The sequence below is a fragment of the Glycine soja genome, chromosome 14, assembly GCF_004193775.1.
Source record: "Glycine soja cultivar W05 chromosome 14, ASM419377v2, whole genome shotgun sequence".
NCBI classification, from domain to species: domain Eukaryota; kingdom Viridiplantae; phylum Streptophyta; class Magnoliopsida; order Fabales; family Fabaceae; genus Glycine; species Glycine soja.
Window position 1 is genome coordinate 22,976,553 of NC_041015.1, and position 72,089 is coordinate 23,048,641.

Consider the following 72,089-nt stretch of genomic DNA (forward strand, 5'->3'; position numbering starts at 1 on the left):
ATCATATAGGGTGCTATAGACATAGAACTAGATCCAAGAATCATATCTATGGTGAATTCTACTTCCCTTTTAGGTGATAACTTAGTTACATCATCGGGAAAAAAATTAGGGAATTCACACAAGACCTGTAACTTACTGATATAAAGGGATTCCTTGATTTTCATTGAAATCAAAACCATGTATGCTTGAAGGTTCTCCCTAATATCAAGGTTTCCTTCATTGAAAGTTATCAATCTATAAGACTTGAAAGAAAAAGAAGTTAGGTTTTCGAACACTAAGGTTTTATTCTTACAATTAAGAAGAACATGGTTGGACGATAACCAGTCCATTTCTAACACCACATCAAGATTAGAAAGAGGTAAACAAATAAGATTCACATAAAAGGTTTTACCTTGTATTTCAAAAGGATAATTCAAACATTCCTAAGAAGTAATCACAAGTACATTGATAAGGGTTGCAACTTTGAGCTCATATGACAAAGAAGTCATAGACAATCCTAGACTTTCTACACAAGCATATGATATGAAAGAGTGTTGCACCCGAATCATTAAGTACATCTAAGAGTTTATCCTTATGATGCACTTAGGCCGTCAGATGCAATAGCCTCAGTTCCACTCATCGCTAACACCAATCTGGCTACTTTCGGCCCTCCGCCATTGGTCTTTACAACACTTCTGACATTCCTAACATTCTATGGAGCACATCAACAGTTCCTCTCTATATGTCCCGTCTTGGTAGAATTGTGATAGATTATTGACTTTGCTTGAGATGGAGATTAAGCACAACCCTTCACCATATGCATTCCTTTGCATCTAAAGCACTTGATTGAAACATTGTTAGAACTACTAGCAAAATTCTTCTTTGGGGTATAATTTCCTCCAGACGACTGACTTGGTATGAATTAGGGCTTCGTGTTCCCTCTAAATTGCTTCTGATTGTGCCTTTATGGCCCACCGGACCTTTGTTAGGCTTGCTTAGCTTTGGCATTGTTCTTATATCAGAAAGTCAATGATTTGAAACAATCCTAAAATAGTACAAATATTGCTCCTTGGTCCATTGTTTAACTGCATGCAGATATCCTATTCATCCTCACCTTTCTTGTAATGGGCAGTATTTCAACAATGCATTGAACTTTGTAACATATTATCCTACAATTATGTTTCCTTGTTTCAACTCTAGAAATTCCTTAGCCTTCTCCTTGCGCAAATCCTTTGGGAAGTACTTCTCCAAGAATTTTGCCTTGAATGCGTCCCAAGAAATGACTCCTTCCTCTGGTACAATTTGGCATACCATCTTCCACCAATCTTTAACTTCTCAACTTAACATATAAGTCACATAAGTCACCTTATGCTCCTCGTAGGATCCCATCGCTTTGAAGATCTTCTCAACTTCAAAAAATTGGAGCTTAGCTCCTTCGGGATCAGAGGCTCCGCAAAACTTAGGCGAGTTATGCTTCTTGAAAGCAGACAAACCATGGTACTGCACGAGTTCATCCTCACAATTTGATGTAGTCCTCCCAAGGAAGGGACCCATCACCAGAGCCATGACTGAAAGACTCTAAGAAGATTAGGCTAGAGATGCAGGAAAAGACCATAGGGTTCTCATGAGCCTTAGGGTAAATTTTGGGCCCATGTGCTAAGTATGAGCCCACTTATCTTTGTACATATTAGATTAGGATTTCATTATTTTTGGGCCTTGTATTTAGGGCTCCATAGTGTAGGGAGGGTACCCTAGTTTAATGTAGGATTTTTCAGCCCTTGTATTTTAGGGCACCTAGACTAGTTTTTGTATTAGAGGTAGTTTTGTAATTTCACATGCATTGAGTGCACTATTTGATATGTGTTGGGAGAGAAATTTAATTGAATTGGGAGAAGCCCAATCCAATTAAATTCCAGACTAGCCTAAGGGGGAGGTGAGCATTTGCATGCTACACCCCATTGCCACATCATATAGTCACACTTTGTGCATGTCCTTCATGCTTTACATGCCTCATGACACATAAACACACTTAGTGGAAAATCATAATTAGTGAAATTTTGGCTCCAAATTTGGCTCCACAAATTCAAATTTCCAACAAATTTTGTGTGACACTTAGGCTTATAAATAGAGGCCTTGTGTGTGCATTTTTGAACTTTGATCATTTGAGAAATTAGACTTTAAAGTTCAGACCTCATTTGAGGCATAAATTTTGTTCCCCCTTCTCTCCCTCTCCCTCCACTCATCTTCTTCTACCTTCAAGCTCTTATCCATGGCTTCCTATGGTGATGAACTTGTTCTTGACTCATCTTCTCCTTGAAGTGGTGTCTCCAATCACCTTTCCTCCTTCTCCATTCCACTACCATTGATCTTCAAGAAGCAAAGGACTCCATTGATGAAGAAGATCCAAGGCCTACAAGCTCTACATGGAGCTACATTATAATCTTTCATGAGGTTATCTAGAAAGATAGTCAATCATTGTAGAATCTATTGCATTATGGCGTCAAGTCTTCCAACCACAATTTCTTGAAATGACGATATCAGTATTCAAGAAATCATCAAACATACAAATCTCATCCTAAACAAGATCTTCACACAACAAGCATCACAAATCACCTTTCATAGTGTTCACAGAGAAAAATAACACAAACAATTCTATCTACATTCTTGTTTCACACTTAATATAAGATTCAAACAATCAATCAATTCATATAGATCATCCAATTAATATTCACAATTGTCATCACACACAATAACAACATAGGTAACTCCATACTTCAGGTCTTAGTATGGTGAACTTCTCTGATACCACTAATTATGACACCCTAAACATGTACACACTTTAACTCAAAAACTCATAATCAACATACAATTTTGTTGCGAAAAACTTTAGATACGGAAAGACTTTCTATGTGTAAAACCACAATTATTGAAAACATTGAGAATTGAAAACCTTTCTTTATAATCTAATCAAACTTCTAAAGAAACTTTTACATAATAACATTGAATGCATCATAAATAATGTAAATGTACACATAAGATAAAACATACATATTGCAAAATAGATATATAGAAAAGGCAAGCTCTATGGCCGCCAAATATATATAAATAAGTCTGAATCATAATGTCCATAAGTGTAACGGATAACTAGAAAAAGAGTAACAAGATTACAACCTTTTGATTATTGGACAATGGACGATAATGATAGGTGGACGATGACATTGATCATCTAGTATAGTACTCTTATTTTCTACATTTTTCGTCCAATCTTCTGTAATCTGGTGGAGCATCTAGTCACGTAGAAGGGAGCGTCTAGTTTGGTTGTTCATTAACATAGGTTGTGTTGTACTATAATTGTTTCTGTTTTTCTATTGTAATCATTTTTAGTTAGACAATTAGTTGTTGTCTCCTTTATAAGGAGCTTTGTATTGTAGGTTTAGAGAGAGCTTGAGAGTGCTTTGAACTCCTTCATTGTAAATTCTATTATTCTCAATAAACTTAACAATTTTGCTTGATATCTCCCTTCTCCTTCTATTAATTGAGCTTCCTTATCTGAATAGAATTTCTCGAATCTTTCCCAACAAACTGACATCTCAAACTTTGGTAAAAGATCAGCTATGCATTTGTTTCAAGGTAGATCAAGTCATAAGTAGTCAACCATTCTGTTTGCTATCTGCTCGTGTTGCATCATCAAGATTATACCAAGAAGATGGTCAACATAATTAAGAATGAGAAATTCATAGTGAAGAATAATTCAACCTTTAGCGCATCAAGATGCGAGCCTTGTTGAAAGAATAGGGCATTTGGACTCTTCTTTCTGGTTAATCATTGAAGATTGATAAGTTTATGCTTGAGTTACAAGAGGAAAATGCACATTTGCTAATTCTCTGATTCCTATATGATGAGGTTCTTTATGAAGTTTTTGAGGAAGTGATTGTTGTTGGGCTTTGGCTCAAATTGGAGAAACTCTTCATATTGAAATCAATCTACAACAAGTTGCTTTCGAAATGACGATTGTTTGGCCTTTGAATGAGGGAAGGTATGCCACTGAAGGAACATCTTGATAAGCTATACTTTGTTCTGACAGAGTTACACAACATTGATGTCAAGATGGAAGACAAAGATCTTGCAATGATTTTTTTAGCCTCTCTTCCTCCCTCCTATGAGAATTTTGTGAGTTCTCTTAGTGTAGGCAAGGACTCAATTATACTTGAAGAAGTTAAATCTAGTTTCTATTCTAGAGAACTTTGACTAAAGGTGTCTAGGAATGGTGATGTAGCCTCTACATCTGGATTATCGCGACTGATTCTGCTAAAAGGTAGAAGAAGAAGAAAGGAAAAGGTGGTAAGAAGAGCAAAGTTGATCCTAAGGACATCTACAAGTACAACAAAGAACCAAATCATTAGAAGCGAGACTATCCAAAGAAAGCAAAGAAAGATTCCATTGCTTCTCTTGTTCATAATTACTCTTTATCGGAAAGTGGTTTGGTTCTGGCTATTGGTGAATAACTACAACAATATTCTAAACAATGTGTCCAAACCTACATTGGTTTGTTATGTGTGAGAAGAAGTCTAGTGGTAACCTCCTCATGGGTAGCGATGCTCTTTGTAAGTCTATCGGTATAGGTTCTCTACAAATTAGAAAGCATGATGGTGCTGGACTATGTTCCCAAAGGTTGTGCACAATAGAAAGGTGAAGTTGGACTATGTCCATTCTAACTGTTGGGGGCCTTCGAGGGTTCCATCATTAAGAGGGGAAAGGTATTTCCTTTCCATCATTGATTATTAATCCAGGATGACATGCGTATTCATGATGAAGTAGAAATGTGAAGCTTTCAAAATTTTTAAGCATTGGATGATTCTTATAAAGAATTAGACGGTAAAGTGTCTTAGGTTTAACTATAGCTTGGAATTCTGTTCTACTGAATTCAATGAATTCTATGGAGATGAAGGCATAGCGAGACAACATAATGTATGCTATACTCCACAACAAAATGGAGAATATGAAGGAATGAATAAGACCTTGTTGGAAAGGATGAGATGCATGCTATCTAATTCATGATTGAATATAAGTTTCTAAGTTGAGGCAATCAACACAACATGCTATCTCGTGAATTGGCAACCAACACTACCACAAACTTCAACACCCCTATTGAGGTATGGTTTAGAAAATTGGTTGAATACTCAATGTTGAGGGAACTGATTGGACGAGTCAAAACCATTCGAAGTAGCCTAAAACCACAACACCCAGAAAGTCACAAAGTCGAATCAAAGCTCCTAAAAGATATGGCTTTGATATGGTGTCTTATGCGCTACAAATAGCGAAAGAAATCAATTCATTTGAACCAACCACTTATCATGAAGCAATTTCCTTTTCTAAAGACAAAAAGTGGACAATTGCTATGAATGAAGGGATGGAATCCCTTTAGAAGAATGAAACTTAGGATTTGAGCTACATAAAGGCAGACGAGTAGTAAGGTGCAAGTGGATCTTTAAGAAGAAACCTTGATCATCCATTTAAGAAGTCATTCATTATAAAACATGTTTGGTAACTAAGGGCTACAATTAAAAGGAAGGAGTGGACTAGAACAAGATATTCTCTCCAGTAGTTCAAAACACCTCTATTCGTGTTTTGTTGGCCCTAGTGGCAACTATGGACATCGAGTTAGAGCAACTTGATGTCAAAATTGCCTTTCCCTATGGAAGGCTAGAGGAAGACATTTTGATGCAACAACCTGAAGGTTTTGAGGTGGAAGGAAAGAAAAAAATTGTTTGTAGATTGAAGATGTCTCTATAGGATAAAGTAAGGAATCATCAAGGTGGTGGTATAAGAGATTCAATGAGTTCATTGTCTTCTATGGGTATATCAGAAGTCCATATGACTCGTGTTTATCTTAGCAAGTTGGAGGAGGGTTCCCACATCTATCTACTACTCTATATGGACGACATGCTTATTGATGGAAGCTTTCTTGAGAAGTTTCTATGGAGGGTGGATCTTTGAGCTTCAATGAGGTCCTTCAATGGTGATTTTCAACCATGGAATTGCAGTGAAAGATAAAGGAGAAGAAGTGAGAGGAAGCGTCATCCACTAGAGAATAAACTATGGAAGGAGAAGCTTCACCACCAAGAGAGTGCCTTGGATAAGAAGCATAGAGAGGAAGCTTTCATGGATGAAGAGAATGAGAGAGAGAGAGATGGGCATGGAATTGAAGGAGAATTAAGGAGAGAAGTTGAACTTTGAAGTGTGTCTCACAAGTTTCTCATTCATCAAAGTTGTGACAAGTGTTACACATGTTTCTATTTATAGCCTAGGTCACTAACTTTTTATGAATTTCATTTTCATTTCATGTGAATCTAAGAGGAATATTCCAAGGATATGCCAAAGGCATCTTAGCATATTCCAAGAATATGCCAAAGGCATCTTAGCATATTCCCTTTAGATGCTACAAGAATGGAAGGTGTGACTTTAGTACGTGGAAAAGGAATATGCCAAAGGAATATTCTAAGAATATGTCAAAGGCATCTTAGCATATTCCTTGAGAAGCTAGAGGGGGAAACTACACACACCCCTCCATTAGCTAAGCTCACCCCATGTCAAAATACATGAAAATACAAAAAAGTCCCTACTACAAAGACAACTCAAAATGCCCTGAAATACAAGGCTAAAACTCTATACTACTAGGGTACTCTTAACTTGTAGGGTAAGGTGCCCTTAATTTGTAAGGTATCCTACAAATCTAAAATGGCCAAAATATAAGGCCCAAAAGAAGGAAAACCTAATCTAATATTTACAAAGAAAAATGGACCCAACCTTGGCCCGTGGGCTCAGAAATCTACCCTGAGGTTCATGAGAACCCTAGGGCCTTCTTTAGCAGCTCTAGCCCATTCCTTTTGGAGCCTCTTGCTCATGGCTCTAGTGACTGGTCCCTTCCTAGGGAGGATTGCATCATCTCCTCCCCCTTGAAGAGGATTTGACCTCAAATCTATTGGTTCCTCCTCCTCAGTATCAGCTCCACCCGTAAAAGGAATTAAATAAAAAATGTTAAAAGTGGCACTAAATCCATACTCTTCTAGAAGGTCCAACCTATAGGCATTGTTATTGATCCTCTCCAAGACCTGAAAAGTTCCATCACCTCTAGGGCTAAGCTTGGATTTCCTCTTATTAGGGAATCTATCCTTCCTACGATGGAGCCAAATCCAGTCCCCCACATTAAGAACTAGCTCCTTTCTTCCTCTATTGTCTTTAGTTGCATACACCTTTGTTTGGTTCTCTATTTGGTTAACCCTCTCATCCAGCTCCTTTACAAACTTTGACCTAGATTCCCCTTCTTTATGTATAAAAGAAGTGTCAAGTGGGAGGGGAATTAGGTCTAAGGATGTTAGAGGATTGAACCTATAGACAACCTCAAAAGGGGATTGCTTGGTAGTTCTATGAACCCCCTTGTTGTAGGCAAATTCTACATGAGGAAGATACTCATCTCAAGACATATGGTTGCCTTTCAGAAGAGCCCTTAAAATGGTGGATAAAGACCTATTCACTACCTTTGTTTGCCCATCATTTTGTAGAGGGCAAATGGTAGATAAAAGAAGCTTAGTTCCTAGCTTAGCCTATAAGGTTTTCCATAAGTGACTAAGGAACTTAGCATCTCTATCTGACACAGTGGTTCTAGGCAAACCATGAAGTCTCACAACTTCCCTAAAAAAGAGTTTTGAGATGTGAGAAGCTTCATCTACCTTGTGGCATGGTATAAAGTGTGCCATTTTGCTAAACCTATCCACCACCACAAAGATAGAGTCTACACCTCTTTGGGTTCTATGAAGCCCAAGGACAAAGTCCATACTAATGTCGTGCAGATGGGATAGGTAAGGGTGTGTATAGCCCATGAGGCATCACCCTAGACTTGGCTTGTAAACAAGCCACGCACCTAGTGCAATGCTTATGGACATCTTTCTTCATAAGGGGCTATCACAACATACCCTTCGGCGGGAGGGCGACGCGAGACTCACGGGTGCGTCTTCCAAGGAAGGAAAACGCACGGAGTCGCCACCAACGTTTATTCCGGGAAAACGTCGGGAAAACCAAAATGTGTGGTCTACGAATTTTAAGTGTGAAAGGTTCGGGAGTTGTTTTTACGCATGGGGAAGGTATTAGCACCCCACGCGTCCGTCACAAGGGACGACAACCTCTAATCAAGTGTGCAAGATATGACTTCAAAATTTATGTATTTTCCCTTTTTTATGTTTTTTTAGCTTTTTATGGGATTTTTTTTTATTTTTTTTATCTTTTTATGGTCGACAAGGGTGTTTCCCTCGCTCCTACGTATCCTCAATTGCGATGAGAAAATCAGACCTACGTAGTTCTTTTAGAACTGAACGTTGGTCAAGTTGTTTTTATCTTTTTCTGCAAGATATATTTTAATCGAACAAAAGTCATCTAAGGCATTGGACCTTTAAACGATCCTTTGATTTTTGAAAAGGAGAGAAACGTTAAAGCGTTGGACCATTAACAATCTCTTGGGGGTGGTCGACAAAAGCGGGGCTTTTGCTCCTACGTATCCTCAATTGCGATGAGGAACTCAGACCTACGTAGTTCTTGCAAAAGCGGTATAGTTATGTGTTGATTTTATGCTTTTGAACGGTCCATGTTAACCGGAAAAAAAAAAAGCAAAGAGAACCGTTTAAGGCGTTGGACCTTAAAACGGTTTTAAGTGACTTTTGCGGACAAAGCTTGATTTGTGAGTTGATTTTAGCCTTAGTTTCACTTTGGTTATTAGTCAATTCATTCAGGAAAACTTTCAAAGAAAAACGTCCGATTGATTTTTTTTTATTATTTTATTCAAAGATATTTTTATTATTTTTATTATTTTTTTCAAGATATTTTGATTATTTTATTATTATTTTGCCTTTTTTGATTTAACCAAGGTTACAGCGTGAACGGTCGGTTAAATTTCATTTTAACAGTGATTAAACGAGATTACAACACAAATGATTGGTTGGAATTCATTTTATCATTTATTAGGCGAGATACCGGCTTAAACGATCGGTTAAAGCTCGTTAAAAATGAAAAAATGGGGGTACAAAAGGTAAACAACATGAAAGTAGAAGTACACGAAGCAAGAGTGGACCATTGAGGGTGCATAGAATGAATGGAAAGATTCGATTTCAAGAACTTACCGGTTGAAGATCGAAGAACGACGAAGAACAAACGAAGAACGGTGATGAACGACGAAGAACTTCCACGGAATCGCTTACAGAAACGTCTAGGAAATGTTATGGAAGCGCCTCGGCTTGGATTTTTCTCCTTTTCTCTCTTCTCTCACTAATTTTAAGTCATTTCCATTGCAAAAAAAAATGCTGAACGAATTTGCTCTGCCCCCCTTCCCCTATTTATAGGAGAAAAGGGGGAGGTGGTTGTCGCCCAACTCGCCCAGGCAAGTTGGGTTGCTTCCACCAGAAGCAATCCCCATTCTCCAGAACATCCAGGAAGGGCCCAAGTGGTCCAGATTGCTATTTACACCCCCAATTTACTAAATACACCCCATTTTCGTGTTTTTGGGCTGATTTATTTCTGAAACGTTGTGAAACTTTATGGATTACACAACGATACTTGCTTTCCTTCCAAAATGTTGTGAAACTTCACGGATTACACAACGATGCTTCTTTCCCTTTCTAGAATGTTGCGAAACTTTACGGATTACATAACAAATCTTGTTTGGACTTCCAGAATGTTGTGAAACTTTACGGATTACGCAACAATGTTCGCTTTGACTTCCGGAGTGTTGCGAAGCTTCATGGATTATGCAACAAAGCTTATTTTGACTTCCGGAGAGACCACACAAAGTTCACAAGTCGACCGCCAGTGTCCCCGAACGAAATTAGGGTATGACAGTTGCCCCTCTTTACTTAGATTTTATTGGAGATAAAAGGGAAATAAAGATAAGACACTAATTTCCAAGGCGTTGAGGTTTGTACTGATGTTCCTGCTGCCTTTCTGCTTTTTCTAATTGATAGGTTTCACGGGTTGGGCTATTGGTAGGTCAGGTGAGGTTCAACTCGAATGCCTTGTTAAACCGGATGCCCAAGACGTCCCCGCATGCTATCAAACTTGATCGTCTCTGGTTAACAAAGAAGAGCCTTGTGCATCATCGGACCTGAACATATCTGGATGACTAAGGTAAATCAGCAAAAATCTTCAAAATGATTAGAAATTAGCGACCATCATCATCCTAGATATTATCGGACTTGTTCGTCTCCAGATGATAAAAGGGACTTCGATAGTCTTTAGACAGGAAGGGTGTGGGCAACGATATGTTGTCTCCGCGTGTCATCGAACTTGCTGTCTCTGGATGACAAAGGTGCGGATAACCATGAGGTATCTCTGCATACTATCAGACCCTCGAGCCACGACAGCAGAAGTGAGATTTTTTTCGCAGTCTCGGCTGGAAGACGTTGACATCTCCGGGAAAGGTGTTGATGACCACATTGGTCTCTGCGTGTCAACGAGCTCGCTTGCCTCTAGTTGACGAAAGGTAAGGATAACCATAAGGTATCTATGAATGCTACCGGACCCTCGAGTCGCGATAGCAGAAGTGAGACTTTTTCGCGGTCTCGGCCGGAAGACGCTGACATCTCCGGGAAGGGTGCAAATGACCACATTTGTCTCTGCGTGTCAACGAGCTCGCTTGCCTCTAGTTGATGAAAGGTGCGGATAACCATAAGGTATATCCGCATGCTATCGGACCCTCGAGTTGCGATAGCAAAAGTGAGACTTTTTCACGGTCTCGGTCGGAAGACGCTGACATCTCCAAGAAGGGTGCAAATGACCATATTGGTCTCTGCATGTCAACAGGCTCGCTTGGCTCTAGTTGATGAAAGGTGCGGATAACCATAAGGTATCTCTACATGCTACCGGACCCTCGAGTCGTGATAGCAGAAGAGAGACTTTTTTGCAGTCTCTGCTGGAAGATGTTGACATCTCTGAGAAGGGTGCAGATGACCACATTTGTCTCTGTGTGTCAACGGGTTCGCTTGCCTCTAGTTGCCGGATACGGACGAACGTATGTTGCCTCCGCGCGCTATTGGACTTGAATGCCCTCGGATAGCTAAGGCAAGACCTTTTGGTGGTCTTGGTCAATAGACATTGAACCTACAACGAAGGAAGCAGATGACCATATTGGTCTTTGCGTGTCAACGGGCTCGCTTGGCCTTAGCTGACGAAGGGTGCGGGTAACCATAAGATGTCTCCGCGTGTCAACAGACTTGACATCTCTGGATGAAAAAGGTGAAACTAAAGTAGTCTTGGGGTCCTTTCACTAAAATGGGAACATGCTTTAGTAAAGAGAACAAACCTCCAACTGATCAGAGCAACATATATTTCGAAGAAAAACAATGTGTCTATTGGGGAAGGAATGATGTAAGCTCCATTGGAGCTTGTAGGCCTAGGATCTTATTCATCAATGGATTCCTTTGCTTCTTGGAAGATAAATGGCAGCGGAATGGAGAAGGAAGAGAGGGAGGAGACGCCACTTCAAGGAGAAGATGAGTCTAGAAGAAGCTCACCACCATAGGAGGCCATGGATAAGAGCTTGGAGGAAGAAGGAGATGAATGAAGGGAGAGGGAGAGAAGAGCACGAAATTTTGTGCTCTAAAAGATCTCTGAAATCTGAAGTTAATATTCAAATGATCAAAGTTCAAAAAAATGCACACACATGACCTCTATTTATAGCCTAAGTGTCACACAAAATTGGAGGGAAATTTGAATTTCAATTCAAATTTCACTTGAATTTGAAATTGAATTTGTGGAGCCAAACTTTGGAGGCAAAATTTCACTAATTATGATTAGTGAATTTTAGTTATGGTTCAGCCCATTAATCCCAGATCAATTCCAAGATTCTCCACTAAGTGTGCTTAGGTGTCATGAGGCATGTAAAGCATGAAGGACATGCACAAAGTGTGACTATATGATGTGACAATGGGGTGTGGTAAGAAAATACTCACCTCCCCCTCTAAAATTTAATTGGATTGGGCTTCTACCAATTCAATTAAATTTGTTTCCAACCACACACATCAAATATTCACTTAGTGCATGTGAAATTACAAAACTACCCCTAATACAAAAACTAGTCTAGGTGGCCTAAAATACAAGGGCTGAAAAATCCTATATTTCTAGGATACTATACCTACATTATGGAGCCCTAAATACAAGGACCAAAATTAATGAAACCTTAATCTAATATGTACGAAGATAAGTGGGCTCATACTTAACCCATGTGCACGAAATCTACCCTAAGGCTCATGAGAACCCTAGGGCCTTCTCTTATATCTTTTGCCCAATCTTCTTGGAGTCTTCTATCCAATGCCCTTGGGGGGTAGGATTTCATCAAGGAAGCACGCTGATAGAATTTTCTCATAACCACAAATGAGATTTAGTGTGTTTGCGTTTCACTCATAAATGATCATTTGGAGGAAACACTGGGTCCAACAAAAATAGAAGAAAATCACTCAAAGTGCATAAACCTCACACAAGCAAGTGTTTCATTCTAATTCTGAACCATGGATATGTCATGAATTGATTTTGCAAATCATTTCCTATCAAATCAAAGATTACATGCATGATCATGGATCAATAAGACCTTTGTCGGGAAACTGTGTTTAGTGGGAAACTTGGCTTTGAGCGTTTCAGCCTGTTCCTTTTTTCTGTTTCTATTTAGTGCGAGGCACGAAAGTTGCCAGCGCATAGTATTTTGGGTTGGCAATCAAAGGGAGAGGGCCACTTTAAGTCATGGTTTCCTTTATTTTCTTATTTGTTTTTAACAATTTTGTATTTTTCGAATATTGTCTGGTCCGAAGACCTTTCTGTATATCTCTTTTTTTTTCTTTTGATCTTTGATTGGGGATTTCTTTTCTTTTTTTCTTTTTTTTTCTTCCGATCTTTGATTGGGAACTTTTTTCTTTTGCAACGCATTGGTAGCTTAACAGTGAACGAATCTTCCCTCTTGGGGAGATCCTTTCGTTCCTCCTCCCCGGGGGGCCAGGGCAAAAGTTCCCATCTCGGGTCAAAGCCGGTTGACGGGTTCGGGGACTTTGGCTTTGTGGAATAGCTGGACATGACGTATGTCATGTTAGAAAAGTGGCCTCAGATATCTTAAGAAGGGGGGGGGGTTGAATTAAGATATTCCAAACTATTTCCCCTAATTAAAAATCTATTTCACTTTTTACTCAAGTTATGAATTCCCTTAATGACAATCTTCTTAAATATTAATTCAAATGAAACAATTTGAATATGAATATAAAGCAATAATAAATAAAGGAGATTAAGGGAAGAGAAAATGCAAACTCAGTTTTATACTGGTTCGGCCACACCCTTGTGCCTACGTCCAGTCCCCAAGCAACCCGCTTGAGAGTTCCACTATCTTGTAAATTCCTTTTACAAGTTCTAAACACACAAGGACAATCCTTCCTTTGTGTTTAGAATTCCTTTACAACAAGAGACTCACAGTCTCTTAATCCCTTAGAGAATGAGAAGAAGAAGAAGAACAAATCTCTCTAGAAAGAGATGGATTTTACAGATTGAGCACTCAAATAATTCCTTAATGAATTGCAATTGAATTGGCCAAGGAATTCTTAAGAGGATAAAATGAATTTGCTCTTTGAGAGGATAAACACTTGTTGTTCTGAAAATCTCTGAGCAATTTCGTGTTTAAGTCACATATATATAGACCATTGGTGGTCATGAATAAAGCCTTTGAAAAGTTGTGACTCTTGAAATTATTTTTCTGAAAATCCTGTCTGGTAATCGATTACAGTGATTGTGTAATCGATTACAGCTTTTAAAATTTGAATTAAAACGTTTACTAACTGCTGGTAATCGATTACCAAAATTGTGTAATCGATTACACAGCCTAAAATTTTGAATTCAAATTTTTGTAGCTGTTATAAAACGTATTTGGCCACTGGTAATCGATTACATCCTCTGGTAATCGATTACCAGAGAGTAAAACCTTTGCGAAACACTTTTTTAATTCAAATCACTTGGCCAAACCTTTGCTAATTCAATTAGGAATTCCCTTCCTAATATTCTAGTAATCATCTTGATGTTGTGACTTGTAATCTTGAAGTATTGTCTTGAATTTTAATCTTGAAAAGCCCATTTGCATCAATTGCAACACATCATCATGATCATCATCAAAACGTCAAAGGCAATTGCATCTACAATCTCCCCTTTTTTGATGATGACAATACAATACCTGAAATCAAGATTCAAGCAAGCAACAAACAATTGTATATAGATAAAATGTGCATGCGTTTACTCCCCCTATATTTCGGAATTCATGATCACTTGATTTCTAAGTTTGTTAAGCTTTTTCTACAACCTTTTCTCCCCCTTTGGCAACATAAAAAAGCCAAAGAACTCGGAAATCAACACAGATATAACAATGGAGTAGAAAGATATAGATATCAGAGTATAAAACACAATAAGCCAAACTCACAAAGAAGAAGTAATCAAACCAGAATCCAAATAACCTAAAATGTCAACAACCACAAAACATCCAAGACTGAAAGTTAAAAAAACCACAAGATAAATAAGCAAAGTACTTAGCAAAATAGTGTAAATTCTAAGAAACTAAAAGCCAAAATACACGGCTTATAAAAGACATATAATTAGAAACTAAAATCTAAGAAGACGAAGGTGGTGGTGGAAGATCGAAACTCTGACGAATGTATCCGACATCCTCTTCAAGCTGTGTAAGGCGAATGTCCATACCGGCAAAGCGTGAATCTAACAAGTCGAAGCGGTCACCAACATAAGAACAAAGACCCCGTAATTTGGAGAGGACTTCATTCATGAGTGCGGAATCTTCACGTTGAGGGGGAGGTGAAGGAGTACGTTCATCTTGAGGAGGGAGTGCATCCTTCTTCAGCCATTGTCCATTCCAATCTTTACGATACCCAAAGGAGGTCACTGCACCAGCACCAATTGCAAAAGAATGCTTGACTTGAACAAAGGGTTCATCATCAAGCGGAATTTGAAAATGACGCAAAAACAGAGTAATCAATTGTGGATAAGGAAGAGGTGCATTGGCCCGTAATGCCTTATGCATTCGGTACCGAACCAAATGGGCCCAGTCGATCTGACGACCGGTAAGAAAAGCCCACATAAGAATCAAATCCTCCTCAGAGGCTTGTGCTAAATTTGAAGACCGAGGAAGCAAAATTCTAACAATGATATAATGCATGATGCGATTATCAAATGTTAATGACCTGGCCAGCAATCTACCGGTCATTTCAGCTTGATCATTGCAGACCATGCGACGAGCATCATGACTCGAATAATCGAATTTCCAGTCATCAACAATGGTGCCCTCAAAAGGTGCACCTTGACTGGGTAAATGAGTCAAAGAAAAGAATAGTGACTGATCAATGACCATAGAAGTACCATGCACCTCAGACATAATGATACCATCCTGAATTTTTAAATTGCAGTAGAAGACTTTTACAAGTTCAGGATAATATGGCAATTTTAATGACATGAAATCAGCAAGACCAGAATTTTGAAACACTTGATAGCAATCAAACGTTTCATCATTAAAGAACTCTACGTCTAGGTACTTAGGGTCTAAGATTATTCTTGAAGAAAACTGAGAAAGGTACCGTAGACGTTGATCATCGGATGAAAACAATGTTGATGATCTTGGAGATGACAAAGAAGGAGGAATAGGTGTTGTGGGTGCTCCGGATGGGCCGTGGCGGTGATGGGCAGCGGCGATAGTGGTGGAGGATGATCCCTTTCTCTTCTTTGATGGCTCTGCCATTTGATGAAGTTTTTATAGATTTTGATCGGTGGAAGTGAAAGAGAAGTGAAAAATAGGAAGATTGGGCTTTACGGGACGTGATTTGGTGAAGAATTGAGTGAGAATCGAAGGTTTGAAGTTCTAGGTATGGAGGAAAACGTGGAGGAGGCTTTGGCTGCACAGCAGCTCTGAGTTCGTGAGTATTTATAGAAGATGACGCATTGTAATCGATTACAGGTATTGGTAATCGATTACAGGCCCAATAAGCCTTCTGGTAATCGATTACAGGATGTTGTAATCGATTACAGGCTGCCTGTTCATGTGTAATCGATTACACTGGATGGTAATCGATTACCAGAGCCTATCCTAGGCTAGTTTCTTAAGAGAATATCCATGTTTATGCTCAAATACATCCTATATGACTAATTTTCACTACTAATACACTAAATTCAATCATTCAATTATTATATACACAAGAAATCATAAATTCTATCATAAAAACAAGAATTCAAACATGATCAAACAAACAAAATAATCTACAATCAATAAGTAAGAGTAAATCAACCAATCAATCCCTATTTTTCTAAATCTCTTACATCTAAGAGACCTAGTTCCCTTCTAATAGAGAAGAACACTTCCTTGGGGAGAGGTTTAGTGAAAATATCAGCAAGTTGATTCTTAGTATCAACAAATTCTAATACACAATCTCCCTTTAGGACATGATCTCTAAGAAAGTGGTGTCTAATCTCTATATGTTTAGTTCTAGAGTGTTGAACTGGGTTTTTGGATAGATTTATGGCACTAGTATTATCACACTTAATAGGTATGCGATCAAGAATGATGCCATAGTCAGATAATTGTTGCTTCATCCATATCTGTGCACAACAACTACCGGCAGAGATATACTCCGCTTCAGCAGTGGATAAAGCAACACTGTTTTGTTTCTTACTATGCATGAGACAAGAGCCGATCCAATAAATTGACAAGTTCCACTTGTACTTTTTCTATCAGTTTTAGATCCAGAAAAATCAGAATCAGAATATCCTATTAAGTTACATGTTGAATTCTTAGGATACCATAATCCTAAATTGATTGTTCCTAATAGGTATCTCATGATTCTCTTTACTGCACTTAAATGTGATTGTTTGGGGTTGGATTGAAACCTAGCACACATGCATACACTAAACATAATATCAGGTCTACTAGCAGATAAATAAAGAAGAGATCCGATCATACCTCGATATTGTTTTATGTCTATAGACTGCCAGATTCATCTTTATCTAAGTAACAATTAGTGCTCATCGGTGTAGACATGTGTTTTGCATAATCCGTCCCAAATCTTTTGATCAATTTCTTGCAGTACTTGGATTGATTGATGAATATACCTTCTTGAGTTTGCTTGATTTGTAATCCCAGAAAGTACTTTAGTTCTCCCATCATTGACATTTCAAATTCACTTTGCATATCAAGGGAAAACTCCCCTTTTGAGATATCACCAATAATGTTGTCGAGGGGATGATCTCTTGAAGCTTTCCATTCTCTTGGAAGTTCATCATTGGATTTGACTTCTTCTGGAGGATCTTCATTGTTTCCTTTATCATTTCCTTTGGAATTTTGTTCATGAATGTTCATCTGTTCTAAAGAATCTGCAATGTCATCTAGCATATTCTTTCTTGACAATATAGCATTAGATTCATCAAAGGTAACATGAATGGATTCCTCAATATTCATAGTTCTCTTATTATATATCCTATATGCTTTGCTTTGTAATGAATATCCAAGAAAAATGCCTTCATCAGATTTTGCATCGAATTTTCCTAGATTATCTTTACCATTATTAAGTACAAAGCACTTGCAACCAAAAACATGTAGATGAGAGATATTAGGTTTTCTATCATTAAATAACTCATATGGGGTTTTCTTTAAAATAGGTCTTATCAAGGCCCTATTCATGATGTAACATGCAGTATTGACAGCTTCAGCCCAAAAATACTTTGGAAGAGAAGTATCATTTAATAAAGTTCTTGCAATTTCTTCCAATGACCTATTTTTCCTCTCAACAACTCCATTTTGTTGAGGGGTTCTTGGTGCAGAAAAATTATGTTCAATACCATGTTCATCACAAAATAATTCAAAATCTTTATTTTCAAATTCACCCCCATGATCACTTCTAATGGATGCAATCTTGAGATTTATCTTGTTTTGTATGACTTTAGCAAGTTTCCTAAATGCTTGGAATGAATCACTTTTAAGTGTAATAAATAATGTCCAAGTATATCTAGAGAAATCACCAACTATAACTAGAGCATAGTAATTTCCTCCAAAACTCATGGTTCTAGATGGACCAAATAGATCCATATGCAATAACTGTAATGGTCGAGTGGTTGAAACAACATTTTTAGGTTTGAATGAGACTATTGTTTGTTTGCCCTTTTGACATGCATCGCATAGTTTATCTTTTTCAAATTTCAATTTAGGCAAACCAACTACTAAATCTTTTGAAATTGATTTATTTAAGTGATCCATGTTTATGTGAGCAATTTTTTTATGCCATAACCATGGATCATCATCTTTACTAAGAAAGCAATGATTGTTTTCTTGTTTTATGCTTAAGTCTATCATGTAAATCTCTTTTGCATACTCTGAATATTTTCATTTGCATTCATTCTAAATAATTCATACTCATGAGTTAGTGCATTTATCCTAGATCTTTTAACATCTGTAGTTCCTTCATGTGTTAATCGAAGAGTGTCCCACATTTCCTTAGCACTCTTACAATTTGAAACCCTGAAATATTCATCCATTCCTAGGGCAGATGTTATTATGTTTTTGGCTTTTAAGTTGTATTGTACTCGTTTTCTATCCTCTTCAGACCATCTATCTCTAGGTTTTTCTATGGTTATGCTTTCACTTGATGAACTACCATCTATTGAAACTCTTTCTACTGTGGTGGGTATATAAGGCCCTATTTCTATGGCTTCCCAGATATTTAGATCTATTGCCTCGATGAAAATTTGCATTCGGGTTTTCCAGTAGTGGTAGCCCTCTCCATTAAAGATTGGAGGTCTATTGATAGAATTCCCTTCTGGAAATAAGGAATTTGCTGAGGCCATCTTTTTCTTGAAGCTTCTAAACTTTATACAAGAATGAAGCTCGGATACCACTTGTTAGACAAGTGGCCTCAGATATCTTAAGAAGGGGGGGGGGGGTTGAATTAAGATATTCCAAACTATTTCCCCTAATTAAAAATCTATTTCACTTTTTACTCAAGTTATGAATTCCCTTAATGACAATCTTCTTAAATATTAATTCAAATGAAACAATTTGAATATGAATATAAAGCAATAATAAATAAAGGAGATTAAGGGAAGAGAAAATGCAAACTCAGTTTTATACTGGTTCGGCCACACCCTTGTGCCTACGTCCAGTCCCCAAGCAACCCGCTTGAGAGTTCCACTATCTTGTAAATTCCTTTTACATGTTCTAAACACACAAGGACAATCCTTCCTTTGTGTTTAGAATTCCTTTACAACAAGAGACTCACGGTCTCTTAATCCCTTAGAGAATGAGAAGAAGAAGAAGAACAAATCTCTCTAGAAAGAGATGGATTTTACAGATTGAACACTCAAATAATTCCTTAAGGAATTGCAATTGAATTGGCCAAGGAATTCTTAAGAGGATAAAATGAATTTGCTCTTTGAGAGGATAAACACTTGTTGTTCTGAAAATCTCTGAGCAATTTCGTGTTTAAGTCACATATATATAGACCATTGGTGGTCATGAATAAAGCCTTTGAAAAGTTGTGACTCTTGAAATTACTTTTCTGAAAATCCTGTCTGGTAATCGATTACAGTGATTGTGTAATCGATTACAGCTTTTAAAATTTGAATTAAAACGTTTACTAACTGCTGGTAATCGATTACCAAAATTGTGTAATCGATTACACAGTCTAAAATTTCGAATTCAAATTTGTGTAGCTGTTATAAAACGTATTTGGCCACTGGTAATCGATTACATCCTCTGGTAATCGATTACCAGAGAGTAAAACCTTTGAGAAACACTTTTTTAATTTAATTCACTTGGCCAAACCTTTGCTAATTCAATTAGGAATTCCCTTCCTAATATTCTAGTGATCATCTTGATGTTGTGACTTGTAATCTTGAAGTATTGTCTTGAATTTTAATCTTGAAAAGCCCATTTGCATCAATTGCAACACATCATCATGATCATCATCAAAACATCAAAGGCAATTGCATCTACATGTCAGGGTATGGGCTTGGCCAGTGGTTTAGGGATAAGGGGATGCCCCATATCATCTGCATGACACGCACGTAATAATGATGATTCATAATTTCATGCAAAACTGGTCATGCATGCACCCATGTGGACACTTAAGCATCAAATTTCGTGGTCATGTGGCACTAGGGCTCAGGATTCATTTTTCTTATTCATGTCAACCCACTGTTTACAAAGTATGTTCCTTTATGAATTCATGCATTTACCTGAGTCCGTTTTGTGTTTCGAGGAAAAACGCACAGCATCCACCCTTCAGGTGTACACATTTTTTTCCATCAATATCTGCTCGCGTTCTAAACAGCAAGTTTACTTCCTTTTAAAAGCGTGTTGGCTTTTTAGTTAACCAAATTTATTTTTCTTTTTAGCCATTTTGTTTTTTAACAAAAGAGTAAAAACAACATGCACCCCAAACATAGTTGATATCCACAATCACATTTTTTGAAAAGTCGTGCGAACGAGGGTACGCGAGGCCTACCTACGCCAAATCACAACGTCAAAGTAACTGAAAAAAATGCAATAATAAGTCACAATGAAAAAATGACAAAACAACTTAGAGCAGCAATGTCATATCATAATGGAAACAAAACACGATAACTGGAAGCAGTAATGTTAGATCACAATGGAAACAAACACAATAAATGAAAGCAATAATGTCAGATGAGTAGAAATCACAAACTTAGCGACCCCGATTGTGTGGCTCCGCTCCCTCGCAGGAAACCAAGCAGGTCGGCCATATCCTCATCCATATGGGCTTCATCCGCTTCACTGGGGGATCCTATAGGCCCCTCCCCTGTCTGGGCATCAGGCCAGTTTTCGGGCCATGCGACCTCAGCCCCAAACTGCTTTGGGGTAGGGCATACAAAAGGGGTGGAATCCTGCCACTGCTGGTTGAGGCTAAACTGGTAGAGGCACTCATGTAACTGCACCTGTCCGTGGTTGTTGGCCGCCTGCTGGCGAACCACATGCTGTAGATACTGCTCCACGCTCAGTGGTCTAGCCGAATCGGCCTGCCGAGGTAGGGGCGGTGCGCCCACGGCCTGCTGTGCATCACCCTGTGCCTGCCTAGGCATGCAGTACTTCTCAATGAAGGCTCAGGTGATCGGCGGTCGAATCACCCTGCTGGGGGCGACAAGCACTCCATAGAACTGGCAGAGGCCCGTGATCAATGCCGAAAACCCCAAGGCCTTATTGGACTTCTCTGGGTCCAAAGGGTGCTTAGTAGCTGCCATCCCTGCAAACAAATAGATGGCATCAACAATTACCTGGGTCTCGTGAACGCTCATCTGTGTCAGGATGGCATACACCAGCTGACACTTAGGCAGAGGGAGGTCGGAGTTGTGGTCCCTAGGCAGGACGTTGCTGAGAAGTAGCGTCATCCATATCTGGGTCAGGGTAGTTATGCTGGTGCGCATGATCTGCAACCGCCTCCCCACAGCGGTTCAGGCAAAATCCTTTCCCGATATGCATATTAGTTGGGCGATGGCCTCCTCATCAAAGTCGTCTGCCTGGTTCCTCCTCTGGCTGAATTCACACTGCTGGTCCTCCTCCTAAATCAGCGGGTGGCCCAAGAACTGGCTAAGGGCATTTGTATCGAAGGGAATCCACTGACTCATCCCCTTGAGCGCATGTCCCGAACCCCCTCCTCAGTGGGCAGGCGTTGGCATAGAATTCTATGAGTATCTCCAGGTCGAATTTAGCCATAGGAGTCATTAGTGGTGCCCAACGCCTGCGAGCTATCTCTTCTTGGAAGTCAGGGTACTTGTCCTCCCTGAGCTGGACACGCCTCTCCCTATGGAACGACCATCCCTTGATGGCCTCGAAGCACTGCTGGTGCTCGGAACTCCAGAACCAGTGACTATCAAACTCCAAGGTGGCACTAGAGCTTTCTCCAGTGGCGTCCTTTCTAGACCTCTTTATGGAGAGCTTCTTCGGAGCCATCTCCTTGTTAGTTGGTGAAAATGACTAACTTTTGTGTATAAAACTTGTGTATATTATATCAAACTTCTCCAATTTATAGTTGTTTTGTAATATTATAAGTACTTTCTGTTAAATATAGGTAATAGATAATTTATACTTTTGTTTTGTGTGTTTAATAATCAATTTCTCTCAATTTTAGGTTAATTAGGCAAATTGGCAAAAGTGTTGTTTTCACCTTCTCGCTAAACCAATCTGCTAGCTTAGCGAGCATTCACTAAGCGCGACACTCAGTGGCTAAGCGCGAGGAAGAATCCAGAAGAAGATGAGCTGTCAGGTTCGCTGAGCGCACTGCTCCAGGTCATCAAGCGCATCGCTTCAACTCATCCGCTAAGCGAGAGAGGCGCGCTAAGCCAAAATCCACTTATACGCGCTAAACAATTCAGATTTGCACTAAGCGTGCGAGCATGGACCAACCCACCTATTTAAGCTTGAAATAAGATTTTTTGTGGGAGTTTGGCCTTTTTTCTTGAGAAGCCTTTGCATGCACAAGAGTCTGGCCTTGGCTTGAAGCTTTTGCATGTGTAGGAAGTTCTAGAGAGAGAAAGGTCTAAGTTCCAAAGAGTTCTGAGAGATTTTGCTGTGTGAAGATTTGCAGAGACGAGAGCTCAAAGCAGAAGCCATTCTGAGCGCTTGAGATGAGTTCGTGAGTGATTGTGAGATCCTAGAGGTGGAGGAGACATCCTCACCACTTGTATTTTTGCAATCTTTCATCTTGTTCTTCTCTGTGTTGTAAAGGAGGTTTCCGGACTATGGAAAGCTAAATCCTCTGTTGGATCTTCCCTGTAGGTACCTGATGTAAATATATTTCTATCTATGTAATGATGTTTTGTGTGTTCTCATTGGTATCTGCTTTTCATTCCAGTATGCCTTTACCTTGATGACGTAGATACATGCCTTGTTAGGGTCATTCAACAGTGGAAACTGGTCTAATTCTGAAGTCCTTGATAGTACGAGGCTAAGTTGTTGTATTGTCACGAGGAATTGGGGTACAAGAACTTATTTGTGTATGTGTGTCTTGATGCGGTCCTAGTTGAGTTTAGTCTTACAAGAGGAATCTGCGGACGAGGCTTAATCAGGATTAGGCTAGGCTATCACGAGGAATCAGTGTCTAGCAGTTCAGGAGACAACATAGGAATACATGAGCATTGTTAGATAGAGAACATCCGTTTTAGCATCAGGAACCTATTAGGAAGACCAACGAGTTCTCTACTTGTTTTTACACAACATTTCTCTTGGGTGATTTTCTTTCTTTTTGCATAGATAGTTTATATACCTGTTCATAACCACAGTCATCTTTTCATAACAGACACCTATTTACCGAAATAGCTTGTCAGATAACACAAGTTCCTTGAGAGTTCGATACTCGATTCTTACCATTTTATACTACTTGTGCGATCCGGTACACTTGCCGGCCGCAAACAAGCTTTTGGCACCGTTGCCAGGGAACTTCTTTTTATTTGGGAAGTTAGCTCGTTCTTAGGTGTCTATTCTTTATTTGTTATTCTTTGATTGTTTCTGTGTATGTTTGTTTTTTAATTTATATTTGTCTTCTCTTATTGAACTGGATAACCGCTGTCTCTTAGTATTCTATGTGTATAGACTCTCCTACAGGTGATTTAGCTACTCCTCACTAAGGCAACTCTTTCACTTCTATATCATGAAGATTATTATCTCAATCCCATTAATGAACTGTGATTTAGCCAGAGGAGAGTAGCACAAAGACAATTGTTATTTTTATTCTATAAATAACTTTGACCGGAGATAGGAACCAGTCATGTATGAATACCTTGAAGAGGAAAGAGCCCCTGATCTTGAGAGTATTTTGGCAGACTTCATGACATACCAAGCTAGCTCTAAAGGGTCCTGTTATGGAATGCAATAGCAGGGAACTCAATTTCAAAGGAACCAGTCTTCAGCAGGCTATCAATGGGAGTCATTCTGGCAACTAGATTATCACGATAAAGTAGAAGGAGTTCTTAATCTGGATGATCTGCTAATTCAATTCAAAGATACAGTAGAGTTAATGCAACAGGCCTTTAGAAGAACTGCAACTTAGATTAGTAAGTTGGTGGATGACATGGCTAACACTATGGTCAGACAAGAGGAAGAGCATGCATAGATTGAAACGCATCAAGAAAGCATTTTTAAAGTTACCTCAATCCATCATCAGATGACTACTGAAGAGAAAACATCTGAAGTCTCTAATACTCCAGAATATTCCTGCCCAGCCACTGCTGGCTATGTTGGAGGAACAGAGAGAGGTAGATTGGAACTCAATGTGGAGGATCAAAAAGTCTCTTTTGACCTCTTTGAGGCCATGAAACACTTAGATATAGGTGATGCTTGTTCTAAGAAGGAAGAGGTGGAACAGGAAATAGTATTATTAGCTTCAACCATGATACAACAGTTTCCTTTGGAAAAAGAATTAGGTGATGAGATAGACAGCTTAGTCGATAATGAAGAGTGTGATGATCCGAAAGACAATTGCGTTGATCATGTGGTTTTTGAAGAATTGGAGAAAATGAGACCACCAGAAAAGCCCAAGGAAGAATTAAAAACCCTTCCAGCACATCTAAAGTATGTATTCTTGGAAGATGACGAGACTAAACCAGTTATAATTAGTAACTCTTTGAAGAAGGAAGAAGAGGATCAACTGGTGCATATTCTAAAACACCTTAAAGCGGCTATTGGTTGGCACATTTCAGATCTGAAGGGAATCAACCCATCATATTGTATGCACAAAATCAATTTGGAAACAAATTGTAAGCCGGTGCAACAACCTCAGAGAAGGTTGAATCCTATAATGAAAGAAGAGGTAAGAAAAGAGGTGCTCAAATTACTAGAGGCGGGACTCATTTATCCAATTGCAGACAACTCATGGGTTAGTCCTATTCAAGTTGTTCCAAAAGAAGGAGGAATGATAGTAGTAAAGAATGATCGAAATGAACTAATTTCTACCAGAACAGTCACAGGATGGTTAATGTGCATTGATTATAGAAAGCTTAATGAAGCCACAAGAAAAGATAACTACCCGCTTCCCTTCATGGATCAAATGCTCGAGAGACTTGTAGGGCAATCTTTCTACTATTTTTTGGATGGATACTCGAGTTATAATCAGATTGCAGTAGATCCCCAAGACCTAGAAAAGACAGCTTTCACATGTCCCTTCGATGTCTTTGCTTATCGCTGCATGCCATTCGGTTTATGTAATGCCCCTGTTACTTTCCAAAGATGTATGATGGCTATCTTTGCTGTCATGGTAGAGAAATGCATTGAAGTCTTTATGGATGATTTTTCAGTCTTTGGTGCATCTTTTGAGAATTGTTTAGCAAATCTAGAGAAGGTGTTACAACGGTGTGAAGAATCCAATCTAGTACTTAACTAGGAGAAATGTCATTTTATGGTTCAAGAGGGTATCATGCTGGGACACAAGATTTCGAAAAAAGGAATTGAGGTAGATAAAGCGAAATTAGATGTTATCTATAAAATTCCACCTCCAGTCAATATGAAAGGCATCCGCAGTTTTTTAGGTCATGCAGGGTTTTATCGACGGTTCATTAAAGACTTCTCCAAAATTGCTAAACCTCTCAGCAACCTGTTGAACAAGGAGGCTGTGTTTGTATTTAATGACGAATGTCTAGAAGCCTTTAACACTCTCAAAGCTAAATTGGTTTCTGCTCCTGTGATCACATCACCAGACTTTGGACAAGAATTTGAATTAATGTGTGATGCAAGTGACTACGCAGTAGGTGTTGTGCTCGAGCAGAGGAAAGGCAGAATATTTCATACCATCTACTATGCTAGCAAAGTATTGAATGATGCGCAGATTAACTATGCCACCACTGAGAAGGAATTGCTGGCGAAGAGGTTCTTCTATGATGCTCGACATTATGTTTGGGATGACCCCCACTTGTTTAAAATAGGTGCAGATAACCTCCTTCGGAGATATGTGACGAGTGAGGAGGCCAAGGGCATACTGTGGCACTGTCATAATTCACCATGTGGTGGGCATTATGGCGGAAGCAAAACAGCAGCCAGGGTCTTACAATTAGGATTTCTTTGGCCAACAATTTTCAAAGACGCCCATCATCATGTCTTAAAGTGTGACCAATGTCAAAGAATGAGGGGAATTTCTCGAAGAAATGAGATGCCTCTGCAAAACATTATGGAAGTTGAAGTTTTTGATTGTTGGGGTATTGATTTTGTGGGCCCTTTTCCTTCATCGACAGGGAATGAGTATATTCTGGTGGCGGTTGATTATGTATCTAAATGGGTGGAAGCTATCGCCATTGCAAGGAATGATGCTAAAATTGTGGTGAAATTTATCAAGAAGAAAATTTTTTCTCGATTTGGGGTACCTCCAATCTTGATCAGTGATGGTGGTTCACACTTTTGTAATACTCAGCTTCAAAAGGTATTGGGACAATGTCATGTGAATCATAGAGTAGCATCCCCCTACCATCCACAAACAAATGGGCAAGTCGAAGTCTCTAACCAAGAATTAAAGAAAATACTAGAAAAAATAGTGGCATCAACTAGAAAAGACTGGTCATCCAAATTGGAAGACGCATTGTGGGTCTATAGAACTACATTCAAAACTACAATTGGGCTGTCTCCGTTTCAATTGGTGTGTGGCAAATCATGTCATTTACCAGTTGAGATGGAACACAAGGCATATTGGGCTCTAAAATTTTTGAACTTTGATGAGAAGGCATCCAGAGAGCAGAGAAAGATCCAATTGTTGGAACTAGAAGAAATGTGATTAACAGCTTATGAATCTTCATGACTTTACAAAGAAAAGGTGAAGACGTATCACGATAAGAAGTTGTTGAAGAGAGAATTCAAACTGGGACAAGAAGTACTACTGTTTAATTCAAGATTGAAGTTGTTTTCTGGTAAGCTGAAATCCAAATGGTCTAGACCCTTTGTTATCAAGAAAGTTCGATCTTATGGTGCAATAGAGCTATATGACCCACAATCTCAGAATCTGGAAAGGACATGGGTTGTAAATGGCCAAAGGTTAAAATTGTATCATGGGAAGGAGTTTATCAGGACACAAGACACTGTTCATTTGATCGCCCAATAAGGTAAAAGCGTCAAGCTAATGATGTTAAAGAAGCACTCCCTGGGAGGCAACCCAGTTTCAATTTGTGTTATTTTTGGTTTTTCATGCAATTGATCATTGGGAACTTGCTGTAGAAGCAAAGCTTCAAGAATTATTTTGATAATGCCAAGGAATTTCAAAGATCATTCAAGATAAATTTCAAGGATGAAGAAAGCAAGATGTCAAGCAAAGCAAAGATCTCAAGATAAGAATTAAGATAGACTTTTAGAAAAGTTTTTGAAAAGCACAAATGATTGGCCAAGTGAGTTTCTATCTTAACAAAAACTTTTCCAAGCATTTTACTCTCTCGTAATCGATTACCAGAGGTTGTAATTGATTACCTTGGTAATCGATTACCAGTGGCCACAAAGCTTTCTGGAAATGTTTTCAAAGTTATTTTCAAAGTTTTCAAAGCTGTAATTGATTACCAATGCTTTAAAACAGTTAAAAATGATTTTGTAAGTGTGTAATCAATTACACATCATATGTAATCCATTACGCCAATGCTGTAATCGATTACCAGAGAGGATTTTCGAGAAAATCTGCCAAAAGTCACAACTTTTCATTTGATTTTTGAATGGCCATCAAAGGCATTTAAATAGGTGACTTGGGCACGAATTTTCTTCAGAGTTTTCACTGTTCACAAAAGATATAATCCTCTCAAACAAAAATCTCTTATCTTCAAAAATTCCTTGGCCAAACACTTGTGTTATTCAATATGGAATTGAGGGCTTCATTGTAACATCTATCTCTTTCAAGAGAGATCATTTCTTCTTCTTCTTCTTACTTCTGAAAAAGGGCTAAGAGACTGTGAGTCTCTTGTTGTAAAGCATCTAAGCACAAAGGAAGGGTTGTCCTTGTGTGTTTCAGAAGGTGTAAAGAATTTGTGAGATAATGGAACTCCCAAGCGGATTCCTTGGGGACTGGACGTAGGCAACGAACTTTGCCGAACCAGTATAAAAACGGCGTTTGCACTTTCTCTTCCCTTAAACTCTTTTATTTATTATTGCTTATTTTTTCTATTCAATAAGTTTAATTTGAATTATTATTTAGGAATTCATTTTAAAAGGAATCATGGGACTTGGGTTAAAATCAAAGTAGAATTTTTAATAGGGAATAGTTTGTGATATCTTAATTCAACCCCCCCTTCTTAAGATATCTAAGGCCACTTGTCCAACAAGTGGTATCAGAGCTTCATTCTTGTACAAAGTTTAGAAGCTTCAAGAATTAATGGCCTCATCAAGCTACTTGTTCCCCGAAGGCAATTCAATTAATAGGCCTCCCATTTTTAATGGAGTGGGTTACCACTATTGGAAAATCCACATGCAAATCTTCATAGAGGCTATAGATTTAAACATTCGGGAAGCCATAGAAATAGGGCCTTATATTCCCACCATGGTTGCTGGAAATACAACAATAGAAAAGCCTAGGGAAGATTGGAGTGAGGAAGAAAGAAGACAAGTACAATATAACTTAAAAGCCGAAAACATAATTACATCTGCCCTAGGAATGGATGAATACTTTAGGGTATCAAACTGTAAAAGTGCAAAGGATATGTGGGATACCCTACAAGTAACACATGAAGGCACAACAGATGTTAAAAGATCTAGGATAAACACATTAACTCATGAATATGAACTATTTAGGATGAATGCAAATGAAAGTATACAAGACATGCAAAAGAGGTTCACACACATAGTTAATCATCTTGCATCTTTAGGAAAAATATTTCCAAATGAGGATCTAATAAATAAAGTTTTGAGATGTCTAAGTAGAGAATGGCAACCCAAGGTAACAGCCATCACAGAATCTCAAGATTTATCTAGTATGTCTCTTGCTACATTATTTGGAAAATTACAGGAACATGAAATGGAGTTGTAAAGACTAAATCAACATGAAGAAAATGATAAGAAGAAGAAGAAGGGAATTGCTCTTAAAGCCTCATCTTCAATACAAGAAGAAAGTGATATGGAATATTCAATTGACTTGGATAATGATGAAGAACTTAGTCTCTTTGTCAAAAGATTCAACAAATTTCTTAGGATGAGAGAAACTCAAAGAAGACAAAACTTCAAACCTAAAAGAAGGATTGAAGAATCATCTCAAACTCCAAGATGCTATGAGTGTAATCAACTCGAACATCTGAGGGTTGATTGCCCAATCTTTAAGAAAAGAATGGAGAAATTCGAGAACAAAAACATTGGAGAAATGGAGGCAAAGAAGGCCTACATCACATGGGATGATAACGACTTAGAATCGTCTGATGATTATGAAAAAGAGTGATTAATCTATGTCTAATGGGCAAAAATTGTGAAAGTGAAAAAGAGGTAACATCTTCTAACAAATCTATTTCTTTTGATGAGTTACAAGATGCATTTGCTGAATTACATAGCGAATCTATTAAACTTGCAAAACTTGTTTCTTCATCTAAGAAAACTATCTCAGATTTAGAGAAAGAGATTTCAAAGTTCAATAAAGAGTTAGATCATCTTAAGTCTGAAGTGTCAATCTCTAAATCAAGTGATAAAGTTCATGCTTCTACTATGACTATTGAAAAAGAAAATTCATGTGAATGTTGTAGTAAATATGTAGAATAAATTAAAAATTTGAAACACTCACTTGCCAAACTCTCAAGTGGCAAAAACAACCTAGATATTATATTAGGAAAACAAAGATGTATTTTTGATAAAGCAGGGATTGGATATAAACCAGAAAAACGACAAAAGTTTTATAAAAATTTCTTTTCTTCCACACAAAAATATAATTCTCCTTTCATTACATGTTTTTACTGTGGAAGAAAAGGCCATGGCATATCTAACTGCTATTTTAGGAAAAATTGTAACAATATTAAAATGATTTGGGTCCCAAAAGGATCCATTGTTCACACTAACACTCAAGGACCCAATAAAGATTGGGTACTGATGTGCCACTATTTTCTCCTATTTCTTAACCCTTTTTGTCACCATTTTAATTACTGATTAGCCTTAATTGTTAAATTAATTATGCAGTTTTATCATTTGGGCTTACTTGACTAATTTTGTGTTTTTAATTTAATTTCAGAAGAATTATAAGCAATTGGGCTTGAATCCGGAATTGGGCTTGGACTTGAAGAGAGCAGACAATTTTATTTTATCAAATCTTATCTTATCCAGATTTTATTTCATCTAGATTTTAATTCATCCAATCTTATCTTATCTTATCTAGATTTTATTTCATCCAATCTTATCTTATCTTGTCCAGATTTTATTTTATTTATGGGCTTGGACTTAAAATAGATTTGTAACCTTTGGGGCTGACGACCTATATAACAACACCAGGGTTTTAGTTTAGAGGGTTTTTCGGAGAGGAGAATAATTCTAGGATTTTAGAATTCCAGTTTTTATTACTATTCATGCACGTTGTTCACGTAGAATAAAATTTGTTTTCTGCAATTTTTTTTATGCTTCAATCTACAATTTCGTTTTCTGCTGATTAATGGAAGGCTAAGTCTCCAGCGTTGTTTTCTCTTGAGGATCAAGCACAACTCTCTTTGAGGTTTTGTTATTACTATTGAATTCTGATCAGTTTTTCCTGTTCACCAATTACTCTGTATCTGATGCTATTAATCCATGCATGCATAGTGCTTGATTAATTGTCTCTACGCTTAATTTACGTTCATGCTTAATGATCCGTTTCGTTCATGATTAATTGGTGTATGTGTTGCTTAATCACATAATGACAGCCTTATGTTAATTTTCGCTTAGTAATTTAATTTAGGGTTGGATTAAGTGGTTGACCTGATTAAGGATAAATTCTCGTAACCTAGAATAAGAGACTTGCTTGTGAATGAAGGGGAAACAACATGTTTTAATTCTGTTATTTTCTAATTCAAAATTTGCTTGCTGTTTAAATTACAAAAACAAACAACCCCCCCCCCCCCCAATTCGTTACTATTTTATTACTATCTGTTATGAACGTTTGGTTGATCATTGCTCGTTGGGAGATGACCTAGGGTTACTTCCTAGATACTGCATTTTTAATGTTTATTTGATTCAGGTACAACCTCGATCAAATTTGGCGCCGTTGTCGGGGAGCAGTTGGCCAAAGGTTCATAATAGTGTTTAGTTTTTTTTTTTTTTTTGTGTAGCTCTGTCATTTAGGTTGTGACTGTCTGTTGTTTTGTTTTGAGGAGCGTTTTGTTTTTCATTTCAGTCGCATTCCATATTTTAGCGACTATTTTTGCGACTGTTTCAGTTTTGTGTTTTGCTGTGAATAGTGATTAGCGATTGGGAACTAGCGACTAATTTGGCAATTTAATTAGCGATTTTTGTTTTGATAGTTAGAGTTGTTATTTTTGGCTGATTTTTTGTGTGGTAGTTTCTTTTGATCCATATTTTGTGTGAAAAATACCAGGAGCACTTGGTGTGGTTGAATTTGAGAGAGACTAAAATTTTGGAAACTTGTTTTTAGCAAAACTTAAAACGACCATAACTTTTGCTCTGGGTATCAGAATGACTATTATTATATATGCATTTGGGGTAAAAGAAAATTTCCCATGCCGTGGCAATGGGAAATCATCCGTTTACTAAGTTTTTTTATTTTTCAAGTATTATTGTCCTATTTTTCTAAACTTTGCTTAGGTAGTTTTCATTATTTTGGGGTGTTGCTCACAAAATTTCAGCTCATTTGGATATCGTTTGACTATAGTTGTAGTTTTAACCCTCCCCTAGTGCTTGTTTGAAAACACATTATTTGCTGCATGTAGTTCATGACTAGGGGCAATCCAGGTGATTTACAACCCTTTGATCCTGAAATAGATAGAACCTTTCATAGATTAGTTAGGCATAGTGTGCATCCTGATCACTCTGTGCATTTCGAGCATTTTGAGCATTTTGAGTATGTTGTTGCTGGTGATTCTGAATATTCTGATTTTGAGCATTCAACTACTAATTTTCATACTGAGAACATGGCTCAACCTCCACCTCGTGAGAGGACTCTTAGGGAGATGGCTGCACCTTATTTCACTTACGAAAGCTTGTGCATTCAACATCCTGATGAGGGTGTTCAATATGTTCTCAAGACTTGACTAATACATTTGCTACCTAAGTTTCATGGTCTTTCAAGTGAAGATCCTCATAAGCATCTTAAGGAGTTCCATATTGTTTGTTTCAACATGAAGCCCCTTGATGTCCAAGAAGATCATATATTTCTAAAGGCCTTTTCTCATTCTCTGGAAGGAGTGGCAAAAGATTGGCTATACTACCTTGCTCCCAGGTCCATTTTCAGCTGGGATGACCTTAAGAGGGTGTTCTTGGAGAAATTCTTCCCTGCATCTAGGACCACTGCCATTAGAAAAGACATTTTAGGCATCAGGAAACTTATTGGAGAGAGCTTGTATGAGTACTGGGAAAGATTCAAGAAATTGTGTACAAGCTGTCCTCACCACCAGATTTCTGAGCAACTCCTTCTTCAATATTTCTACGAGGGACTTAGCATCATGGAGAGGAGTATGATTGATGCTGCCAGTGGTGGAGCTCTTGGTGATATGACCCCTGCTGAGGCTAGGAATTTGATTGAGAAGATGGCTTCCAACTCCCAACAATTTAGTGCAAGAAATGATGCTATTGTCCTTAGAGGAGTCCATGAGGTGGCCACGGATTCATCTTCATCAGCTGAAAATAAAAAGCTTGAGGGAAAACTTGATGCCTTGGTCAACCTAGTAACTCAGCTTGCCATGAATCAGAAATATGCACCTGTTGGAAGAGTTTGTGGTCTATGTTCTTCTACAGATCACCATACAGATCTTTGTCCTTCTTTGCAGCAATCTGGAGTTAATGAGCAACCTGAAGCTTATGCTGCAAACATTTATAATAGACCCCTCAGCAGCAAAACCAACAACAACAGAATAATTATGATCTTTCAAGCAACAGATACAATCCAAGTTGGAAAAATCATCCAAATCCTCCACAACAACAACAGCCTGTCCCTCCTTTCTAGAATGTTGTTGGTCCAAGCAAGCCATATGTTCCTCCTCTAATGCAGGAACAACAACAACAACAACAAAGACAACAAGAAACTAAGTCTCCTCCTCAACCTTCCTTAAAAGAGTTAGTGAGGCAAATGGCCATCCAGAATATGCAATTTCAGCAAGAGACAAAAGCCTCCATTCAGAGTCTGACAAATCAGATGGGGCAGATGGCTTCTCAATTGAACCAAGCTCAGTCCCAAAATTCTTTCAAATTGCCTTCACAGACTGTGTAGAATCTGAAAAAATGTGAGTGCCATCACATTGAGGTATGGCAACCAAATTCAAGTGCCTCCAATAGTAGGAGCACCTGCACCTGAACCTATCAAGCTTCATTCTACACCTGAAAAAGAGGATGAGATAGTTGCACAAAAGAGAAAGCTTCCTAACAAAAATTTTCATGAAGGTGGACCTTCTTCTAGTAATTCTGACTTACCGCAGCCGCCCATCCCTCTTCCATTCCCACCTAGAGCAATTCCAAACAAAAAGATGGAAGAAGTGGAAAATGAGATCTTGGAGACCTTCAGGAAAGTAGAGGTGAACATACCTCTGCTAGATGCCATCCAGCAGATTCCAAGATATGCCAAGTTTTTAAAGGAGTTGTGCACCCACAAAAGGAAGCTTAAAGGCAATGAAAGGATTAGCATGGGCAGAAATGTGTCAGCATTGATAGGTAAATTTGTTCCTCACATTCCTGAGAAATGTAAGGACCCAGGTACTTTTTGTATGCCTTGCATTATTGGGAACAGTAAATTTGAGAATGCCATGCTAGATCTAGGAGCATCAGTTAGTGTCATGCCTCTGTCCATTTTCAATTCTTTATCTCTTGGACCTTTGCAATCTATAGATGTGGTGATTCATTTGGCAAATAGAAGTGTTGCTTACCCCGCAGGTTTCATAGAGGATGTGTTGGTTCGGGTTGGTGAACTTATTTTTCCTGTTGATTTTTATGTTCTTAATATGGAAGAGGGATTTTCCCATGGTTCAGTTCCAATTATTTTAGGCAGGCCATTTATGAAAACACTCCGAACCAAGATAGATGTTTATGCTGGCACATTGTCTATGGAATTTGGTGATATTGTTGTTCATTTTAACATTCTTGATGCCATGAAACATCCATCTGTGGATCATTCTATTTTTCGTGCTGAGATAATTGATCAGATTGTTGATGATTATATGTTTGATTTTGATTCTGTTCTTCATGGTAGGAAACATCCATTTTTATCTGATCTGCATACTTGACACTCCTTATGCATTGAATTTGAATCTGAGTTTGAATTTGATCCTGTATCTGATTTTTATGCTGAGAGTGAATTTGAATTTGAGTCTGGTTCTAATGTTCTGGGTGTTGTACCTCTTGATGTTGATTTTTTAGAGTCAGAATGCACTAACCATGTTGCAGGAAGTACATATACTTCTGACTTGCTTTATGAGGTACAGGCTGAGGAACCTTCCTCTTCTCTTACCCAGGTTCCTCCCACTGTTCAGCCACCACCCACACCAGAGTTTAAACCATTGGATGGACTTTAGCAGACATTCTTGGTATTAGCCCATCAACCTGCATGCATAGGATACTTTTAGAGGATGGAACCAAGCTAGTGAGGCAGCCACAACGGCGACTCAACCCCCCATCATTCTAGATGTGGTGAAAAAGGAAGTGACCAAGCTCTTACAAGCTAGAATCATCTACCCCATTTCTGACAGCCAGTGGGTGAGTCCAGTCCAAGTGGTTCCTAAGAAGACAGACCTCACAGTGATTAAGAATGAAAAGGATGAGCTTATCCCCACAAGAGTGCAGAACAACTGGTGAGTCTGCAATAATTATAGGAGGCTGAACCAGGTAACCAGAAAAGATCATTTTCCCCTGCCATTCATTGATCAAATGCTTGAGCGCTTGGCAGGTAAGTCTCATTACTATTTTCTTGGTGGTTTTTCTGGTTATTTACAAATTCATATTGCTCCTGAGGATCAAGAAAAGACCACATTCACCTGTCCCTTTGGCACTTTTGCTTATAGGAGGATGCCCTTTGGCCTATGCAACGCCCCTGGTACCTTCCAGCGGTGTATGCTTAGCATTTTCAGTGATTTTTTATAGAGTTACATAGAGGTGTTTATGGATGATTTTACTGTTTATGGATCCTCTTTTGATGCATGTTTGGATAGTCTGGATAGAGTTCTTAATAGATGCATTGAAACTAACCTTGTGCTAAATTTTGAAAAATGTCACTTCATGGTAGAACAAGGTATAGTTTTAGGGCATATCATTTCCAGTAGGGGCATAGAGGTAGATCCTGCAAAAATAGATGTTATTTCATAATTGCCTTACCCCTTTTGCATGTGAGAGGTTCATTCTTTTCTTGGTCATGCAAGGTTTTATAGGCGCTTTATCAAGGATTTTAGCATAGTGGCCCATCCACTATCCAATCTGCTGCAGAACGAGGTGGAGTTTGATTTTGATGACCAGTGCAAAGAGGCTTTTGATTGCCTCAAGCGTGCGGTGACTACCACCCCTATCATTTAGGAACCTGATTGGACAGCCCCATTTGAGCTTATGTGCGATGCATCCAATTACGCATTGGGGGCTGTCCTTGCTCAAAAGATTGGTAAGCTTCCTTGGGTGATCTACTACGCTTCTAGAACTTTGGATGCTGCTCAAGCAAATTACACTACCAGAGAGAAGAAGCTATTAGCGATAGTTTTTGCTCTTGAGAAATTTCGTTCATATTTACTTGGTACTCGTGTTATTGTTTATACTGATCATGCAGCTCTGAAGTACCTGTTGAAGAAGGTTGAATCAAAGCCTAGATTGATCAAGTGGATGCTTTGGCTCCAAGAGTTTGATTTGGAGATCCATGATCGGAGCGGTGCATAGAACCTCGTGGCTAACCATCTGAGTAGGATTGCGCGTGTGTCTGAGGACTCACCCATTCGGGATGATTTTCTGGATGACCACTTGTACATTCTGTATAGTATTTCTAATTCCTTCCCCACTCCTTGGTTTGCTAATATTATGAATTATTTGGTTGCTTCTGTTTTTCCTCCCTTAGCATCTAAAGCTCAAAATAATAAAATTATATTTGGGATGACCCCTATTTGTGGAAGTTGTGCAGTGACCAGGTTATTAGGAGATGCATTCCAAACCATGAGATTGACTCAGTCCTGCAATTCTGTCATTTTTCCGCACCAGGTGGCCATCTTGGCATATAGAGGAGAGCTCGCAAGGTTCTTGATTGTGGTTTCTATTGGCCCACCATCTTCAAGGATGCATGGAGAATCTGTAGCATTTGTGAGCCTTGTCACAAAGCAGGTGGCTCACTTTCATGGAGACAGAAAATGCCTCAACAACCTATGTTATTCTGTGAGGTGTTTGATGTCTGGGGTATAGATTTTATGGGGCCTTTCCCTGTCTCTTTTGGTTTTGTTTATATTCTCCTTGCTATGGTTCAAAATGGGTGGAAGCCAAACCCACCAGAACTAACGATGCTAAGGTTGTTGTGGATTTTGTTAGATCTAATCTGTTTTGTAGGTTTAGAGTCCCTAGAGCCATTGTTAGTGATCAAGGCACCCATTTTTGTAACAGATCCATGTATGCCTTGCTCAAAAAGTATGGGGTCGTGCACAAAATTTCTACACCTTACCACCCCCAAACTAATGGGCAGGCTGAGATTTCAAATAGGGAGATAAAAAGGATCTTGGAGAAGATTGTGCAGTCGAACAAAAAGGATTGGATCACCAGGCTGGATGATGCTCTTTGGGCGCATAGGACTGCCTACAAAGCACCCATAGGAATGTCACCATATCGGGTTGTCTTTGGCATGGCATGCCATCTTCCTGTAGAGATAGAGCACAAAGCCTATTGGGCTCTAAAGACCTGCAACTTCTCTACTGATCAGGCTGGATAGGAAAGGAAGTTGCAACTAAGTGAGCTAGATGAGATCCATTTAGAAGCCTATGAGAATTCCAAATTCTACAAGGAGAAGACCAAGAAGTTCCATGACAGCTTGATAGCTAAGAAGGACTTCGTGGTTGGACAGAAAGTTTTATTGTATAACTCTAGGCTCGGACTCATGAGTGGTAAGTTGAGGTCAAAGTGGATTGGTCCTTTTGTGGTGACTAATGTTTTTCCTTATGGTACAATTGAGATCAAAAGTGAATCCACAGATAAGAGCTTCAAGGTCAATGGACACCGGCTGAAACCATTCCTCACAAATCCCTCCTTAGTGGATGTAGTGGTGGAGGAGACCTCCTTACTTCACCCTACTTCTCTTCCGCCATGACTTAGGGAGTTTTTTTTTTGTCTCCTTCTTTACTTTTATTGCACTTGTCCAATTTTATTGATTGCTCTTGATCTTGTGATTGTGCTACATTGAGGACAATGTGTTGTTTAAGTGTGGGGGTGGGGGGGAGACTGTTCTTTAATTTTGTTGATTTTGTTGGGTTTTCTAGTTTAATTTTTTTAGTTTTTCTAGGTTAATTTTCTTATTTTGGTTTTATGTTTTGTGTACAACATTGCATGTTTCGCTTTGAATTATAGGTTATGTATAGGTAATGGTAATTGCTTTTGAAATAGGAATTTCTTGGCATTTTGTGAATTGAAATCCTTGTTTTTCTCTACATGTCAAGTTAGTTTTGAAAGTTCAAATTGGAAGTGATAGATTTACCCTTGGTGAGAATTTGAGCCATCATCATCTATTTTATTCGGTGTGTTTTGCCCCATTGATTGGTTGCATAATAGCCTTGGCTTGACTCTTGTTGATACTTCTTGCTTCACATGCATGTTGGGAGATGATTTAGGCATTTTGTTCTTATAAGCCTCTAGCCAAATAAGCCTACCTTGAATTAATTCCTTTGATAGCCTCTTTGAGCCTATGTTCCCCTTTCTTTGTTTTGAAGCTCATTACAAGCCTTAAGTGAAAAACCATGATCTCACCCTACCCTTAAGGAATTTTGGAGCTTTGGAATTGTTTTGGGAATAAGTGTGGGGGGTATGTTTCATTGGATGATATGTTTTTGTTGTCCATGCTTGATGATGTATTTTGGCCATGCTTGATGTATATACATATATTGCCTAATTGTTGCTTTATTTTTCAATTGCTACCGTTCATGTTTTAAAAAAAAAAATTGAAAAATAATGAAGTTGAATACATGAGGTCTTGGTTTGAAGACTTGTATTGGTTTGAGGACTTGGTTGACTTTGTTTTGGGTTTACTTTTTATGCTTAATTTTTAATTTTGGTTTTGGGGTTTACTACTTTTTCTTATTTCTCACTTATTCCCCATTGCTCCTCTATTCCTTTGGGTTTTAGCTACTTATCTCATACTTTCCTCTACCTTGTCCTTGGCCCCATTACAACCTTAAAAGACCTTTTGATCCTCATATGCATGTGTTTGTGATGTGGTTGTCAATTTTAGAGTCTTGCCAAGTCTATGTGGTGTTTGTTTTCATGGGTGCTCTGAGAGTAAACGGTAGCCTAGACACTTGAGAGATAGAGTGCATATCTTATGAGGCTTTATCACTTTTCATTCTTGAGCTGATTGACTATCTTGCCATGTTTGAGATGCTTGGATGATTTTCATGACTGCCTTGATTCTTTAACTCTCTACATGTTGGATGTTGCCCATTCCTTTCATTCCTTGAGATTCATTGAGAAATATGTAATTGTTTTTGTGTTTGTTTGTTTCTCTTTAATGTCTCTGGATTTGTTCCTTGCTTTGCTTTTTGATTTTGCCCAGGAGTGCAAAAGGCTAAGTGTACGGGGATTTGATGTGTCATTATTTTCTCTTATTTCTTAACCCTTTTTTGTCAACATTTTAATTACTGATTAGCCTTAATTGTCAAATTAATTATGCAGTTTTATCATTTGGGCCTACTTGACTAATTTGTGTTTTTAATTTAATTTCAGGAGAATTATAAGCAATAGGGCTTGAATTCGGAATTGGGCTTGGACTTGAAGAGAGTAGATAATTTTATTTTATCAAATCTTATCTTATCCAGATTTTATTTAATCTAGATTTTATTTCATCCAATCTTATCTTATCTTATCCAGATTTTATTTCATCCAATCTTATCTTATCTTGTCCAAATTTTATTTTATTTATGGGCTTGGACTTAAAACAGATTTGTAAGCTTTGGGGCTGAGGACCTATATAACAGCACCAGGGTTTTAGTTTAGAGGGTTTTTCAGAGAGGAGAATAATTCTAAGATTTTAGAATTCCAGTTTTTATTACTATTCATGCACATTGTTCATGTAGAATAAAATTTGTTTTCTGCAATTTTGTTTCTGCTTCAATCCACAATTTCGTTTTCTGCTGATTAATGGAAGGCTAAGTCTTCAACATTGTTTTCTCTTGAGGATCAAGCACAACTTTCTTTGAGGTTTTGTTATTACTATTGAATTCTGACAGTTTTTCCTCTTCACCAATTACTCTGTATTTATTGTTATTAATCCATGCATGCTTAGTGCTTGATTAATTGTCTCTACGCTTAATTTACGTTCATGCTTAATGATCAGTTTCATTCATGATTAATTGGTGTATGTGTTGCTGAATCACATAATGACAGTCTTATGTTAATTTTCGCTTAGTAATTTAATTTAGGGTTGGATTAAGTGGTTGAACTGATTAAGGATAAATTCTCGTAACCTAAGATAAGAGACTTGCTTGTGAATCAAGGGGAAACAACATGTTTTAATTCTGTTATTTTCTAATTCAAAATATGCTTGCTGTTTAAATTACACAAACAAACAACCCCCCCCCCCCCACAATTCGTTATTGTTTTATTACTATCTGTTATGAACGTTTGGTTGACCATTGCTTATTGGGAGACGACCTAGGATCACTTCCTAGATACTGCATTTTAATGTTTATTTGATTCGGGTACGGCCTCAATCAGGTACCTTAGTCACAATATTGATCTTGTAGGAACCCTTGAGGAAAAAGTGGTACATAGATAGTGAGTGCTCAAAACATATGACGGGAGATGCATCAAAGTTCACACATATCTCTCCCAAGAAAAGCGGGCATGTAACCTATGGTGACAACAACAAAGGTAGAATTATTGGAGTTGGAAAAATAGGTACAAATTCTTCAACCTCCATTGAAAATGTTCTACTTGTTGAAGGTCTTAAGCACAGTCTGCTTAGTTTTAGTCAATTGTGTGATAAAGGCTATCTGGTATCATTTTATTCTCAAAAATGTGTCATTAAACATGGACATGATACAAATATAAAGCATATAGGGTTTAGAGTCAATAATGTTTACATGATAGACTTAAGACAAAAACTAAGTAATAATCAATGTTTTCTTAGCAAAGATAATGATCCATGGCTATGGCATAAAAGAATTGCTCACATTAACATGGAACACTTAAAAAAATTAATTTCAAAAGATTTAGTTGTTGGTTTGCCAAAAATAAAATTTGAAAAAGATAGACTATGTGATGCATGCCAAAAGGGAAAACAAACTAGAGTTTCATTAAAATCCAAAAACATTATTTCAACTACTCAACCTTTACAATTACTACACATGGATTTGTTTGGCCCTTCTAGAATCATGAGTTTTGGAGGAAGTTACTATGCCCTTGTTATAGTTGATGACTATTCTAGATACACTTGGACACTATTTATCACTCATAAGAATGATGCATTTCAAGCATTTAGGAAACTTGCAAAAATGATTCAAAACAAGAAAAATCTCAAAATTATATCTATTAGGAGTGATCATGGGGGTGAATTTGAAAATAAAGAATTTGAATTATTTTGTGATAAGCATGGCATTCATTGAACATAACTTTTTTGCACCTAGAACCCCTCAACAAAATGGAGTTGTTGAAAGGAAAAATAGATCTTTGGAAGAAATTGCTAGAACCTTATTAAATGACACTCCTTTTCCAAAATATTTTTGGGCTGAAGCCGTTAATATTGCATGCTATATCATGAATAGGAATTTAATAAGACCCATTTTAAAGAAAACTCCATATGAACTATTTAATGGTAGAAAACCTAACATTTCACACCTTCATGATTTTGGTTGCAAATGCTTTGTATTAAACAATGGAAAAGAAAACTTAGGAAAGTTTGATGCTAAGTCAGATGAAGGAATTTTCCTTGGTTATTCCTTGCATAGTAAAGCTTATAGAATATATAATAAGAAAACTATGACTATTGAAGAATCTATTCATGTTTCCTTTGATGAGTCTAATGATTTTCCTCCAAGAAAGGATATTCTAGATGATATTGCAGAATCTTTAGAACAATTGCGTATTTATGGAAAAGATTCTAAAGGAAAAGGGAAAGGAAGCAATGAAGATCCTCCAGAAGAAGCCAAATAAAATGATGAACTTCTAAGAGAATGGAAAGCTTCAAGAGATCATCCCCTTGACAACATTATTGGTGATATCTCAAAAGGGGTAACAACTAGACATTCTCTTAAAGATTTATGCAATAATATGGCTTTTGTGTCTATGGTTGAACCTAAAAATTTAAATGAAGCCATAATAGATGATCATTGGATAGTTGTTATGCAAGAATAACTAAATCAGTTTGAGAGAAACAATGTGTGGGAACTAGCAGAGAAACCTGAAAACTACCCCATCATAGGAACAAAATGGGTATTTAGGAATAAGTTAGATGAACATGGCATAATCATTAGAAATAAGGCTAGATTAGTTGCAAAAGAATATAATCAAGAAGAGGGAATAGATTACGAAGAAACGTATGTTCTAGTTGCAAGATTAGAAGCCATTAGAATGATTTTAGCGTATGCATCCTGTCATACCCTAATTTCGTCCGGGGATTATTATTTGACGATATACAACCTTTGATTGGCCGCTTCGAGATACTTGGCACCCTTTGTTGCACAATATGTGAAGTCTCGAGACGTGCCAAAAATCAAAAGGAAGCAGGCTTACGCGATCCGTGAAAATTCCGTAATGTGACGGAAATCGAAAGGAGGCGTTTTTCGCAATCCGTGAGTTTTCGTAACTTCTTCGAAAGCTAAAAAAGAGTAAATACATAATCCATAAGGATTCGTAACCTTGCGGAAGGAGAATAGGTATCGTTACGGAATTCGTAAAGTTTCGTAACGTTACGAAAAAAGAATTACCAAAAAAGGTAAAGGGGTGCATTTAGTAAAAAGGGGGGTACAAATAGAAATCAGGCCCACTTGGGCCTTCCAGATTCTTCCTCCAGAAGGCTGTTGCTTCTGGAGGAAGCAACCTTGCTCGCCTGGGCGAGCTGAGCTCGTCTGGGCAAGCTGGGTGGCAAGCTCCTCCCCTATTCTACTATAAATACGGTGAGGAGTGAAGGGAGAAGGGGTTCAGCCTTCTTGGCACTTCTTATTCTCTCGAAATTGCTGAGGAAAATTATTTCCGTGAAGAAAATCCAAGCCAAGGCGCTTCCGTAATGTTTCCGTGAGTAATTACGCGAAGATTCTCGACCGTTCTTCAACATTCCTCGTTCGTTCTTCGTTTTCTTCAGTCTTCAACGGGTAAGTACCTCAAACCGAGCTTTTCAATTCATTCTATGTACCCGTGGTGGTCCACATTTTGTTTCATGTATTTTTATTCTCATTTTCATTCGCTTTCTATACCCCCTTTTGACGTGCTTCAGTCATTTATTTAAGTCATTTCTTGCCTAATCTAAAAATAAAATAAATTTCCACCGATTATTTGAATTGTATCATCCGTTAATTTCTGTTAAAATGAATTCCGACCGTTCGGTCGTGCCGTAACCACGTTGGAAATCAAAAAAGGAGGTAAAATAATAATATAATAATAAAAAAATACCTTTTTAGTAAAATAAAGCGAAAAATCAATCGGACGTTTTCTCTTTGGGATTTCTCTTTGGGATTTCACAAAAAATAGGGTTTTGAAAGTTTATCATTTCAGTGTCTTACCAAGTAAAATGGATCATTTTTAAGGTCCAACGCCTTAAAATGATCACACTTCAAGTAAAAAGAATCACTTGATTCACGCATGAGAAAGAACTACGTAGGTCTGATTTCCTCTTTGATAAAGGGTACGTAGGAGCAAGAGCCCCCGCTTTTATCGACCTCAAATAATAAAAAGAACTAAAAGTTAAGATAACACAATTTCCACAATTCTAAAAATAGGTTGTTGTCCTTCAAGACAAACGTAAGAGGTGTTAATACCTTCCTCAAGCGTAAATACAACTCCCGAACTTAGAATTTTCATTTTGACCGGTTTCCTTCGGTTTTCCCGACGTTTTCCACAAATAAACGTTGGTGGCGACTCCGCGCATCTTTCCTCCTTTGGAAAGCGCACCCGTGAGCCTCGCCCTCGCTCGCCCGCGAAGGGCACGTTGCGACAGTTGGCGACTCCACTGGGGAATTTTTTGTGAGTTAGGCCTATTTTAAAGAATTGTGGAATTGTGAAACTTTGTGTGTGCATTTTGTTGAATTGTGTAAAATGTAAATAACTGTTGTCTATTTTGCATTCTTTACACTGCATTCTAAGCACCCACGGGTTTGAGTAAAAAAGGGGCCCTATACCCGGGTTCATGGGAATTTAAGGAGTGGAGGTGAATCTATTATCATGCTAGGTCTCCGACTTGCTTGATAATAGTGAAACCTCGTCTAGAGCTTTCTCTCTTTATAATGTGTTGTCGCTGGTATTCCATACCGCCACAATATTGTTATCTTGAGTGATGATACCTCTAGAAAACAGTCGTGTGAGTTATGAATTGTTGGGGAGTAGCTATTAGAGACCCCTAGATATTGTCCTATAGGTTCCCAAATAGGGGCAAAGAGCAAACACGCTCCGTGCCATTCGTCCTCATGCATTTTTTGGTAAATAGCACCAGTTTATAGTTTTGCTAGTGATGTTTGGTTTCTTTAGAGGAATACGTAACCATTTTAATACTACGTTGAGGCGCCATCATGCCCAAAACGTAGCATTAAAATTGGATCTCTACAATCTCGTATGTGTGAATTACCCCTTTGTGTTGTTTTCTTTCCGTTTCATGCATACGCATTGCATCATTCATGTCGGAGTCTTGATCCACCCCTTTTTTAGGTAAATGATGGGGACAAATCAAAACGGAAAAAGGTTTTATCAAGTCAAGGTTAAAAGTTTAGATGTCACCAGCCTCAAGGAATTGGGATGATTGATGGGACCTCTCCAAAGGCAAGCATTCCGCAAAGTGTACGGAAAGATTCTAGATTTGACCGCAGCGGAGGTATTTATGGAAGCTGTCGTATCCCTCGCCCAATACTACGACCAGCCGTTGAGGTGTTTCATGTTTGGGGACTTCCAAAAGGTACCGACTATTGAAGAGTTTGAGAAAGTATTAGGATGCCCTCTTGGGGGGAGAAAACCGTATCTTTTCTCCGGGTTTCTTCCCTCCTTGAGCAAGATTGCCACTGTGGTTGGGGATTCGGCAAAAGAGTTGGATCACATGAAGCAAACTCGCAACGGCGTAGTAGGCCTACCACGGAAATACTTGGAAAGCAAGGCAAGGAATATGGCGAGCCAAGAGAAGTGGGGCCCGTTTGCGGATATACTAGCTTTGTTGATTTTTGGGGTTGTCCTCTTTCCGAACGTGGACGGTTTGGTGGACTTAGCCGCCATTGACGCTTTCGTCGCGTATCACCATAGCAAGGAGAGTCCAGTGGTGGCTATCTTGGCAGATTTGTTTGATACCATTGACCGGAGATGTGAGAAAAATAGTGCATGGATTGTCTGTTGTTTACCCGCTCTCTGTGTGTGGTTGGTTTCAAACCTATTCCAACAAGACACAATACACCCGTGTCCGCTTCAAAGCTATCGCTCATGCGCCGAAAAAGGAAGAGTCGATTGGGACCAACATTTGGCTGGAATAGGAGGAACCACAATCAATTGGTTTCCTCGTTGGAAGGAAGGCAAGGAAGGAGTTCTCTTTTCGTGTGGGGACTACCCTAATGTTCCATTGATAGGGACTAGGGGTTGTATTAATTATAATCCCGCACTCACCATAAGACAGCTAGGGTACCCCATGAGGGGAGCGCCAACTGAAGAAAGTCTCTCGTCTTTCCTTGTGAGGGATCTAGGCGCGAAAAGTCTCAAGGTGATACAAAGAGTCCACAAGGCGTGGAGAAGTCCGTTGAAGAAAGACAAGGAGCTTAGAGGCATCCGAAATGGCGTCATCGGTGGTTATCATGGATGGTTAAGAGTTCACACGCGAGGGTTAGATTGGCTCTCCAAATTGAAAGTTATCAATGAGGAGAACTTCGAAGCTCCGGAGAAAGATGAAGAAGTCCAAGCTCTCAAATTAGAGCTAGGGAAGGCGAGACTCGCCAAGGAGAAATTCAAATCAGCCGCTACACACATCCGGAAAGAGTGCACCGAGTTACAAGAGGAAAACGCGGCCAATGCAAGAGCCCTTGAACAAGAAACTAAAAGGGCCCGCAAGGAGGAATATGGCCGAGAGAAATTCCAAGGAGCATTGTGGGGTAGCAACAGTGAGCTCAAGCTCCGAAGAGAGGAAAGAGACCAGTCACGGGTGCATGGCATGATCTTAAAAGAAGAGTTAGCTGCGTGCGCAAGATCCAAGAGGAGTTTGGCTCAACACTTGGAAGCCACGGAGCAAAGCATGCTAGTTATCATAGGGCAATACAAGGAAGAGTTGAACCAGTCTGTGGCCCATGAACAAAAGCTAGTGGAGGATTTTGCACAAGTGTACGCCGAAAAAGAAGCAAGATGGAGGGTGATTGATGCATTGCATCAAGAAGCGACTATGTGGATGGATAGGTTCGCCTTGACCTTGAATGGAAGTCAAGACCTCCCGCGTCTATTAGCCAAAGCAAAAGCCATGGCCGAAGTGTGTACGGCCCCCGAGGAGATTAATAGGCTAATCAATTACCGTCAACACATGATAGATTTGATGGCCCACATAATTAGAAACCGTTAGGTTCTCTTGTAACACCTTTGTATAATCTTGGCTAGATGAAAGCTTTGTTCTTTTTATAAAATGAGAAGTTCTGAACTCATCATGTTATAAAAAAAAACCTTGGGGTGGATCCAAGTGCTCCGATCATTCATTTGCATATTCATGTTTTGGTGGCATACTCACCGTTGTTTAGGAATTTCATCATAACTAAGAAAACACCAAGGTACCCCTATAACACTCGTACCCAATATCGTCATTCCTCCCAAGTTCAAAGTACCGGACTTTGATAAGTACAAAGGGACGACATGTCCGAAAGGGCATCTTCAGATGTATTGCCGAAAAATGGGGGCGTATTCTGCGGACGAAAAGTTGTTGGTCCATTTCTTTCAAGACAGCTTGGCCGGAGTAGCTGTAGCATGGTATACCAATCTGGAAGTTTCCCAGATCCGATCATGGAAGGACTTGGCAACTGCCTTCATTAGGCAGTACTAGTACAATACGGATATGGCTCCCGATCGGAACCAGTTTCAGTGTATGACTAAGCGAGAGCATGAGTCCATTAAGGAATATGCCCAAAGATGGAGAGATCTCGCAGCCCAAGTCGTACCGTCCATGATGGAAAGGGAGATGATCACAATTATGGTAGATACATTACCCACGTTCTACTATGGAAAGCTGATAGGCTACATGCCAGCTAACTTTGCGGATCTCGTCTTCGCTGGAGAAAGGATTGAATCTGGACTACGAAAAGGCAAGTTCGAATATGCTTCCAATGTGGCCCCCAACAACAACAGAAGAGACCCAGTAGTGGGCGCGAGGAAAAAGGAAGGAGACGCTCACGCGGTCACCACCGCCCCGACGTGGATGAAAGTACCCCAAAATATCCAAAGCTCATACCAGCCCAATCCCCCAAATTTTTTAATCCGAGCCGGGAATTCCCTCCTGACTCAAGTAAAAGGACCACCCGCAGCAGAAAGAGCGCCGGCCCAACGCACAGCTCCAGCCGCTCCCCAGCTAGTTAATAATACAGCCCCCGGCGCGAGCTATAAATATGCACAGCACCCGCCCCCGAAAGATAACTTCTCTCCTATTCCCATGGCATACTCCGAGTTATGGCCTTCATTATTGGAGAATCACTTGGTGGTGGCCATACCCGGGAAGGTCCTCCAGCCACCCTACCTCAAGTGGTATGACCTGGGTGCCAAGTGTGCGTACCATAATGGGGTTCCCGGACACAACATTGACTCCTGCATCCTGTTCAAGTATAAGGTACAGCACCTGATTAGTACCGGCTGGCTATCATTTCAGGAGGAAGGCCCAAATGTTAAAACCAACCCGCTAGCTAGTCATGGAGGGGCTAGCGTGAATGCCGTCGAAGAGGATGGGCCATCGCGGGCGAAGAGATTAAGAGAGGTGGCTACTTCTAGACGCTTCATCTATCAATCACTGCAAGCGGCGTGCATCGTCTCCCGTGGTGGAGACAAAAGGGATGAATGTTTGTTTCACCTCGGGGAGTCGCATGACATGGAAACCTGCCCCGCGGTGGAAGAATTGCTTCAGCGGTTCATGGATTTCGGGCAGCTTGAAGTGTCCATAAGAGGGAGGGAAGAACCACAAATTTGCATGCAGTCGGAAGAGAAGAAGGTTCCTCTAACCCCCAAGGCCCTAGTGATATGTTTTACTAGGAAAGGGACCGGCTCCACACCCATGTATCCCTGGACAGTGCCCAAGCCAACGCCATTTCCATATCAAAGTAATAAGGTCGTTCCGTGGAAGTATACCCCTCCCGCGTCCAGCGAAAGAGTTGCAACCGAAGTTGACTCCCTGTCAGCTAAGGTAACCAACATCACTGGCCTCATGGCGTAACCCGCAGTGGTCGGGTGTTCGCTTCCCCTCACCCGGCGGAGTTGCCCTCCAAGGGAAAAGCGCCCATGATCCAAGAGCCCATAGACGTAGCCACCCCCTTGAAAGAAGTAGATCCTCCAGTAGTAAGAGGGGTTGAAAAGAAAGAGGGTCTTCAAGGAAAAACAGTGACTTTGGAAGAGGCCCATGAGTTCCTCCGCCTCATCCAACAAAGAGAGTTTAAGGTAGTCGAGCAACTGAATAAAACTCCAGCAAGGATCTCTTTTCTTGAACTACTCATAAACTCCGAGCCTCATCGTGCGCTGTTGATAAAGGTCCTTAACGATGCCCATGTAGCACATGATATCTCAGTGGAGGGTTTCGAAGGCATCGTTAATCATATAACCACCAACAATTATATCGCGTTTGCGGAAGAAGAGATTCCCGTTGAGGGGAGAGGACACAACAAGGCTCTACATGTGTCGGTGAGATGTATGGACCACGTTGTCGCAAAGGTACTTATCGACAATGGATCAAGTTTGAATGTAATGCCGAAGACCACTTTGGAAAAGCTTCCTTCTAGTGCATCACGTTTAAAACCGAGCTCGATGGTGGTGCGGGCCTTTGATGGTACTCGGCGGGAAGTGCTGGGGGAAATCGACATTCCCATACAGATAGGCCCCCACACTTGCAACGTGGTGTTTCAAGTAATGGATATAAATCCCGCCTATAGTTGCCTCCTGGGAAGACCTTGGATTCATGCGCTGGGAGTGGTCCCTTCAACGCTTCACCAAAAATTGAAGTTCGTAGTGGGTGGACTTTTAGTGATAGTGTCAGGTGAAGAGGATTTGTTAGTGAGCTGCCCCTCCTCCGCCCCATACGTAGAAGCGGCAGAAGAATCATTGGAAACGGCTTTCCAATCCTTCAAGGTGGTAAGCTGCACCTCTGTGGAACCAAGTTCGTTGCTACCTTCTCTCTCCAACACGGCCATAATGGTGGCACGTGTTATGCTCAGGAACGAATTTGAGCCCGGAATGGGTCTAGGCAAGGACGGCCTCGGGAATGCCGACGTGGTCGATATCAAGGGAAATTCATACAAATATGGATTAGGGTATGAACCCGGGATGCCGGGGAGGAGGAATGTGCCGTCAAGACTTCGGGCGGATAGGGTATGGCCCGGCCGTATTAGCCAGTGTTTCACCAGCGCTGGAATGGTGTCCGAGGAGGAGGTGGCCACAATAGAAGAGGAGTTCCCTCAAGATCCACCATGTTTTGTGCAACCATGCCACCCCGATTCCCAAGTGGGGAACTGGCGCGTGATAAGCCAGTCAGAAGTCTATACCGTTGATTCAATGTAATTAGAGCCTATAGATTTCCTTTCTCTTTTGTTTTGTGAAACCTACCTTATTAAATAAACAAAGAGATCTTGTTTCATATGTTCTTGCAGTTCCACCTTTTCTCATATCATTTTGCATGTTTTTGTTTCTTTTGTCTTGTTTGGTATAGATATGAGGGACGATTCTTTGAGGATCCTAACAACGACGGTTTGACAATCGATTTCGATCGAGATATAAGCCAAACGATAAACGAGGAAGAGGAAGAGGACGTCCTATCACCAGAGTTGGAGAGGTTGGTTGCTCAAGAAGAACGTGAAATGAAGCCTCACCAAGAAGAAACCGAATTGGTAAACTTGGGGACCACGGAGGAAAAGAAAGAAGTAAAGGTAGGTGTAGACAAAGGATCAAGCTGAAAGTTTTGATGATGCCAAAGGATTACATGAATCATATGCTTCTCAAAGATTTACTCAAGACAAAGCAATTAGAGTTAATCAAGATGGATGATCAAGACAGTCTATAGAGTCTTAGAAAGGATATTAAAATAGAAGGGTATTCCAATTGGATTAGCAAAAGGTTTGGCCAAGAATTTTAAGCTAAAAAGTGCTTTTCAACAAAATTACTCTCTGGTAATCGATTACCAGTGGCCAAAACTGATTTACAACAGCTATTAAAATTTGAATTCAAAATTTGCACTGTGTAATCGATTACACATAAATGGTAATCGATTACCAGCAGTTTCTGAACGTTTTAATTCAAATTTTAAAAGCTGTAATCGATTACACAATTACTGTAATCGATTACCAGACAGGATTTTCAGAAAAATAATTTTAAGAGTCACAACTTTTCAAAGGCTTTATTCATGACCACCAATGGTCTATATATATGTGACTCAAACACGAAATTGCTTAGAGATTTTCAGAACAACAAGTGTTTATCCTCTCTAAAAGCAAATTCATTTTATCCTCTTAAGAATTCCTTGGCCAATTCAATTGCAATTCATTAAGGAATTATTTGAGTGCTCAATCTGTAAAATCCATCTCTTTCTAGAGAGATTTGTTCTTCTTCTTCTTCTCATTCTCTAAGGGATTAAGAGACTGTGAGTCTCTTGTTGTAAAGGAATTCTAAACACAAAGGAAGGATTGTCCTTGTGTGTTTAGAACTTGTAAAAAGAATTTACAAGATAGTGGAACTCTCAAGCGGGTTTCTTGGGGACTGGACGTAGGCACACGGGTGTGGCCGAACCAGTATAAAACTGAGTTTGCATTTTCTCTTCCCTTAATCTCCTTTATTTATTATTGCTTTATATTCATATTCAAATTGTTTCATTTGAATTAATATTTAAGAAGATTGTCATTAAGGGAATTCATAACTTGGTTAAAAAGTAAAATAGATTTTTAATTAGGGGAAATAGTTTGGAATATCTTAATTCAACCCCCCCCCTTCTTAAGATATCTGAGGCCACTTTTCTAACAAGTGGTATCAGAGCTTCATTCTTGTATAAAGTTTAGAAGCTTCAAGAAAAAGATGGCCTCAGCAAATTCCTTATTTCCGGAAGGGAATTCTATCAATAGACCTCCAATCTTTAATGGAGAGGGCTACCACTACTGGAAAACCCGAATGCAAATTTTCATCGAGGCAATAGATCTAAATATCTGGGAAGCCATAGAAATAGGGCCTTATATACCCACCACAGTAGAAAGAGTTTCAATAGATGGTAGTTCATCAAGTGAAAGCATAACCATAGAAAAACCTAGAGATAGATGGTCTGAAGAGGATAGAAAACGAGTACAATACAACTTAAAAGCCAAAAACATAATAACATCTGCCCTAGGAATGGATGAATATTTCAGGGTTTCAAATTGTAAGAGTGCTAAGGAAATGTGGGACACTCTTCGATTAACACATGAAGGAACTACAGATGTTAAAAGATCTAGGATAAATGCACTAACTCATGAGTATGAATTATTTAGAATGAATGCAAATGAAAATATTCAGAGTATGCAAAAGAGATTTACACATATAGTGAATCATCTAGCAGCCTTAGGCAAAGAATTTCAAAATGAGGATCTTATAAACAAGGTGTTAAGATGTTTAAGTAGAGAATGGCAACCCAAAGTAACGGCCATTTCTGAATCAAGAGATTTGTCTAACATGTCTCTTGCCACTTTATTTGGTAAGTTGCAGGAACACGAGATGGAACTATTGAGATTGCACCAAAATGAAGAAAATGACAAGAAAAAGAAAGGAATTGCTCTTAAAGCATCATCCTCAATTCAAGAAGAAAGTGATCAGGATAATGATCCAGATGATGATGATGATGATCTAAGTCTCTTTGTAAAAAGATTCAACAAGTTTCTTAAAGTAAGAGGAAATCAGAGGCGACCAAATTTTAAATCAAAGAGAAGGACAGAAAATTCATCCTCTATTCTAAAATGCTTTGAATGCAATCAACCTAGACATCTGAGGGTTGATTGTCCCATCTTCAAGAAAAAGATGGAAAAATCTAAAAAGAAAAATCATAGTGAAAAGAAACTGAAGAAAGCATACATCACATGGGATGAAAATGATTTGGAATCCTCTGAAGATTCTGAAAATGAAGAGATAAATCTCTGCCTTATGGCCAAAAGTTACGAAAGTGATGAAGAGGTAACATCTTCAAACAACTTATCTATTTCTTTTGATGAATTGCAAGATGCATTTGCTGATTTGCATAAAGAATCAATTAAACTTGCAAAATTAGTTTCATCATCAAAGAAAACAATTTCAAATTTAGAAAATGAAGTTTCGAAATTAAACAAAGAATTAGATCTTCTTAGAAATGAAGTCTCAATCTCTAGAACAAATGAAAAAGTTAATATCTCCACTATTAATGACAAGAAAATAACAGATTCTTGTAGTTGTTGTGATAAATATGTAAAAGAAATTAAAGAGTTGAAAAATTCACTTGCAAAATTTTCATATAGTAGAAATAATTTAGATGTTATATTAAGTAAACAAAGATATGTGTCTAATAAAAATGGACTAGGGTATAAATCTGAAAAACAACAAAAGGTTCATAAAAACTTTTCCACTTCCACACAAAAATGTAATTCTAATTCTATCACTTGTTTTTACTGTGGAAGAAGAGGACATGGCATATCAACTTGCTACTTCAAGAAAAATTACAGTAACATTAAAATGATATGGGTCCCAAAAGGATCCTCAGTTTATACTAACATGCAAGGACCCAATAAAATTTGGGTACCTAAGTCAAAAACTTGATTATGCAGGTATCTTTGAGAAAGAAGTGGTACATAGATAGCGGATGCTCAAAACATATGACTGGAGATGCATCAAATTTTACATATATATCTCCAAAGAAAAGCGGGCATGTAACATATGGTGACAACAACAAAGGTAGAATTCTTGGAGTGGGTAAAATAGGTACAAATTCTTCAAACTCCATTGAAAATGTTCTACTTGTTGAAGGCCTTAAGCACAGCCTGCTTAGCGTTAGTCAACTATGTGACAAAGGCTATCTAGTATCATTTGATTCTCAGAAATGTCTTATAGAACATAAGAATGACATTAATATAAAGCATATAGGACATAGAGTCAATAATGTTTACATGATAGACTTAAGCATAAAACAAGAAAACAATCATTGCTTTCTTAGTAAAGATGATGATCCATGGTTATGGCATAAAAGAATTGCTCACATAAACATGGATCACTTAAATAAGTTAATTTCAAAAGATTTAGTAGTTGGTTTGCCTAAATTGAAATTTGAAAAAGATAAACTATGTGATGCATGTCAAAAGGGCAAACAAACAAGAGTCTCATTCAAACCTAAAAATGTTGTTTCAACCACTCGGCCATTACAGTTATTGCATATGGATCTATTTGGTCCATCTAGAACCATGAGTTTTGGAGGAAATTACTATGCTCTAGTTATAGTTGATGATTTCTCTAGATATACTTGGACACTATTTATTACACATAAAAGTGATTCATTCCAAGCATTTAGGAAACTTGCTAAAGTCATACAAAACAAGAAAAATCTCAAGATTGCATCCATTAGAAGTGATCATGGGGGTGAATTTGAAAATAAAGATTTTGAATTATTTTGTGATGAACATGGTATTGAACATAATTTTTCTGCACCAAGAACCCCTCAACAAAATGGAGTTGTTGAGAGGAAAAATAAGTCATTGGAAGAAATTGCAAGAACTTTATTAAATGATACTTCTCTTCCAAAGTATTTTTGGGCTGAAGCTGTCAATACTGCATGTTACATCATGAATAGGGCCTTGATAAGACCTATTTTAAAGAAAACCCCATATGAGTTATTTAATGGTAGAAAACCTAATATCTCTCATCTACAAGTTTTTGGTTGCAAGTGCTTTGTACTTAATAATGGTAAAGATAATCTAGGAAAATTCGATGCAAAATCTGATGAAGGCATTTTTCTTGGATATTCATTACAAAGCAAAAGCATATAGGATATATAATAAGAGAACTATGAATATAGAGGAATCCATTCATGTTACCTTTGATGAATCTAATGCTATATTGTCAAGAAAGAATATGCTAGATGACATTGCAGATTCTTTAGAACATATGAACATTCATGAACAAGATTCCAAAGGAAATGACAAAGGAAACAATGAAGATCCTCCAGAAGAAGTCAAATCCAATGATGCACTCCCAAGAGAATGGAAAACTTCAAGAGATCATCCCCTCGACAACATTATTGGTGATATCTCAAAAGGGGTAACAACTAGACACTCTCTTAAAGATTTATGCAATAATATGGCTTTTGTATCCATGATTGAACCTAAAAATATAAAAGAAGCCATAATAGATGATAATTGGATCATTTCCATGCAAGAAGAACTAAACCAATTTGAAAGAAACAATGTGTGGAAATTAGTAGAAAAACCTGAAAATTATCCTGTCATAGGAACAAAATGGGTTTTTAGAAATAAATTAGATGAACATGGTATAATTATTAGAAATAAAGCAAGGTTAGTAGCAAAAGGGTATAATCAAGAAGAGGGAATAGACTATGAAGAAACATATGCTCCCGTTGCAAGATCAGAAGCCATTAGAATGCTTTTGGCATATGCATCCATAATGGACTTTAAACTTTATCAAATGGATGTTAAGAGTGCCTTTCTAAATGGTTTAATTCAAGAAGAGGTATATGTTGAACAACCCCCTGGTTTTGAAATACCTGATAAACCAAACCATGTTTATAAATTACAAAAGGCTCTTTATGGTTTGAAACAAGCCCCTAGGGCATGGTATGAACGCTTAAGCAATTTTCTTCTAGAAAAAGATTTCTCCAGAGGTAAAGTGGATACCACATTGTTCATAAAGAGAAGGCATAATGATATTTTATTGGTTCAAATATATGTTGATGATATAATTTTTGGATCCACTAACGACTCATTGTGCAAGGAGTTTTCCCTTTATATGCAAAGTGAATTTGAAATGTCAATGATGGGAGAACTAAAGTACTTTCTGGGATTACAAATCAAGCAAACTCAAGAAGGAATATTCATCAATCAATCCAAGTACTGCAAGGAATTGATCAAAAGATTTGGGATGGATAGTGCAAAACACATGTCTACACTGATGAGCACTAATTGTTACTTAGATAAAGATGAATCTGGTCAGTCTATAGACATAAAACAATATCGAGGTATGATCAGATCTCTTCTTTATTTATCTGCTAGTAGACCTGATATTATGTTTAGTGTATGCATGTGTGCTAGGTTTCAATCCAACCCCAAAAAATCACATTTAAGTGCAGTAAAGAGAATCATGAGATATCTACTAGGAACAATCAATTTAGGATTATGGTATCCTAAGAATTCAACATGTAACTTAATAGGATATTCTGATTCTGATTTTGCCGGATCTAAAACTGATAGAAAAAGTACAAGTGGAACTTGTCAATTTATTGGATCGGCTCTTGTCTCATGGCATAGTAAGAAACAAAACAGTGTTGCTTTATCTACCGCTGAAGCAGAGTATATCTCTGCCGGTAGTTGTTGTGCACAGATTTTATGGATGAAGCAACAATTATCTGACTATGGCATCATTATTGATCGTATACCTATTAAGTGTGATAATACTAGTGCCATAAATCTATCCAAAAACCCAGTTCAACACTCTAGAACTAAACATATAGAGATTAGACACCACTTTCTTAGAGATCATGTCCTAAAGGGAGATTGTGTATTAGAGTTTGTTGATACTAAGAATCAACTTGCTGATATTTTTACGAAACCTCTCCCCAAGGAAGTGTTCTTCTCTATTAGAAGAGAGTTAGGTCTCTTAGACATAAGAGATTTAGAAAAATAGGAATTGATTGGATGATTGATGGAATGATTGGTTGATTTACTCTTATTTATTGTGTATAGATTATTTTGTTTGTTTGATCTTGTTTGAATTATTTTTTTTTTATGAATGATTGATTGTATTTTGATTGAGTATAACGCTTGTGTTGTTTAATTTAATTTACTTTTTGTTAGTATAATTATTTATTAAGATAGTATAAGTTTTTTTTTTTACTTAGAAATAAGTTTTTCTTTTAGAAAAAGGCTATTCCTTGTTCTGGTAATCGATTACATGAATACTGTAATCGATTACACTAGAACAGATAGCCTGTAATCGATTACAGTATTCATGTAATCGATTACCAGTAGGCTGCCTCCTCTTGTAATCGATTACCATTACTTGTAATCGATTACCACGCGTCCTGCTCTATAAATATCACATTTTCCAGAAATCCCTGCGCAGCCCCTTTTCTCTCACGACGTTCCTCCATTCCCAAACCTCCAAATCTTCGTATCTCACTCATTTCTCCATCAAATCATCTCCCGTAAATTGCGATCTTCTTCTTTTTCATTTCTCTTTTGCTTTCACCGATTAAAATCTGCATAAACTCCTTCAAATGGCAGAATCGTCAAAGAAACGAAAGGGTTCTTCCGCCTCCGCTTCGGCTTCAAGAGCTCATCGTTCCGGAGCCACTAGCGCATCCACAGCACCAATTCCACCATCATTGTCCTCTTCCCCAGTGTTTTCTTCCGATGAACAGCAGAAACGGTACTCCAATCTTTTCTCATCTCGTTCCATTATCAACCCTAAGTTTATTGATATGGAATTCTTTTCTGCTGAAACCTTTGATTGCATTCAAGCCTTTCAGAACTTAGGTCTTCTACCTTTTATGTCATTACAATTGCCTATTGATCCTGAATTGGTTAAAGCTTTTTATTTTAATCTTGAAATTCAGGACAGCACTCTAATTTCTGAAATTTTTGGGATAAAAATGGTCATTGACCAGTCCCTTTTCCATGACTTAACCAAATTACCCAGTGACGGTGTACCATTTGAAGGTACACTGAATGACGTTTGGAAATTTGATTTCTCTGCCCATGATGCCCGCCAGTTGGTTTGCACCAACAATGCGGATATGACCGGACGTCTTCTTGCCGGGTCATTGGCTTTTGAAAGCCACATCCTTCATTATTTAATTGTGCGTATTTTGCTTCCACGGTCTTCCAACCTTGCCCAGGTTTCTGAGGAAGATCTAATTATCATGTGGGCCTTTCATACAGGGCGTCAACTTGACTGGGCACACTTAGTCAGATATCGCATGCATAAGGCATTGCGATTAAATGCTCCACTACCATATCCACAGCTTGTCACTCTCTTTTTCCACCATTTTCAAATTCCTCTTGATTCTGAACCTTACGTTCCAATCAAGAGATCCTTTTTAATTGGTGCTGCTGTGATTGCTTCTTTTGGTTACCGCAAAGAGCATGATGGCTCTTGGGTCAAAAAGGGTGCTCCACCCGCTGATGATGAAGGCAACCAACCAGTTGAAGATAATTCCTCTCTTCTTCGAAAGCTTTTGGAAAAGTTCGATGGTCTTCAAACTTTTGTTGGTGACAAGTTTGATAATATGGAATTGCAAGTCGACATGCGGTTTGATGCCATGGAATCAAGGATCACCCAAGTTGAAGAAGATGTCTCCTTCATCCGTACTTGCTTTGATCCACCACCACCGCCTCCATCATCCTCTTAGCTTATAAGTTATTATTAAGACTAAGTATTATTAGTGGTTAAGTATTATTAGTACTCTATTTTAACGCCGTGTATTTGGCTTTTTATTGCTCTAGTTATCGTAGTCTTGCACTATAATTATATTTCTAGACATTGCTTTTGTTGATTATGCACATGTATGGTTTTATTTTGGTTCCATGGTTGGCTTTGTTTGGATTTTTATTGTGTTAATGTTTGGCTATTGATTGCCTTGCTCTGGTTCTTTTTGATGTTGCCAAAGGGGGAGAGAACTTGGGAGAGAACATGGGTTAGAAATCAATTAGAAATTTAGAAATTTATCGTTAAGAAAAGTTAGGCATACATGCCAAAAGATAGGGGGAGTAAGGGTTGTGTGAACGTGCTATCATCTTGTATATAGCTTGTCTTGATTTCAGGTGTTGTCATCATCAAAAAGGGGGAGATTGTAGACAAAAGATCAAGCTGAAAGTTTTGATGATGCCAAAGGATTACATGAATCATATGCTTCTCAAAGATTTACTCAAGACAAAGCAATTAGAGTTAATCAAGATGGATGATCAAGACAGTCTATAGAGTCTTAGAAAGGATATTAAAATAGAAGGGTATTCCAATTGGATTAGCAAAAGGTTTGGCCAAGAATTTTAAGCTAAAAAGTGCTTTTCAACAAAATTACTCTCTGGTAATCGATTACCAGAGGATGTAATCGATTACCAGTGGCCAAAACTGATTTACAACAGCTATTAAAATTTGAATTCAAAATTTGCACTGTGTAATCGATTACACATAAATGGTAATCGATTACCAGCAGTTTCTGAATGTTTTAATTCAAATTTTAAAAGCTGTAATCGATTACACAATTACTGTAATCGATTACCAGACAGGATTTTCAGAAAAATAATTTTAAGAGTCACAACTTTTCAAAGGCTTTATTCATGACCACCAATGGTCTATATATATGTGACTCAAACACGAAATTGCTTAGAGATTTTCAGAACAACAAGTGTTTATCCTCTCTAAAAGCAAATTCATTTTATCCTCTTAAGAATTCCTTGGCCAATTCAATTGCAATTCATTAAGGAATTATTTGAGTGCTCAATCTGTAAAATCCATCTCTTTCTAGAGAGATTTGTTCTTCTTCTTCTTCTCATTCTCTAAGGGATTAAGAGACTGTGAGTCTCTTGTTGTAAAGGAATTCTAAACACAAAGGAAGGATTGTCCTTGTGTGTTTAGAACTTGTAAAAAGAATTTACAAGATAGTGGAACTCTCAAGCGGGTTGCTTGGGGACTGGACGTAGGCACAAGGGTGTGGCCGAACCAGTATAAAACTGAGTTTGCATTTTCTCTTCCCTTAATCTCCTTTATTTATTATTGCTTTATATTCATATTCAAATTGTTTCATTTGAATTAATATTTAAGAAGATTGTCATTAAGGGAATTCATAACTTGGTTAAAAAGTAAAATATATTTTTAATTAGGGGAAATAGTTTGGAATATCTTAATTCAACCCCCCCCTTCTTAAGATATCTGAGGCCACTTGTCTAACAATAGGAACCGGTATGACCGCGCCTATCCGCCAAGGCTTGATAACCCTTCTTGAAGAGTATCGACATGTCTTTGCGTGGTCATATCAAGACATGCCCGGTCTGGATTCCGACATTGTGCAGCATAAGTTGCCTTTGAATCCTGGGTCTTCCCCGGTTAAGCAAAAGTTATGAAGAATGAGACCCGAGATGTCTTTAAAAATTAAAGAAGAAGTAAGGAAGCAGTTTGATGCAGGTTTCTTAGCTGTGGCGCGGTACCCGGAGTGGGAGGCCAACATTGTCCTAGTCCCAAAAAAGGACGGCAAGGTTCGAATGTGTGTAGACTACCGGGACTTGAACCGAGCCAGTCCTAAAGACAATTTTCCCCTGCCACACATTGATATATTGGTAGATAATACAACCAAATTCGCCCTTTTCTCATTTATGGATGGTTTCTCGGGGTATAATCAAATAAAGATGGCACCCGAAGATGTAGAGAAGACCCCTTTCGTCACCCTATGGGGGACATTCGGCTATAAAGTGATGGCCTTCGGGCTGAAAAATGCTGGGGCAACCTATCAGCGTGCCATGGTGGCGTTGTTCCATGATATGATGCATAAGGAAATAAAAGTCTACGTAGATGACATGATTGCCAAGTCTCGGACTGAGGACGAACACCTTGTCAATCTGCGTAAGCTGTTTGGAAGGTTGCGGAAATACCAATTAAAACTAAACCCAACCAAATGCACCTTTAGGGTAAAGTCGGGGAAGTTGCTAGGATTTATCGTAAGTCAGAAAGGGATAGAGATAGATCCCGAGAAAGTAAAGGCCATCCTTGAAATGCCGGAACCACACACGGAGAAGCAGGTTCGGGGGTTCTTGGGCAGGTTGAATTATATCGTGAGATTTATCTCGCAACTCACCCCTACCTGTGAGCCCATTTTTAAGCTATTACGTAAGAACCAGGCGGTCCTATGGAACAGTGACTGCCAATAGGCCTTCGAGAAGATCAAACAGAGTCTCGCAAATCCCCCGGTGCTCATGCCACCTGTAACAGGAAGACCACTTTTCCTATACATGACCGTGTTGGATGAGTCTATGGGGTGCGTGTTGGGTCAGCATGATGATTATGGGAAAAAGGAGCAAGCCATCTACTATCTAAGCAAGAAGTTTACCGCATGTGAGATGAATTACTCAATGCTAGAAAGGACGTGTTGTGCTCTGGTATGGGCATCACATCGGCTTAGGTAGTACATGCTCAGCCATACCACGTGGCTTATTTCCAAAATGGATCCCGTGAAATACATCTTTGAGAAACCGGCCCTCATGGGACGAATCGCTAGGTGGCAGGTACTATTATCTGAATTCGATATTGTTTACGTCACCCAAAAGGCGGTAAAGGGAAGTGCCTTAGCGGATTATTTGGCCCAGCAACCCCTCCAGGATTATCGGCCGATGCACCCCAAGTTCCCAGATGAAGATATCATGGCCCTGTTTGAAGAGAAGCAGACGCACGAGGACATAGACAAATGGATTGTTTGCTTCGATGGGGCATCTAACGCTTTGGGCCACGGAGTAGGGGCAGTCCTTGTATCCCCGGATGATCAGTGTATTCCTTTCACGGCTAGGCTAGGTTTTGATTGTACCAACAATATGGCCGAGTACGAAGCATGCGCCCTCGGGGTTCAGGCGGCCATTGATTTTGATGTAAAACTACTCAAGGTGTATGGAGACTCAGCTTTGGTGATACGCCAGTTGAAAGGAGAATGGGAAACTAGGGATCCGAAGTTGATACCCTATCAAACTCACATCTTGAGGTTAGCCAAGTACTTTGACGACATTTCCTTCCACCACATACCCCGGGAAGAGAATCAAATGGCTGATGCATTAGCCACCCTGGCATCCATGTTTCAACTTGCCCCACACGGGGATCTGCCGTACATCGAATTCAAATCTCAAGGAAGGCCGGCATATTGTTATGCAATAGAGGAAGAGCGGGATGGGAAATCATGGTATTTCGACATCAAACAGTATGTCGAGAACAAAGAATACCCACCAGGGATTTTTGACAATGACAAAAGGACGTTGAGGAGATTGGCTACTGGTTTCTTTGTAAGTGGTACCATCCTGTACAAATGAAACCACGACATGACCCTCCTACGATGCGTAGATGCCAAAGAGGCGAACTTCATGATTGAGGAGATCCACGAGGGTTCCTTTGGGACACATGCCAATGGGCATGCTCTGGCCAGAAAAATCCTTAGGGCCGGTTATTACTGGCTCACTATGGAAAGCGATTGCTGCGCTCATGTAAGGAAGTGTCATAAATGTCAGGCATACGCGGACAATGTCAATGTTCCGCCACATCCTCTGAATGTTATGTCCGCCCCTTGGCCTTTTTCCATGTGCGGAATAGATGTCATTGGGGCCATCGAACCCAAAGCGTCGAACGGTCACCGCTTCATTCTTGTGGCGATAGATTACTTCACCAAATGGGTAGAAGCAACTTCTTATACTAATGTCACGAGGAGTGTAGTAGTCAGATTCATCAAGAGGGAGCTTATTTGTCGATACGGACTCCCTAGGAAGATCATTACTGACAATGGCACCAATCTGAACAACAAGATGATGCAGGAAATGTGCGAGGATTTCAAGATCCAGCATCATAACTCCACCCCTTATCGGCCAAAGATGAATGGGGTTGTAGAGGCTGCGAATAAAAATATTAAGAAGATTGTTCAGAAATGACAGTGTCATACAAAGATTGGCATGAGATGTTGCCTTTCGCCCTGCACGGATATAGAACCTCGGTACGAACTTCTACTGGGGCAACGCCATATTCCTTGGTTTATGGGATGGAAGCAGTACTCCCATTTGAGGTAGAGGTTCCTTCTTAGAGGATAATGGCAGAGTCAGGCCTAGAAGAGTCAGAATGGGATCAAGCACGCTACGACCAACTTAACCTTATTGAAGGTAAGCGTTTGGCCGCTGTCATACCCTAATTTCGTCCGGGAACCTTTGCTCGATGACGTGCGACCATTCTTTGGTCCTCGTGAGGTGCTTGGCACCCATCATTAGGCAATTTGTGAAGTTTCAAGACATGCCGGAAAACCAAAAAAATATTGATGCACAATCTGTAAGTTTCCGTGACACACCGGAAATCAAAAGGAAGCGTCGTTGCATAATTAAGTGAGGTTCCGTAACATTCCGTAAGTCAAAAAGGGGATGATTATGTAAATCCGCAAGGTTCCGTAACAATTACGGAAAGAAAACAAGTATCGTTACGAAATTCGTAAGTTTCCGTAACTTTACGAAAAAAGAATCACCAAAAAACAGCAGAGGGGGTGTACTTAGTAAAAATGGGGGTGCAAATAGCACCCAGGCCCATTTGGGCCCTCCAGAAGATTCCTCCAGAAGGCGGTTGCTTCTGGAGGAAGCAACCCTGCTCGCCTGGGCGAGCTGAGCTCGCCTGGGCGAGCTGGGCGGCAACCACCTCCCCTATTTTGCTATAAATAGGGGAGGAAAGCAAGAAGAAAGGGATCCCAGCCCTTTAGGCACTTCTCTCTCTTTGGAATTTGCTTGGAAAAATTGTTTCCGTGAAGAAAATCTAAGCCGAGGCGCTTCCGAAACGTTTCCGTAACGTTTTCCGTGAGGAATCTCGCAAAGGTTTGAACCGTTCTTCGACGTTCTTCATTCGTTCTTCATCGTTCTTCGATCTTCAACGGGTAAGTACCTCGAACCAAGCTTTTCGATTCCTTCTATGCACCCGTAGTGGTCCACATTGTGTTTCGTGCATTTTTGATTCTCGTTTTGTTTACTTTTTATACCCCCTGTTGACGTGCTTAAGCCATTTTACTTAAGTCGTTTCTCGCTTAACTTAAAAATAAAATAAATTTCCACCGAACGTTTGAATTGTATTATCCATTAGCTTCGGTTAAAATCAATTCCGACCGTTCGGTCATGCCGTAACCACGTTGGAAATCAAAAAAGGAGGTAAAAATAATATAATATAATCAAAAAACATCTTTTAGTAAAATAAAGCGGAAAATCAATCGGACGTTTTCTCTTTGGGATTTCTCATTCATAATCGAATCGATTAATAACTAAAGTAAAACTAAGGCTAAAATCAACTCGCTTAGTCAAGCTCGTCCACAAAAAATAGGCTTTTGAAGTTCGTCATTTCAATTCCTCACTAAGTAAAATGGATCATTTTTAAGGTCCAACGCCTTAAAATGATCACCACTTAAGTAAAAAAGAATCACTTGATAAGCAAGAACTACGTAGGTCTGAGTTCCTCATTGAGGATACGTAGGAGCAAAAGCCCCGCTTTTGTCGACCACCCCAAGAGATCGTTAATGGTCCAATGCCTTAACGTTTCTCTCCTTTCAAAAACAAGAGGTCGTTAATGGTCCAACGCCTTAACGTTTCTCTCCTTTCAAAATCAAAAGACCGTTTAATGGTCCAACACCTTAAATGACCTTTTGTTCAATAAAAACATATTTTACAAAAAAAGACAAAAATAACTTAACCAAACACTTTGTTCCGAAAGAACTACGTAGGTCTGATTTTCTCATCCCAAATTGAGGAATACGTAGGAGCAAAGGGAAACACCCTTGTCGACCACAAAAAGGGAAAAATATAAAAAGGGTATAAAGGATATAAGAACATAAAAGGGAACATAAAAATCAAAGTCATGTTTGCACATTCGATTAAAGGCTGCCGTCCCTTGGGACGGACGTGTGGGGTGCTAATACCTTCCCCGTGCGTAAATACAACTCCCGAACCTTTCACTTAAAAGTTCGTAGATCACGTCTTTTCCGGTTTTTCCGACATTTTCCTCAAATAAACGTTGGTGGCGACTCCGCACGTATTCCTTTCGTGGAACACGCATCCCGCGAGTCTCGCGTCGCCCTCCCACCGAAGGGTAGGTTGCGACAGTTGGCGACTCCACTGGGGACTTTTTTTAGAGAGTTAGGCCATTTAATCTTGTGCAATGTTTTATCATGACTTTCTCCTTTGTTGGTTTCCCTTTATTTGTTTTATGTTCTTGTGTATATAAACTATTTGTTGCTTTTAGTGAGTTTTAGAATGTATGCATGAGGTAAATATTTATTCATTTGGTGCACACAAACACTAACACTATTTGCACACACTGTGAGTGAAAAAGGGCCCTATACCCGGGTTCATGGGAGCATAAGGAGTGGAGGTGAATCTGTGATCATGCTAGGTCTCCGACTTGCTTGATTACAGTGAACCCTCATCTAGAGCTTTTCTCTTTGAAAACCTATTGTTGCTAGTAGTCCCTACTGCTACAATATGTTCTTCAAAGGGGATGATACCTCTAGAAACCATCAAGAGAGATATAACTACCTTGGGGATTATTGCTAAAAGCCTAGTTAGTTCTCTCCCTTATAGGTCCCTTAAATAGGGGCACGAAGCAAACACGCTGCGTGCCATTTTTCACACTGCCATGCATGAGTATCATATACCCTTTTTATACTGTGTACGTTCCCGCATTGTGTCTTTTGCACAGGCATTGCATATGGGTTCTGTCTTGATCCAACGGAGGGTCCGTGTCGCCTTCTTAAAAACGTGCGTTGGGGCATTTTGCTACCCCTAGACGTCGTATCTAAGAAGGGGACAAATTCCCCGGACCCCCGCATTCCTAGATTGCATCTGTGTCATATGCATTCCATCATGCATTCATCCATTCCACCCATGAGATATCGAAGTTTTGATTTGCACCAGCTTTTATCTCACTTTAGTAAGCATGGGAACAAATCAAACCGGCAAGAGGTTCTACCAAGTCAAGGTCAAAACCCCAGATACCACCAGCATCAAGGAATTAGGGCGGTTGATGGAACCCCTCCAAATGCAAGCCTTCCGCAAGACTTACGGAAAGATCTTAGAGTTGACCATAGCAGAAGTGTCCATAGAAGCCATTGCATCACTCACCCAATACTACGACCAGCCTTTGAGATGCTTCACATTCGGGGACTTCCAATTAGTACCAACCATTGAAGAATTTGAGGAAATTCTAGGATGTCCTCTCGGGGGAAGAAAACCATATCTTTCCTCCGGGTGTCTCCCCTCTTTGAGCAGAATTGCAACTGTGGTCAAGGATTCAGCAAGAGGTTTGGACCGCCTAAAACAGACTCGGAACGGCATAGCGGGCCTACCACAGAAGTACCTAGAAGACAAAGCGAGGGGTATGGCCAATCAAGGAGACTGGGTCCCGTTTATGGATGTGTTAGCTTTGCTAATTTTTGGGGTCGTCCTCTTTCCAAACGTGGATGGTTTGGTAGACCTAGCAGCAATCGACGCTTTCCTTGCCTACCACCATAGCAAGGAAAGTCCGGTGGTAGCTGTCTTGGCAGATCTATTCGACACATTTGACCGAAGGTGCGAAAAGAGTAGCGCACGGATCATCTGTTGCTTACCCGCCCTCTGTGTTTGGTTGGTTTCACACTTGTTCCAACAAGACACAAGACATCCATGTCCGCTCCTGAGCCATCGCTCATGTACTGAAAAGAGGAGAATAGATTGGGACCAGCTCTTGGCCGGGATAGGAGGTAGAACAATCAGTTGGTTCCCCCGATGGAAGGAAGGAAAAGAAGGAGTCCTTTTCTCATGTGGAAGATACCCAAACATTCCGCTGGTAGGAACGAGGGGTTGTATTAACTACAATCCCGCGCTCGCTATAAGACAACTAGGGTACCCCATGAGGGGAGCACCGACGGAAGAAAGCATGTTTCCTCTCCTTGTGAGGGATTTCGGCGCACAAAATTCCAAGACTATACCAAGAATCCATAAGGCATGGGAAACCCCGTTAAGGAAAGATCAAGAGCTTAGAGGCATTCGTAATGGCATCATTGGTGGGTACCACGAATGGCTGAAAGTTCGCATACGAGGTTTAGATTGGCTCGCCAAGTTAAAAGTCGTCAGCGAAGAGAATTTTGGAGCACCGGAAGAGGACGAAGAAGTCCAAGCTCTCAAAAGCGAGTTAGGAAAGGCAAAACTCGCCAAGGAAAAGTTCAAGTTGGCTGCTACACACGTTCGGAAGGAGTGCGCCGGGTTACGGGAAGAGAATGCAATTACCGCAAAATCCCTTGAACAAGAGACCAAGAGGGCTCGCAAGGAAGAGTATGGCCGGAACAAATTTCGCGGAGCTCTATGGGGTAGCAATAATGAACTCAAGTTGCGAAGGGAAGAAAGGGACCAGTCGCGAGCACATAGCATGGTTCTGAAAGAGGAGTTGATTGCTTGTTCAAGGTCCAAAAGAAGCTTGTCTCAGCGTCTATGCGAGACAGAAACCAACATGTTAGCTATCATCGCCAAGTACCAAGAAGAGTTGGGTCTAGCCACGGCCCACGAGCATAGAATCGCGGATGAGTATGCCCAAGTATATGCGGAAAAAGAGGCTAGAGGAAGGGTGATCGACTCTTTACACCAAGAGGCAACCATGTGGATGGATCGGTTTGCTCTTACCTTGAACGGGAGTCAAGAACTTCCCCGATTGTTAGCCAAGGCCAAGGCGATGGCAGACACCTACTCCGCCCCCGAAGAGATTCATGGGCTTCTCGGCTATTGTCAGCATATGATAGACTTAATGGCCCACATAATTAGAAATCGTTAAGAAACTTGTATGGTCTCTCAGACCTTGACTAGATATGATTTCTTTTTTGAAATAAAATGAGTTGGTCCCATGTTTCTACTCCAAAAAGCTTGTGCAAATCAAATCACTCCTACATCTCATCTCTAGCATGCATTTTCTTTCTTTACCCACTCCTCACGTTTGGTTTTTTAGGGAAAACACCATAACTAAACGCGCCGCAAGGGATCCCTATCGCACCAGATCCAAATCTAGAACGATGGGTGATCAAGAGGAGACACAGGAACAGATGAAAGCCGACATGTCGGCTCTGAAAGAACAAATGGCCTCCATGATGGAGGCCATGTTAGGTATGAAGCAGCTCATGGAGAAGAACGCGGCCACTGCCGCCGCTGTCAGTTCGGCTGCCGAAGCAGACCCGACTCTCTTGGCAACTACGCACCATCCTCCCCCAAACATAGTAGGACGGGGAAGGGACGCACTGGGGCACGATGGCAGCCCTCACCTGGGATACAACCGAGCGGCTTACCCTTATGGATTGCCGCCCAACTATTCACCACCCATCTTGCAAGAAGATGCGGGCCACATTGCTTCTCCCGTCCATGAAAAAGAGCCTCCTCAGCAGCCCGACGAAGTCCATAAAGACCCTCAAGATTATGCCCGGAGGGATGTCGAGTTTTATCCCCCGATCCCCGAAGGGCCGGCACCAGGCACGTTGCCCCAACCCAACATCGCAGCATCGCCAATAGTTTTGTCTATGGAAGGGCCGCCCCCGGCAACTGAAGAAAGGAGGAAGCTCGATCTCCTTGAGGAAAGATTGAGGGCTGTGGAAGGATTTGGGGACTATCCGTTTGCAGACATGACGGATCTTTGCTTAGTACCCGATGTTGTTATTCCCCCGAAGTTCAAAGTGCCGGACTTCGACAAGTATAAAGGGACGACTTGTCCCAAAAACCACCTCAAAATGTACTGCCGTAAGATGGGCGCCCATTCTAAAGATGAAAAGCTGTTGATACACTTCTTTCAGGATAGCTTGGCCGGAGCTGCGGTAGTGTGGTACACTAATTTGGAAGCTTCCCGTATCCGTACTTGGAAGGATCTGATTACCGCCTTCCTAAGGCAGTATCAGTACAATTCTGATATGGCTCCGGACCGTACTCAACTGCAGAATATGTTCAAGAAAGAGGGTGAAACCTTTAAAGAATATGCGCAGCGATGGAGGGATTTGGCGGCACAAGTAGCTCCTCCCATGGTTGAGAGAGAGATGATCACCATGATGGTAGACACTCTGCCAGTGTTCTACTATGAGAAGCTAGTGGGTTACATGCCGTCCAGCTTTGCGGATCTGGTGTTTGCCGGGGAAAGAATCGAGGTGGGATTGAAGAGAGGAAAGTTTGATTACGTTTCCTCCACAAACGTGAACGCCAAAAGAATCGGGGCAACAGGGGCAAAAAGGAAGGAAGGAGATGCCCATGCCGTCTCTTCAACACCCGCATGGGTCAAACCCCAGCAAACACCTCATGGTACCCATCAGTACGCGCAACATCACCCAAGCTTCTCGGCTCATGCTGGGAACGCCTCTAGCTCAACACCCGTGCAGCCTAAGGCACCCACCCAAAGGGAAGCTCCCCAAGTTCCAACTCCGAACGCGACTCGACCGGCCGGTAATTCCAACACGACGAGGAACTTCCCTCCGAGGCCGTTGCCGGAATTCACCCCGCTCCCAATGACATACGAAGATCTTCTACCATCCCTCATCGCCAATCATTTGGCCGTGGTAACTCCCGGAAGGATCCTCGAACCCCCTTTCCCGAAGTGGTATGACCCTAATGCAACTTGCAAGTACCATGGGGGTGCCCCGGGGCATTCCATCGAAAAATGCTTGGCCCTTAAATACAAGGTCCAACATCTAATGGATGCCGGATGGCTGACTTTCCAAGAGGATCGGCCCAATGTGAGGACCAACCCGCTCGCCAATCATGGAGGGGGAGCAGTTAATGCAGTTGAATCCGATAGGCCCCACAGGTCTAAACCGTTGAGAGATGTGGCAACCCCTAGGAGGTTTATCTTTGAGGCCCTACAAAAGGGAGGTGTAATTCCCCATAGTGGGTGTAAGGAGGATTCCTGTCTGCTACATCCCGGCGAGATGCATGACATGGAGACGTGTTTGGAAGTAGAGGAATTGTTACAACGGATGATAGACCAAGGTCGACTAGAAGTCGGCATTAAAGGAAAAGAAGAGCCGCATATATGCATGCAATCTACGGAGGGGAGTGGTGTTGCGAGGCCCAAACCCTTGGTGATATACTTCACTAAAAGTGCAGCCTCGCAAAAGCCCGGGCACTCCTTAATGGCCAAACCTGTTCCTTTCCCGTATCAAGATAGTCACGCGGTCCCGTGGAGATATACACCTCCGGAGAAGAAGGAAGAAGAAGTCACTGACGTCAGCTCGCTGTCGGCTAAAGTAACAAATATCACGGGACTGAGTGGTGTGACCCGTAGTGGTCGTGTGTTCGCACCTCCGGACCTACCAGTCCAACCCGCCGACGTCAAAGGAAAAGGAAAAGTGGCGGAGGAACAAGATGGCGAAGCACCCCACGCTTCGAGTAAAGATATGCCAGCAAAGGGGCCCCCAGAGAAAAGGGATGGTAGAAAGGAGGTGTCGCTAGAGGAAGCCAGCGAGTTCCTTCGGATAATTCAGTAGAGCGAATTCAAGGTTATCGAACAGCTCAACAAAACCCCGGCTAGGGTCTCGCTGCTAGAGTTACTTATGAGCTCCGAGCCTCATCGGGCTCTGCTAGTAAAAGTGCTGAACGAGGCTCACGTGGCCCAAGATATTTCGGTAGAAGGTTTCGGAGGGCTGGTCAACAATATCACTGCCAACAACTATCTTGCCTTCGCCGAAGAAGAAATCCCCGCCGAGGGGAGAGGGCATAATAAGGCTTTACACGTATCAGTCAAGTGTATGGACCATATCGTGGCCAAGGTACTCATCGATAATGGTTCCAGTTTAAACGTGATGCCTAAGAGCACTTTGGACAAGTTACCATTCAATGCTTCCCATTTAAAACCAAGTTCAATGGTGGTTCGGGCCTTCGACGGCACTCGCCGAGAGGTTAGGGGAGAGATCGATCTCCCTGTACAGATAGGCCCTCACACCTGTCAAGTCACTTTCCAGATAATGGACATTAACCCACCCTACAGTTGCCTGTTGGGGCGCCCGTGGATCCACTCAGTGGGTGTTGTGCCTTCTACACTCCACCAAAAGCTGAAATTCGTAGTGGAGGGGCACTTGGTCATCGTGTCAGGCGAGGAAGATATCTTGGTAAGCTGCCCATCCTCCATGCCTTATGTGGAAGCCGCAGAAGAATCGTTAGAAACCGCTTTCCAGTCTTTTGAGGTGGTCAGCATTTCCTCCGTGGACTCCCTCTTTGGGCAACCTTGTCTGTCCGAGGCGGCGGTAATGATGGCCCGAGTTATGTTGGGGAACGGTTATGAACCCGGGATGGGTTTAGGCAAAGACAATGGCGGCATAACTAGTCTGATAAAAACCCAAGGGAATCGTGGGAAGTATGGTTTAGGCTATAAGCCCACTCAGGCGGACATGAAAAGAAGCATCGCGGGAAGGAAGAACAGTGGTCAGAGCTCGCGTTGGAAACAAGAAAGTGAAGGAAACCCGCCCTGCCACATAAGTAGAAGCTTTATAAGTGCGGGTCTGGGAGACGAAGGTCAAGTGGTCGCGATATGTGAAGATGATGTTCCAAGTACCTTGGATTTGGTCCGACCATGCCCTCCTGATTTCCGGCTGGGAAATTGGCGGGTGGAGGAACGTCCCGGCATTTACGCAACAAGCATAATGTAAACCTTTACGGTTTTAAAAGCTCTATAGTTGGGCCTAGGCTTTAGAGTTTTCATTTTGTTAAGGCTTTGTGTCTTTCGTCTTTGAATTTATAATACAAGGATCTTTCTTCATCTGTTCCTGGTCTCTACCCATTCTCATTCATTTGCATGTTTACTTCTTTTTCTGAAACGGCAGATTCGATGACGAGTCCCCCGAAGGTACTAATACCTGGGACCCGTCTATCAACTTCGAGCAAGAAATGAACCAAACGGAAGATGAAGGAGATGAGGAGGTGGGACTTCCTTCGGAACTAGAAAGAATGGTTGCCCATGAGGACCAAGAAATGGGGCCTCATCAAGAAGAAACAGAGCTAGTAGACTTAGGAATTGGCAGTGGAAAGAGGGAAGTAAAGATAGGTACAGGAATTACCGCACCTATCCGTGAAGAATTAATAACCCTGCTAAAAGACTACCAAGACATCTTTGCTTGGTCATACCAAGATATGCCCGGTTTGAGTTCTGACATTGTGCAGCACCGATTGCCTCTAAATCCCGGGTGTTCCCCAGTAAAACAGAAATTGAGGAGGATGAAGCCCGAAACGTCCTTGAAGATAAAAGAAGAAGTGAAGAAGCAGTTTGACGCTGGATTTCTGGCCGTCGCTCGGTATCCAGAATGGGTTGCCAACATCGTACCAGTTCCTAAAAAAGGTGGGAAAGTACGAATGTGTGTAGATTACCGGGACCTGAATCGGGCCAGTCCCAAGGACAATTTTCCGTTACCACACATCGATATCCTCGTAGATAACACGGCCAATTTCGCTTTATTTTCCTTTATGGATGGTTTCTCTGGTTACAATCAGATAAAGATGGCGCCCGAGGATATGGAAAAGACTACTTTCGTCACCCTGTGGGGAACGTTCTGTTACAAGGTGATGTCCTTTGGACTCAAGAATGCCGGGGCAACTTATCAACGGGCCATGGTAGCTTTGTTCCATGATATGATGCATCAAGAGATCGAGGTCTACGTGGACGACATAATTGCTAAATCTAAATCTGAGGAAGAACACCTTGTCAACCTGCGGAAGTTGTTCGAGAGGCTTAAGAAATATCAATTAAGGTTGAACCCTGCTAAGTGTACCTTTGGGGTCAAATCAGGGAAATTGCTTGGTTTCGTTGTAAGCCAGAAAGGGATAGAGGTAGACCCCGAAAAAGTGAAGGCTATCCTTGAGATGCCAGAACCCCGTACAGAGAGGCAAGTCCGAGGTTTCCTGGGGCGCTTGAATTATATTGCCAGATTCATATCGCAGCTCACAGCCATTTGTGAGCCGTTGTTTAAACTCTTGCGCAAAAACCAAACTGATCGGTGGAATGAGGATTGCCAAGAGGCTTTTGGAAGGATCAAAAAGTGCCTAATGAATCCTCCCGTGCTTATGCCACCAGTACCTGGAAGACCTCTCATTTTGTACATGACAATCTTGGACGAGTCAATGGGGTGTATGCTGGGGCAACATGACGAATCCGGGAAAAAGGAGCGCGCTGTTTACTACCTAAGTAAGAAGTTTACGACCTGTGAGATGAATTACTCCTTGCTCGAAAGAACGTGTTGTGCTTTAGTATGGGCGTCCCATCGCTTAAGGCAGTACATGCTGAGCCATACTACCTGGTTGATATCCAAAATGGACCCGGTTAAGTACATCTTTGAAAAGCCAGCTCTCACAAGACGAATCGCCCGGTGGCAAGTCTTGCTATCTGAGTTTGATATAGTCTACGTCACCCAAAAGGCGATAAAAGGAAGCGCTTTGGCAGATTATTTGGCTCAACAGCCTCTTAACGA